Raw genomic sequence first — 71243 nt, forward strand, 5'->3', positions numbered from 1 at the left:
CAGCAGACAGGCCAAACTAGGCCAGATGGCTACCATCCTTGGTATGTTAAATCTCCCTGAAGAAGTACACAGTACATTTGACTCTGGGGAATTTGCTGTGTGTCAGACTCCTGGTTCTGTCAATGGAACTCGGAGCGATATGGGAACAGAGAAAACTGTCATCACAGACTCAAAGGGCAGAAGTGGCATTGTTGTCAGAAAACTCTTTCCTGCATGGAACTGCGTATGTGTCAAGGCAGTGAAGACTGGGGTTACCCACGCACTCTCCACAGAGCCTGTAATGGTGAATAAGATGATGTTGACGGTGAATAGAAATGTCACCCGCGCTATTACATTTCCGTGATATCCATGCAAATTTATTATTCAATTTTGTTTTACCCTTTAGTTGTTGGGGCTTTAAGGTCACAAAGAACTCCAATCTTATGTCTTGAACTAATACATGAAGTCATTACACTAACAGAAAAAATGCAAATATTTCGAAGTGGTCATTTTAAAGTGTTGATGGTGTCATTGTTTATCTCCATTTGTACGGTAACAGTGACGTTGGACAGCTCCATCTCATAGCTCATCTTGAAGTAGACCTAACAGGCCTTCAAATGATGTGTGATGTGCGTGAGTGTACAGAGATTACGTTACATGGATCAGATCAGTGTTGTCTACCGCTCACCTGTGTATTTCCACTGAGGTCAATGGGTTTCTGACTGCCTGGATTGCAGCATCAGTGCCAGATTTAGACACCTGCGCAGCATGTTTTCGTGCTTAGAGATGGACCGCAGGGAAGTTTCTCTTTACTGCCACCTTACACAGAGGTTGATGTTAATTCCGCACGACTCTCAACATCTGTTCTGACCTGCAGGGACCGTGTGCGGGGAAAACATTAGTTAAGGAGAGGGGGTTTTAATGTATTGCTGCCAAGTCTGAAGTTTAGAACAACTCCTGCTTCCAGAGATGGGAGGGACAGAGACTTTCAACACAAACTTGTGGTTCCAGGATTTGAGGAACAATAATTTACAAAGGATTATTTGAAACCATGTTTTCAAAGCTGGGGTCTGAACTGAGTTACCAACATTCTTATTTAGGTACCTAAATAAGTGGTCTGGCTTTCAATGGTGCTGAGCGCGTGTACCTACCATTTTAGTTAGCTGGATCAGTAGTTGCTCAGTACCCTGAAAATCGGGCACGTATTTAGGTAGGCAGGTCTCACGCTTAACATATACGAGTGGTTCTCAAACGGATGTCATCATGCTCCCTCTCCTTGGTGTCTTTAGTCGTTTACGCCCCTCCCCTCACACCACTCCCACCACACACGTACATCTGCCACCATCCAACGCTGAAGACAGAGCAAGGAGCGGCAGCTGCTGGCTGGGCACCCAGGTCTGAAAGCAGTGCCCCCGCCAGGAGCAGCCCAGAAGGTAGGTTGGTATGGCCCTCCTAAAGTTTCTTATGGCCCATCTTGAATACACTCTGTGCCCCCCCGAGGGGTGCATCCTCCCCGTTTGAGAACCTCTGTATTTGCTCAGTACCCTGGAGATCATAGCACTTATTTAGGTAGGCAGCTCTCACATTTACTATAAAACACACAGCATCCGGCCTGCAGCCCTGTCAGGCTTGGAGCCTTGAAAAGGGGTGGAGATTCTTGCAACAGCCATGGATTCAGGCTAGGTTTTCTTCTCTAAAATCCAGGACAGGGAGCACTGAAGAGCTTGGGCAGGTCATTACTGTCTCTGTGCCTCGGTTTCCCCATCTGAAAAGTGGGGATTATAATGTTCCTCCATCTGTGAAAGCACTTTAGAATTTTCACCTGAAAAGCCTGAATACCAACGCTAACGAACGAGTATTGCAGGCCCAGCTGCTAGTGATGCATCCGATGAAGCGAGCTGTAGCTCACGCAAGCTCGTGCTCAAATAAATTGGTTCGTCTCTAAGGTGCCACAAGTCCTCCTGTTCTTTTTGTGAATACAGACTACCACGGCTGCTGCTCTGAAACCTGTAATTAAGGTGGCCTGGCAGTTCCCATAAGACCCTATTTTCAATTTCTGATAACTTTGACAAATTTATCGTAGAATCCTAGAAGATCAGGGTTGGCAGGGACCCCAGGAGGTCACCTAGTCCCACCCCTGCCCAGAGCAGGACCAATCCCCAATCATAGAAGATCCGAGTTGGAAGGGACCCCAGGAGGTCACCTAGTCCCACCCCTGCCCAGAGCAGGACCAATCCCCAATCATAGAAGATCTGGGTTGGAAGGGACCCCAGGAGGTCACCTAGTCCCACCCCTGCTCAAAGCAGGACCGATCCCCAATCATAGAAGATCCGGGTTGGAAGGGACCCCAGGAGATCACCTAGTCCCACCCCTGCCCAGAGCAGGACCAATCCCCAATCATAGAAGATCCGGGTTGGAAGGGACCCCAGGAGGTCACCTAGTCCCACCCCTGCTCAAAGCAGGACCAATCCCCAATCATAGAAGATCTGGGTTGGAAGGGACCCCAGGAGGTCACCTAGTCCCACCCCTGCTCAAAGCAGGACCGATCCCCAATCATAGAAGATCCGGGTTGGAAGGGACCCCAGGAGATCACCTAGTCCCACCCCTGCCCAGAGCAGGACCAATCCCCAATCATAGAAGATCCGGGTTGGAAGGGACCCCAGGAGGTCACCTAGTCCCACCCCTGCTCAAAGCAGGACCAATCCCCAATCATAGAAGATCCGGGTTGGAAGGGACCCCAGGAGGTCACCTAGTCCCACCCCTGCTCAAAGCAGGACCGAACCCCAATCCTAGAAGATCTGGGTTGGAAGGGACCCCAGGAGATCACCTAGTCCCACCCCTGCCCAGAGCAGGACCAATCCCCAATCCTAGAAGATCTGGGTTGGAAGGGACCCCAGGAGGTCACCTAGTCCCACCCCTGCTCAAAGCAGGACCAATCCCCAATCATAGAAGATCCGGGTTGGAAGGGACCCCAGGAGATCACCTAGTCCCACCCCTGCCCAGAGCGGGACCAAGCCCCAACTAAATCAATTTAAACAGTTAGGGCTACAAATTTTCCATGTTGGGTGCCTGCCTCAGGCTGAGCAGTTTTGGAAAATTTCAGCAAAAATGGCTCCGACATGTCTGAGAATGAGAACAGGGGACATGATAAAAGGGTTAGAAAACCTGGCCTAGGAGCAAAGGTTAAAATAACTGGGTGTGTTTAGTCTCAAGAAAAAGGACAGAGGAGGGACCCGATCACAGTCTTCAAAGATGTTAAGGGCTGATCTGAAGAGGACGGTGCTCAGTTGTTCTCCGTGTCCGCTGAGGGTGAGACAAGAAGTGGGGGCTTACTGTGCAGCAAGGGAGACTTGGGTTCGCTATTAAGGCTTTGCGTGCACCTGCAGCCGGTCGCGACGCCAGCGCGGGGAGGGAGCTCGCCCAGCAGCTGAACAAAACTAACGGCAAGTTCCTGTGCTGAAACTTGCTGCGCGCGGGGGTGATTTTTCAGCGCAGAAACTTGTCCGTGGAGCCAGGCCCTAGGATAAAGTGTCTCATGACAGCCGCAGTGACGCACGGGAACAGGGTTCCAAGAGATGCTGTGGAATCTCCGTCGCTGGGCGTTTTTAAGAGCAGGTTGAGCAACCACCTGTGTGAGATGGGCTCGGGTTACTTGGCCCTGCCTTAGCGCAGGGAGCTAGACTTGGTGACGTCCTGTCGTCCCTTCCATCCCTGCATTTCTATGATTCTCTCTTCTCTTGCTCTGATGGAAAAAATATTGCACCTGTTTCTCTGAGAAGGCCTTGCGCCTCCAGGCTTTCAAGCTGGGATTTAAAATTTGACAGGGGAATCAGACTGGAGTCAGGGCTGTGTCTTTTGCAATCTGGCCCAGTTATGAGCCTCTGAAAAATTGCATTTCACACATGCACCTAAATTCTCCAAAGCTCCCATCTGCACGGAACATGTTCCAGCCTCTCACCACTCCTATGAGAGATGGGGCTGCACATGCCCCATCCACACAGAGCAACCCTGAGCATGGCCCAGCCCAAGACTGAAGGAGCTGAGCAGGAGGTAACCTACAATTGCACCTTCTGGATGCCAGATTCCTGGGGTGCCAGGCACTTGCCCTGAGAGCAGCGACACTTTCTCTCCCGTGCTCACACTGCTCTGGTGTCTGGTGCCGATGAAAATATTTCTATTTTTCCCCCCATTTATTATTTTTTAAAACCTGGGAAATTACATGCAAAACAACAACGTTAAAAGAATGTTCAGGTTGCGAAGTCAAGCGCTCGGTCATAACTGAGGAAATGCCAGTACTGCTGGTGACTGTGAAACCTTCATCCAGCCCCTTGTGTGTACGGATTACAACAGAGTCTTTAATAACATGGTCACAGGCTAGTTTTCCGCTGAGCGTCAGATTAGAGCTCATTTAAACTGCTGTAACCTCCACCCTTCGTCTGAGCTAGCTGGACGCTCCAGCTGAACAGCCCCACCTGCGACAAAGGTGTGTGTGAGCCAACCAGCCATTCTGAGTCTGTCAGCAGAGGGCTCCAGAGTGAAGTATTGTCTTAGAGTAAGGGTGGGTGAGGGAGAAGCCAGCCAGACAGACAGACAGAGGGTATGTCTACACAGCTGACGTTAAAGTGCTGCCATGGAGCAAGAGCTCTCCCAGCGCTGTAAAGAGCCATCGCCACGAAGGGCGTAGCTCCCAGGACTGGTGCACTGTCTACACGGCCCCTTTCCAGCGCTGAAACCTGCATCGCTCAGGGGGTGTTTTTTCACACCCTTGAGCGAGGAAAGTCTCAGGGCTGTAAGTGGCCGTGTAGACAAGGCCACAGCGTGTCCAAACAGCTGGCAGCACAGCCATGGGAAAAGCCTGCAGAGCGGTTTTGGGGTGCTCGCTGAAGAATGCTTTGGGTGTTGTGAGCAAGAAACCTGTTGCTGGTTCATTCCACGTTCAGGGAAACCCAATTTTGTCCATTCCTTGTAAATAAACAAGATTGCCCCAAAGATATCATGTTCCACCTTCAATTTCTTCTCCCACCTGGAAAAACCCACAGGGCCCCAAACTTTGAGTAGCTGCTCAGATCGGGAGCAGAAAGCTGAGGCAGAAGGTGTGGTATAAACAGAATTTATTGTTGTTATAGTGATCAGTGGAGAGGAGGAAAAGCAGGTTTCAGGGCTGACACACCCCAGGTTGGCTCACATGGATCACTGAGATTGCTGGCACCTGACCTGCCATCTTGGTACTTACTGCAGGTGTATGCCTCTTTAAGAGAACTTTGATCTCTGTGCAGCAATCAACGTGTGCCAGGCAGTCTATGACTAATTTTCCAGCCGGTTTCTTACTTTCATTTTTGCAGCAGGTGGAAGCATCAGGAAGCAGGACAGTTTAAAATACCTTAAATGAATCAATAAAGCATGAAGAATCCGGCCTCAAGCCCCTGGGCTCCAGGACTCCCTGAATGGAATGGATGAGACAGCCTCAGCAAGGGAAATGGACAATTGTGAGACCAACTCTTCCTCAAATGGCTGTGGGTATGAGCGCCCTGCAGAGGCAGAAACAGCTGGAAAAGGTCTCTCTGGGATTCAGCAGGTAGGGGAGCTCCAGGTAAATGGCTCTGGCTGAGATTTCCTTAGAGTACTTAATCTAGATGAGCTGTTACTGCCAAAAGGCCATAGGGGTCAACAGGCACCTCCTGACTCTGAAAATAAGCAAGGCTGTGGAAGTGGCCATGCAAATTCAGAGATCCACAGTGCTGGCCTCCCTTCCTCTCATCTGCTTTCTTTAATGTTAGATACGATGGGCAGGTAATGACCCTATGTCATTTTCCTTAGGTGAGGTTATGATGGCGTGTGCGTGTGTGTGTTTCTCTTCCCTTCCCTTCCTTACTAAGGTCCCGAGGCACAAAAGGAGCCAGGCAGCTAAGTCTGGGGTTTAGGCACCAGGCCAAGTTCCCGTTTTAGGCTCCCCAGTGGCGCACAAAATTCCAGCTGAAAATGCAGGGGTCTAAACTCACTCAGCACCTAAGCTTTTGACTATGTTTCTGTCTCTGGGCACGTGCCCTGCTGCCATATTGTAGGCGCCCGGTGCCTATCTCCCGCATGAGCCCCGGAGCAAGTCACAAACCAGGGGAAGAAAAGGCCTTCAGCACAGGGGAGCGGAGCCTTCCCAAAAATGGGGGGCCAGGAGCTCCTGCTCCCTCCATGGCCCCACCCCTGCCCTGCCTCTTTCCCTGAAGGCCCCCCCCCCCAGCCAAGCTGGAAGCCGGAGCAGGGCTGGGAAGCCACAGACCCCCCGTGTGCCCAGGCTGGGCGGGCCTGAGAACAGCCCCCAGCCCATATCCCCACCCTCCATCCCCCGGGCCAGGGCAGGTGGGGGGTCTGCAGCTCCCCACAGCTGTCTGCACGGCTCTTCCCCCGACCTGGTTCCAGACGGGGACGGGGCCTCAGAGCCACAACTGGGTTATGGTAAGAGCCCCCCGGGCAGCTGGTGACTCAGGAGGGTGCTCGAACCATGGGGCTATGCTGATGTGAGGCGTTCCCTGTCTCTCCAGTTAAAGCTGCACTGGGGACACAGGCCTGGACGCTGGTCAGTGCTGTAACCCCCCGGCAAGCGGGTCCTACTCAAGTTTATGTTCCCTCTCTCAGGCTCTGGCCCAGATCACTCTTTGAAGGAGAGGGAGAGAGCACAAGAAAACACACGCATGAGACTGATGCTATCGGAGGGTGGTTAGCGTACCCACCCACAAGGTGGGAGACCAGAGTCCAGTCCCCCTGCTCCAATTCAGCTTTAATTATTTATCCAGAGGGCAACAGCTTCAATAGGACAGACTGACGGGGCCTCGCAACACAGTATCCCATAGCTTAGTGCTCAGAGCACGCTCCTAAAAAGAGCGGATCCCTGTCCAAATCCCTTCTCACCCTCAGGCAGAGGGGGGCTGTCGCCTGGGTCGCTCACATCCCAGGTATGTGCTCTAACCAGGGGGCTAAAAAGGTGCGAGGGAAGTGTCGCTTCCCCTGGCTTCTTGCAAAACCAGCAGAGGCGGGTATCTCCAAAGAGGGTTCCTGGCTGTGGCTGGCACCTCCCAGTGTCTAGCGTAGGCAGTTCCATGCGTAGTGTGCTGGCTTTTGTGAGTCACATTCCAGGGTTGTGTTTACGCTTCACTTTTATCAGTACAACTTCTGGGTCGGCCAAGAGTTTGAAAAAAACACACCCTGGGCCAATGAAAGTTTTACTGATGAAAAGCGCCTAAATCTTTCTGAATCTAGCCCTAAGTCTAGGAGCAAAGAGGACCAGGGAATTGTAGACTCACGTTTTAATGGTTTCTCTCACCAACTGAACGTCAGATTGTGATGGGGGGTGGGGGGCTGTTTGTCAAAGGGGGCCACGCTCATAGATCCAGTGTGGAGGTCGTACACTTCCTCACACAGAGGTAGTGGGGATCGAAGGCCGGGAAAGGCTGAGCCTCCCCAAGCAGCCTTGCATGGCCCCACTGACGCGCCACCCCCAGGCCTCTTCCTGCTTCCTGGTGCTGTGCTGTGGGGGGCTCTTCCCCCCCCATGGCCAGGGCCCCAGGCTGGGGCCAGTGGGGGCCGGCCTGTGCTCTGGTGCTGGTTGGGGGGGCATGCTGCCTGCCCTCCCACCCGGCACTCCGGGGCTGAGGGGGTGCTCTGGGGCTAAGGGGAGGTGCCCACCTGGTGCTCCAGGGCTGGAGGAGGGGGACCATGTTGCCTGCCCAACTGCCCGTGCTCTGGGACTGGGGTAGGGGGGCCACGCCACCCACCCCAACTGCCTGGTGCTCCGGGGCTGCGGGAGCAGGGCTGCGCCACCTGCCTGGCACTCTGGGGCTGGGGGCACTCAGGCAGCCCGGGGGTGGGGGGAGGCGGTGGTGGCCGTGCAGGGTGGGGCTCTGGGCTCTGGTGGGAGGGGAAGAGCTTCAGGCAGAAGGGATGGGCCAGGCCAGGGGCTAGCTTCCCCAAGCCCAGGTTTCACCCGCCGCCCATGCCGTCACACACGTGTCTGGACTCCCTGTGGGATCAAATAATTGCAACAGTGGGGTCTCAGGATCCCTGGCAGGGCTGAGCAAATATCAACCCACAGGCAGGGTAGAACAAGCAGTCTGTAGCCTCCGAGCCTCTTGCCTGTGGCTGACAGTAACAGTTCGGGTTCCTGACCTTCTGGGCCGGGCAGAACAAACAGTAGCCAAACCTAGCGGGAAGTGGGGGAGCGGCAGGGTCACCCGGGCCCATCCAGCTCCACCGGGTTCCGACCCAGGGCCCGATGAAGCCAGGGAATTCCACGTTAAGGGATGAACCATCAGCTCCTACTACGTTCCCTGGGTCACTTCCTACCCCAGGGCGCTTCTCATACACCTCCCGGCTCGCCGCAGCTCAGCATCCCTGTCAACCTCTGCGCTTGCCTGGCTGCTCACAGTGTAGTCCGGGTCTCAGGTTCCCACTGCTTGGGGAGCCTCCGGCCTCTCTGCAGGAGCTTGCAACACACGTCCTTCCTCCTCCTCAGCCGGCCCAGACTGGGCTGGGCCGCCTCCTTTTATCTGTCGCTTCCACTGGGAGCGGGTGCAGCAAGGCTGAGGGGACGTGGCCTTCTGAGGCCTGCAGCGACTGGTCTGTCCCTGGTGGCCTAACGAGGGGCCGGTACACCCCTTCACACAGATCCTGAAAAATACCATGAACTAAAATCAAAACTTCTCCGTACGGAGGAAGCCATCCAAGAGGCGACTGACCTGGTCCCAAGTCTCCTTGGCCATGCATGCCAGCGCCGCAGCCTTCTCCCTCCAGAGGGTGAATGTAGGAAAAAGACTGCAAAAAGAGACCCACGAGCCCTCCAGTGAGCCCCCAGCCAGCCAGAGGTGATGCCCGGCGTATGCAGTCACTTGGGCACTCCTACACCCGGTACCCGCAGATTGCAGACACACCTAGGAAGCCTAAGGACCCTACAGGCTACGTGTTCCCGGCTGTCAGAGACAGGACCACAGACCATACCGCCTCTGGGAATCTCACTTTAGAATTGTTTAAATGTTGCGGCACTGAGGGGCCACAGAGATGTGGTGACCTTGATCATAATTCAACCCTGACATTGCACCAACCCTGGAGATGTTGGGTGGGTCACTGACATGTAAAATCACTGGGGCCGGGGGCTGATTTGCTCTTAGGGAGCTCCTCAGAGAGCCCTCACCTATGGGCAGCACATGACCTGCCCGTTGCAGGACCCTAGCCCTGGGCCTCTCCCATTCTGCCCAAGTCCCCGCCCCCCTCCCTGCCGGTGCACCCCCACCATAGCCACTGGCCCCCCAGTCCCAGGCCACCCCAGCCACTCCCAGCCCCGGAGCACCACCCTGAGTCCTGGCCATAGGCCGGTGCTTGTACCAGCCCCAGCTGCCCCAAGTCCCAGCCACATGCTGGCTGCCCCTGCCCAAGTCCCAGCGGAAAAGAGGGAACTGGAAACAGGCAGGTGGGGGCTGGGGGCAGAGCATGGGCTGGGCTGGGCAGGCTGGGCTGTTTGGGGAGGCTGAGCCTCCCTGGCCTGTGATACCTACTGCCCATGCCCTCACCCAAGACAGGTGTGGCTGGGAGATGGCGCTGCTTTCTCCTACAGCAATAAGGGGCCATTCCTACCATGCTCAGAGGCATAGCTTGCACTCACTTGCTCTCCTTAATACCTCCTTTCTTATTTATTTATTTATTTATATTACAGTAACACCTAAATGGCCCAACCAAGATGCGGGCCCCATTGTGCTGTGCCCTGGACACACCACTAGTGAGGAACCATCCTTGCCCTGGAGAGTTTACAGATTTAAAATTTTTATTAAGATGATGTTTTTTAAAAAAGTGAACGGTACAGAATTTAAGCACAGATGTTTCAGGTTATCAGGGAATAACGTACAGATTATCAAGTGGTGCGAAGTTCGGTTTAAGATCGGGTGGCTAAGGAATACATAATCTGCAATATCCCCGATTGGGGTAAAAGGTTAACGGGTCAAAGGACAGACATTGAGGTATGAGGGTATGTTGTTCATATAATGGCTATGTTCAGGTGTGGAGTACAGTGAGTGAATGCGATGATGAGGATGGATTGACCCTCATTTGGAGAGATTTAACGTTCAGTGAGTTTATGGCTCCAGTTCATATGGTCCAACGGACAAAGTCTCTCGGTCCCTCTCTCATCGTTGATGCACCATGTCGCTCCAGCTCATGCCTCCTGGCACTGTCGGTGGCCGGTGATGTGTTCAGTGTAGATGTCCTATGGCAATCTAAATTACACCAGACATCTCCACAGGTGCAGCCATGGTGTGAGTGTGGTATGGACCGGCTGCTGGCCCAGTGACATCTGACCCTGCTCAGAGCCAGGCAGGCGAGACCTGTGGGGGAAATCCCTTCCCTTCTAGTGCTTGTTACCTCCTCCCCACTGCCCTGTGTCGCTGTCACCGCGTCCCGCTCACTCACCATCTGGTTTGTTATTTCTCCTGTTCCCCAGACCCAGCTACGATGATGGGGAAGGTTCCCTTGTTCTCTCCCGGCTCCACAGTGAGCTCCGCTCTGCCCAGCTACATCGCTCTCTGCCTCGCTCTACAGGTTCACAGTCTGGTGTCAGGTAGGAGCTCTCGGCTCCTCGCTGGGTTTGCTGATGTTCTGTTGCTGGTCATCACCATCCACCTCGCTTCACTGCCTTGTCTCGTAAACCACGTCTGCTTTTTGCAGGGCCAGCCCTAGACCAAATGGTGCCCTCGGCGAGGAGCGTTTCTTTGGTGCCCCCCCCTTCCATTTGTTAAATTTTTGAATACTTTTCTTTTATTGTATTTGTAGCCCATTTCATGGCTTTGATGCACGATTTGCATGCATGATTTATCCCTGTCATATAAGACAATAAATGTGCATGCTAGGATCTGTACATCTGTATCTATTCATGCCTATATAAGCAAAAAAAAAAAAGTTTCCTCAAAGAAAATTTTTAATTGTAGGAATAACTGGAATGTACTAACATCTATACTTGAAACATTTCACTTCAAACATTCTGTTTTCCCTTTTGTCACTAACAGACACAGGACCCCAAGCCTGGCACCCCCCAAGCCTGGCGCCCACCAATCCTGGCACTCCAGGTGGTTGGCAGGGTCGCCTGCCCCTAAATCCAGCCCTGGTCTTTTGCTCTTTACACAACGACCATAAACCGCAGAGCACAGCTGGGTCCTAGTGATGGTGTTTATCTATACACACGCTGCTGCTCTGACTGGAGGCTTCTAAGACATAGAACATGGTGAGCGCCGTTACTGGGCTCACAAACTATTTAAAGGGACACTACACAATTCCGCTACACTACACCACTGGACCATGTAAGTCACAGATCAGACTCTTCAGCCACAAACAAATCATGACTTCCCAACTCTCCAGTTATGAAATTAAAACCCACAAGTCATTCACACTGCACTAGGCACAGCCGTCTAGGGGTGAGAAGTGAGACCTTCTTCATTCTGTGCCCTCAGTGAAAGTCTTATCGTATCCCATGGCACCCCCAGGGTTGTCCCCACAGCTACACAGACATTTTGATTCCCTCCTGCTGTGATTTCCATTCTGCTAATTTAACCAGCTCTCTTTGTTGCTCTGGATGCTGAGTCTCTGCCCAGAGACCCCCCCTTTCTGTTCAGTTCCACAATGGCTGGTTCTCTGCCCCCTGCACTTTTCTATCTGCCTCCTTCTCCCTCTTCATTATCTGACTTCTGACTTTACCTGCACAGTGGCAATGATCTCTTTTCACATCCTGCTGGCCCTTACACCATCCTTACAGCAGTCAGGGAGGGCACTGCACTGGAGCAGCATGAAAAGTCCTTGGTGTGTCAGAGAACCAGCCCCCCCCTCCCCATTACCCATTATACCCAAGGTGCTTGTGAGAAGTGTTCAGCCCTATTCAGCGATGATAGGGACAGTGTATAACATTCACCTGTGAACTCTGGGTGACAGATATGGCAACCACATGCCATATTTGGGGACTATCAAATTAACATCATGAATATTCTGTCTATTTTGCACCCTCTCCATAGATAGTATCTGTGATGGGTTCGGTCACAGAGACCCCCTTGAGACTGTCACTTGATGCTCTGGGGTACCACAGAGAACAACCCTCCTGCCAGAACGGGTGCCCCTCCGCTCTTGTCTTGCTGAGCCAGACACTCCAATTCAGCTCCAGCCCAGACTCAGAGGTTGGGCCACGCCCCTTTGCAGTTCACAGAAACTGAGATTCACTCAGCCGTGGGGCTTTTCAGTTAACAGGGACTTTCCCAGCGCCCAGTGTTCAGCCTTTCTGGGAGCCTGAACCCCAAATAAATCTGTTTTACTCTGTATAAAGCTTATACAGGGTAAACTCATAAAATGTTCGCCCTCTATATCACTGAAAGAGAGACGTGCACAACTGTTTTTCCCCCAGGTAACAATTACTTACACTGGGTTTATTAATAAACAAAAGCGATTTTATTAAGTATAAAAAGTAGGATTTAAGTGGTTTTAAGTAATAACAGACAGAACAAAGTAAATCATAAAGCAAGATAAACCAAAACACGCACGGCTCAGCTTAATACACTAAGAAATCAGTTACAGATGATAACTTCTCACCCTCGATGTTATTTCAAGTAAAATGCTTCCCAGGTCAGTTGCCTTTTCTGACCTGGGTCCAGCCTGTTCTCTCCCACCCCTGTAGTTACAGTTCTTTTGTTTCCAGATGCTTTCAGGTATCTCCTTGGGGTGGGGAGGCCATCTCTTAAGCCAGATGAAGACCCTCATTGTTTACTTCCCCCGCCTTATATAGAATTTCCCTAAGGCGGGGAAACCCTTGTTTGGAATCCCACCCCCACTCTGGAAAAGTACCCGCTTCAAGATGGATTTCAGTATCAGGTGACATGGTCACATGTCTGTGTAAGACCCCAGTCTCCATTCTTCCTAGGTTGCCTGACCCATACACAGGAAGGCTTTAAGGTAAACAAGGCCATTTACAGCCAATTGTCCTGTCAATGGGAGTCACCAAGTCCTGATGCCCCATTGACGGCCCTCAGCTGGTATGACTACACCAGCAATACAGGTTCATACCTCATATTTCTATGAGAACGATACATGCATACAAATAGGGAAATCAAATTCAGCACATTATAACTTTGTCAATGATGTGTTACAAGAGACCTTTTGCATAAAGCACATTCCAGCTATGTCATTTTCAGATTCATAAGCCTATTTTCATAAAGCATACGGAGTGGAACTTCACAGTATCGATCTGTTCTATATGTATCTTTGTGGGCTCCGGATTGTAATCTAGTCCGTGGGGGAGGGTCACCCCATCTCCTGCAGGATATACAAATGATGGGGCGTAATTTCTTGTGGGACAGATAACAGCTCCAGAGAAGTACCACCCCAGGCAGTTAAACTAGTTCACAGCAGGTTCCAGAAACCAAAGAGAATGAAGATTTTTGGTATGAAAAGCTGATGTAAACTAACCAGAAGCCTGGGATCTTGGGCTACAAACTGAGAGAAACCCTCAGAGAAAGGTTTGACAGAGAGTCTGTCCCCATGTGCCAGATGAGAATCCTTTGCGATAAGTGTAAGATGTTTGATTGGTTTGTGGTAATTTTTCTCTCTTGGGCTTTTGTCCATAAATGTTCCCTGCTTTGGAAAACCTGTTTGGTTACTGGTAACCTCTGGCACACACTGTTCATAGCCCTGGGATGGAAAGCAAAGCACAGGTGCTGGACTTTGGTCAGACCTGGTGGGAAAACCACAGTGAATTGCAAGGAAGCTTTGAGCAGGGGGTTGGACTAGATGACCTCCTGAGGTCCCTTCCAATCCTGATATTCTATGATTCTATGATTCTATGAAGCTGCAAGCCTTAAACCCCAGTGGAGAGAGAGGGCCATGGGTCCCTGCCCAGAGAGAGGTGACAGCTGGAGGCCTGAGACCTAAGGGACAATCCTTAAGCAGACCCCAGAGGGAGTCAAAGATGCAGCTACCCCAAGCATGTGACTCTCTGCACTTATAGACATGCCTAGGGCACTGCATGGAGACGGGGTGTTCACTTCTAATGCAGGACGCTCTTTTATTTTGTCTTACTGCTGAATTAATGCCACCCTCAGCCCCCTGTCAATTTAATTTCTATTTTCATTGCATTTTTCTCAGCACAGTTCACAGTAACTGGACCTGCCCATCCAATCACCGCTTCCTTAGGTGGGGAGGCCTTCCTGCCCTGCCACCTTTCCCCCAGGATGGATGCTCAGAGCATGGAGGTGAGATGGTTCAGGTCCCAGTACTCTGCAGTTGTGCATCTGTACCACGATGGGCAGGATCAGTATGGTGAGCAGATGCCAGAATATCAAGGAAGGACTGAGCTCTTAAAAGACCACATCACCGATGGGAGTGTTTCCCTGAGAATACGCGATATCCAACCCTCCGACGATGGACAGTACAAGTGTTTTTTTCAGTCTAGAGTGGCTTATGAAGAAGCTTTGTTGGAACTACAGGTGGCAGGTCAGTAACTTGTTGTGATACTTGGATGTCTTCAGTAGGGTAATGAGTGGATCAAAGATTCATTGTGAGATGACACCTGATTGATCTCATTACAGTGGGGCAGCAGCTCTGCTCTGGTGAAGGTTTATTCTAGTTGACTGTTTTTTCTAAGGGCTCTAAAATCCACACAAGTACTCAGATTGTCTCGAAGAGTGTTGTGGCTCTTGGGAGTCTGGGGTAGCATTAATGGGTTACATTTACAGGGTTAATCAAATACACAAACACGCCTAAAAAGTTGGGTGATATGAATATGTTGTGTTTATTACAACTCTCTTGTGCACCCCTGGGGCCAAACAATAGCTGATCCTCCTCACGCTAATGTCTGGCCTCCTGTCTGGCACCCACAGAGTAACCGTGGTTGATATTCAGGGTCCTGTAGCCCACCGCCTGCCACTGGGGCTTGGCTGCCCCTGGGTGCACCCACTAATTTTTCTCCAGGGGGGCTCCAGCCCCGCAGCACCCACGGAGTCGGCGCCTCCACCCCTGTCCTCTCCCTCTCTCCACCCTGCTCCCTCTGGAACACCCAGCCCTTCCTCTGCCTGAGGCAGGTGTTAAAGGGGCTTCTCTAAGCCCAAGGGGATTACAAATATGTTTCTAAAATTACCTTTGCAAGTGAAAGTAGTGGAAGAGTTTAGCCTCCCTGCCCATCAGTTAAACTGTGCACAGCTGCTTCCAGTGGTTCTTATTCAACCCTTCACACCTGCCGCGAAGTGTCTGTGGCGAGAGGCACGGTCTGTGTTCATCAACGGGAAAGCCAGTCCCTTGCCCCTGCTCAGGAGCTGGCAGGATTATGGGGCCGCTCACCCAGCATCACTGGAGAATGTGAAGCAGGTGCACATATGCTAGACCAGCAATAAGTGAGAGGCAGGGTTACCTGGTGGATAGAGCCGTCAACTGAGCGTCAAGGGACAGGGTTCCAGTCTTGCCTTTGCTACTGAGCTGTGCAAGAATTTGGGCACGTCTCTGTGCCTCTGTTTCCTCGCTCGCCCTTTCTCCATCATGCCTGTTGAGACTGTAAACTCTTCAGCGCAGACTGTCTCCTACGATGTGTGCACCATGCCCAGCCCGCTGGGGACCCAGTCTCAGCTGGGACCTCTAATTGCTTCTGTAAGACAAACAAGACATGTGGGACCAGTGTGAATGGCACTGGAGGTGGCTCTTGTCAGCAGGGTTCGGTCACTGAGGCACTCCCCTGGGCAGTTGCCCGGCTCCCACCCGGCCAAGGCATGGGGAGGCTGGGACTTTGCAGCTGGCCGGTGAGTTCCTGACTCACCTTCCTCAGGGTGGGCTATTGCTTAAGGGCTGCAGGTCGGAGAGGGGTTTTTCGGAGTGGCCACCGGAGTGGCTGCACACACTTAGGCCACCAAAAACATTATTGTGAGAACCCCTGCTAGCCCGTGCTTTTCTGGTGAAGACTCCCGAGCGGAAATGGTACCAGACACCCATCCCTCCTTTGTCTCTCCTGGGCGGGTGTTTTCCCTCTCTAGGATGGTCTGTATGCAATTTCCAAGCAACCTAAGGGCCTCTCTGCCCACAGACTGACCCCGCAATAAAGAAATCCATTTGAATTCACAAGACACGTGCTTCAAATTAAGATCATTTTATTTCAGTTTAGCTCATCAGTAATAAAAAATCCCCAGTGTGACCTTATCTAGTGTTTGCGACAGCCCCCATCTCTCCCCCGACCCAGCCCTGCCCCTTCCACCCGAGGCCTCATCCCCTCAGTGTCCAATGGAGCCCAGCTCACATTGTGGGCATGGCCCCTGCCCTGTGCCCCCAGCCCCCTTCCATTGTAGCCACTGGTCCCTGCCCCAGGTTTGCGCCCGTCCTCCCCCCCGGCCCCGAGAACCAGGAGGCCAGGCAGTGCAGCTCCAGCCTTTCCAAGCTGGAGTGCCAATGTAATGGCAAAAACAGCAGCCAGCAAATTTTCCTACCCCTGGTGCTCCGGGGCTGGGAGGGCTGGAGTAGGAAAATTTTCTGGCTGTTGTTTTTGCCATTACACTGGGCAGTGTGGCCACAGCCCTCCTGGCCCCAAAGCACCAGGCTGTCGACCAGTACATTGGGAGGGACGAAGGGACCAGCCCTCCCGGCCACGGAGCACCACGCGGCCCTGGAGTGTGGGGAGGCCAGACAGCGTGGCCGCAGCCCTCCTGGCCCCAAAGCACTGGGCTGTTGGGCAGCAAGGCCCCTGCCTTCCCGGCCCCGGTGTGCCAGGACTCCGAAGCCGGGCAGAGCAGCCCCAGCCCCCCTGGCCCCAGAGCATCAGGAGGCTGGCAGCCCCGGAAGAGCCAGACACCTGCAGAGTGAGAAGCAGGACGGAGAGAAGGGGCGGAGTGTGGATGGGCCACATCCTGGCTGTTTGGGAAGGCTCAGCTTTCCCTGCCGCCCATGGTTTGTGTTTCTGTTTTGGTGAGTGTATTTCCTGGCTCTGAGAGGTATCAGTTTTCTGCTACCCATTTCAGCATTCTGGAAGGATACAAGGCCCTGCCAAGACAACCTGAATTCCCCTATAATAAAGTTTTTTATTAGTGAATTATTTAAGGCTTGTTTACACATACACATACACTGGTTTCAATGAACTAGTGAAGAGTTTTTCAAACGGGGTCCGTGGACCCCCAGGTACTCCAGGGAGTGCACTGACCCCGCTGATCAACTCCTTCCCCTTCCTCCCTCAACACCGCCTCCTCCCTCCCAGTGCTTCCTGTGTGCTGGGGAACAGCTGTTCAGCGGTGTGCAGCAGGGGCTGGGAGGGAGGGGAAGGAGCAGAGATGGGGTGTGCTCAGGGGAGGGGATAGAAAGAGGTGGGGAAGAGGAGGGGCAGGGGTGGAGCAGGGGCAGGAAGAGGTGGGGCGAGGATGGGGTCTTGGGGGAAGGGGTGGAGTGAGAGCAGGGCCTGGTGCTGAGTGGGTTGGGCGAGGGGGTTTGCTGAAAATTTGAAATCAAAATGGGGGTCCTTAGGTTGCTAAAATTTGAGAACTGCTGAACTAGTGGAAACATCCAGGTGGAACCTCTGAAACGAGTTTGGAAATGGCTTATATTGATTTCGTTTTAGTCTTGATTTAAGGGATTTGCACTTGATTAACTAAACCAGGTTAACTAAACTGGAGAAAGTTTGTGCATAGAACAGCACTGACATTAACATTAATTCTACTCTATATCAAATAGGAATCTGGCCAAATTAGGTGACCAGCTGCACTCGTGGACTCACATTCAATTATTAGTTTGATAGGAAATGGCTTTTGATAACAGTGTAATAAAGCTTTTGGCTCATTACTGGGTTATCACAAATTTATTTATTTCTTCTGTAGGTTTGGGCTCCGATCCTGACATCTCTGTAGAGGGACATCAGGATGGAGGGATCCAGGTGGTGTGTCGATCATCTGGATGGTACCCAGAGCCTGAGGCTCAGTGGAGAGATCTCCAGGGGAAGCTCTTTCCATCAGCCTCTGAAAAAATATCCCAACAGGCCGGTGGCCTGTTTCAGACAGAGATTGCCATTGTTCTAACAGAAGAGTCCAACCATAAAGTGTCCTGCTGTGTCAGGAACCCCCGACTCGACCAGGAGAGAGAGTCAGCGATTTCCATAGCAGGTCAGTGCCCGTCCGTGCCGCACATGGATGGACTGAGATGCCACAGACATGGGCAGAAAGTATTTATCATTGTGTCTTCTATTTATTGGCCTGGATCTTCAACATGTTGAGCACTTCTTGGAAACTTTTGAATAAGCTTAGTTCTCTTTGGATATGTCTACACGGCAATTCAAAACCCATGGCTGGCCCATGCCAGCTGACTCAGGCTTGTGGAGCTTGGGCTAAGGGGCTGTTAAATTGCAGTGTAGACATTTGGGCTTGGGCTAGAGACTGAGCTCTAGGGCCCTGCAAGGTGGAAGTGGTGCCTGCTGCCTTAGGGAGCAGCCCCTCTCTGTTTTGGGTTCTTGGGTGTTAAGATTCTGGATTCTAAAAACCAAAACATTGTGTTACGCTGCAAGCTTCAAGCAAGAGTATTTAGGTTTGTATGTGACTTCTCTCTCTGTGCTGGAACATCACAGTTCTCAAGGGGGTGATGAAGAGAATTCTTATTTAAAAACAAAAAGTCTCCAGAACCGAGCTTGGCAGTTACAGCCTAACTTCAGTACCAGACAAATTGGTTGATACTATAGTAAAGAACAGAATTACCAGACACATAGGTGAACATGATTTGTCGGGGGAAAAGTCAACGTGGCATTTGTAGAAGGAAATCATGCTTCATTAATCTATTAGAATTTTTTGAAGGGGGTTAACAAACATGTGGAGAAGGGTGATCCAGTACATGCAGGGTACCTTGACTTTCAGAAAGCCTTTGGCAAGGCCCCTCACCAAAGGCTCTTAAGCAGAGTAAGCTGTTATGGAATAAGAGGGAAGGTGCTTTCATGGATCAGTACCTGCTTAAAAGACAGGACACAAAGTGTAGGAATAGATGGTCAGTTTTCAGAAAGAAGAGAGGTAAATCGTGATGTCCTTCAGGAATCTGTACTGGGACCAGTGTTGTTCAACATACTTATAAAAGGTCTGAAAAAGAGGTAAACAATGAGATGGTAAAACTTGCAGATGATACAAAATTACTCAAGATAGTTAAGTCCAAAACAGACTATGAAGAATTATGAAGGGATCTCAAAAAACTGGGGAACAAAGTGGCAGATGAAATTCAATGTGGATAAATGCAAAGTGATGCACATTGATAAACATAATCCCAACTAGACATATACAATGATCAGGTCTTACTTACCTGTTTCTACTCAAGAAAGAGATCTTGGAGTCATTGCGGATAGTTCTCTGAAAACATCCACTCAATGTGCAGTGGTATTAACAAAAGCTAACAGAATGTTAGGAACTATTAGAAAGGGGGTAGATCATAAAACAGTAAATATCATAATAAATATATATAAACCCATGGTACGCCCACATCTTGAATACTGTAGGCAGTTCTGGTTGCCCCATCTCAAAAAAGCTATATTAGAAATGGAAAGGTGCAGAGAATGGCAACAAAAATGTTTAAGGGCCTGGAACAGCTTCACTCTGAGGAGAAATTAAAATGATTGGGACTTTTCAGCTTGGGAAAGAGACAGCTAAGGGAGGATAGGGCAGAGGTCTATAAAATTGTGACGGGTGTGGAGAAAGTGAACAAGGAAGTGTTACGTACCCCTTCACATAATACAAGAACCAAGGAATGAAACAAATAGGCAGCAGGTTTAAAGCAAACAAAAAGAAATATTTCTTCACACAACGCACAGTCAACCTGTGGAGCTCATTGCCATCTAGTGAAGGCCAAAAGTATAACTGGGTTCAGAAAAGAAGCAGGTGTGTTCATGGAGGACGGGTCCACCAATGGCTATTAGCCAAGATGGGCAGGGATGTGGCCCCATGCTCTGGGTGTCCTTAAACCTCTGACTGCCAGAAGCTGGGTGTGGGTGACAGGGGATGGATCACGTGATTATTGCCCTGTTCTGTTCATACCCTCTGCAGCATCTGGCTTTGGCCACTGTCAGAAGACAGGATACTGGGCTACATGGAACATTTGTTTGACCCAGTCTGGCTGTTCTAATATTCTTGTGTACATATTTGTTCCCAAGTCAATAACACTTTCTCTTGCAGAGCTGTTTTTCCCGAGAGTCGATGCCTGGACTGTGGCTCTGGGGTGATCCTGGCTCTCCTGGTGGTTCTCATTGCCCTGGCCGGGTACTGCTTGTAGAGGCAACACAGAGAGAAAGGTAAAGTGACAAGAGGGGAGAAAATAAATAAATGAATTTATTTATAGTATATCAGAACCCCGCAGAAGGGGAAATTGATTTTATGTGCTTTGGCCTATGAAAAACCATAGGGAGCCCCAGGATAGAAATGAGGGTGTTGTGCATGCAAGTCACCGTGTGCTAGAAGACGGTGCTCTGGAGATGACATCACTGCAACACCCCTGTGGACTAGCCCTGACTTACCTCAGGGGCTGCTTTGGCACCAGAGCAGCCCAGGATCCGGCGGATGCCAGGAATGTTAAAAGTCACAGTGACGTTGCAGGCTGTATGATTTTATGAAAATATGCTAATGAGTATGAATATAACGTAACTGAAATATGCCTCATGCAAAAGGTCTCTTGTAAGGTATCATTCCAAAGCTTATAATCTACTGAGTGTGGTCATCCTATTTGTATAAATGTATCACTCTTGTATCTGAAACTAGAAATATGAAATATAACTCTGAGGGCCGATTGTAATTATGCAAAGTGTGGGCCATTAATGGTGGTTTGGAATCTTGATGGCTCCCATCAACCAGGACAATTGACGGTGGATGGCTGTTTGCAGGCAGGCCTTCCTGTGAGCCAGGCTGGGAGCAATGAAGGCTTGGGGGGGTCTCACAGTGACATGTGACCATGTCACCTGGTACTGGACTCCATCTTAAACTTGGTGCTTTTCCATTTAGAAGTGGGGGTGGGGACCCAGAGAGACAAAAGATTCCCACCTTATGCCAACGCCATATAAGGGGGTAGAACAGAACACAGGGGGCGGCCATCATGAGAAATCCCCTAGCTACCACCTGAGCTGGAACAAGGGCTGAACCAGGGGAAAGGATTGTGCCCAGACTGGGAAGGCGGCCAGTCTGTGAAATAAACTTATTGAAACATCTCGGAGGGTGAGATTTTATCTGTATTCAGTTTTATTACTGTACTAGGCTTAGATTTGCATGTTTTATTTTATTTTGCTTGGTAATTCACTTTTTTCTGTCTGTTATTACTTGGAACCACTTAAATCCTACTTTCTATATTTAATAAAATCACTTTTTACTTATTAATTAACCCAGAGTATTTATTAATACCTGGGGGGGGGGCAAACAGCTGTGCATATCTCTCTATCCGTGCTATAGAGGGCGAACAATTTATGAGTTTACCCTGTGTAAGCTTTATACAGGGTAAACCGGATTTATTTGGGGTTTGGACCCCATTGGGAGTTGGGCATCTGAGTGTTAAAGACAGGAACACTTCCTAAGTTGCTTTCAGATAAGCCTGCAGCTTTGGGGCATGTGGCTCAGACCCTGGGTCTGTGTTGGAGCAGACTGGCGTGTCTGGCTCCACAGGACAGGGTGCTGGAGTCCCAAGCTGGCAGGGTAAGCAGGGGCAGACATATTCTTGGCACATCAGTTGGCAGCCCCAGGGGGTTTCTGTGATACAACCCGTCACGGTCACCTTAGCTCTTCCGCGCACCGATGCTGCAGGTTCTGAGCACAGAATCTCACGGTGAAAATTTAGATCATGGAGCAAAATTATGTGGCTTTTTTTCAACTAGAAGGTTGCATACTTCATTGCTTACGTAGGCTGAGCCCCTCACTCCGCACTCTGGTCAGAACCCTGTAGATTTTGCCGAAAATCAGATTCCTGAAATTCCTCTCTAGTGGCTACTTGCAGCTGGTTTGCAAACTTAGGCATCACTGTCCAATTTATGAAGTCATAACTGGACAGCAATGCCTGCTGGCATACAATTCCCATGTGCAGGGAGGAGCAAGTGTCAATCTTCCTGCCCATTTAATCCATCCTTTTGGAGAATTTGTCCTTCAGAATGGACCTAAACCTGCCCTGCTGGGCTCTATCATTCACAGCAGTCATGACGAGGGAGTTTATGCCAAGTGAGAGAAGAAGCCCTTTCTGTGCACTTTCATAGAATCATAGAACTGGAGGGGACCTCGAGAGGTCATCAAGTCCAGTCCCTGCACTCATGGCAGGACCAGCACCATCTAGAACATCCCTGACAGGTGTTTGTCTAACCTGCTCTTAAAAATCTCCAGTGATGGAGACTCCACAACCTCCCGAGGCAATTTATTCCCGTGCTCAACCACCCTGGCAGGTAGGAAGTTCTTCCTAATGTCCAACCTAGACCTCCCTGGCTGCTATTTAAGTCCATTGATTCTTGTCCTATCATCAGAGGTTAAGGAGACCAATTTTTCTCTCTCCTGCTTGTAACAACCTTTTAGGCATTTGAAAACTGTTATCATGTCCCCTCTCAGTCTTCTCTTTTCCAGACTAAACAAACTCAGTTCTTTCAATCTTCCCTCATAGGTCATGTTTTCCAGACCCCTAATCATCCTTGTTGCTCTTCTCTGAACTCTCTCCAATTTGTTCACATCTTTCCTGAAATGTGGCGCCCAGAGCTGGGCACAATACTCCAGTTAAGGCCGAATCAATGCAGTGTGGTGGGCAGCATGGAAGTCAGCAGGCTCCAGAAACCTTTGCAGACTACAGTAGTGCATCATTGATCGGGAGGGCTACGCTACCAGGAGCAGATGGCTGCAGGGCATCCGCTAACTGATGAACATTCATCGAAGGAACTCTGCCTGAATCCCTGGTGAAGCAGGGGACAAGAGGTCCTGATAGGCCTCGAAATACTCCATGGGTAAAGCTCACCAGTGCTGGAACCTGTGGTGGGCCTATATTTCCTACTGCTGATCTGACCAGCAATGTCACCTTTGCTTGAGCTAAGCAGTATGGCCTCCATCACCCAGGAAGGTCCCACAGATTCCGTGGAGGCCTCTGGTAAGGATAAGGCATTGTGGCCAGAGACCCCCATCTCGACCATGAGAGAAGCACCAGCCCTGATGCCTATAATGCTCCGTAAACAGTCCCCGATGCTGGTTTGGCGGTGGAGACCAGGAGAAGGAAGATCCCAACCTTGAAACTGAGAAGCCTTGGGATTCCAGGAATAAAGTCAGAGCCAGACCAGAGGGCGCAAGTAACTGGCCTGACTCATCTGTTACCCATAACAAGGCAGGGACCAGTGCTGATAGTGGAAGCAGCTCCGCCTGCACTGCGTATGCCAAGGCTGGAGGCAGTATCAGTCCCAAAGTCATCAGTTGTACTGGACTGGTTGACAGTGCCGAAGTCAAGGACGGTGAACGCTGTTGAGATCTCCCACACCAACCTCGATACTGTCCCTGATTCAACAGCCTGTTCAGCCAATGGGGCTATAGATGGCATAGCCCTGGACCAAAGGAGAGGTTGGGGTGAAAGGCAAAGGAGGTCGGTAGCTGCCTGGAATGCCACGGACATGGAGACAGTCAGTGCCACCGTCATCCTCTTTGGTACCAGACTCCACAGATGCCCTGGGGCCGGAACCAGAGCCCATAATACCAGGTCTCTCATCTCTCCGCATGGTACCAGGGAAAGGTTAGAGGCACCCATGCCATATCGCACACGAGCACCAGCCCTGAGCAAAGTGAAAGAGTCTCCTGGAGTCTCAGTTGGTCTTATGAGATCCTTTCCTTGGTGCATGCAATGGGGAACAGCTCCCCCGTTTCGTGAGAGAGGCACCTGCTCTGGACTGCGAAGCAACAGTGCTCTCAGAGCCCGAGGGCCACTTCCAATCAGACAAGGACCTCAAAACGAAAGCAGGTCACATAGCCTGTTCAAGCAGGTGCTGCTTTAGGCAAAGGTCTCGAGCCACTTGAGTCCATTTCATGACTGAGCAACGCTTCTTTAACGTGGGCCTCACACAGGCACGGCAAGCACCATGTGTGAGGATCACTGCTGGGAACAAGAACGACAATGTTTGTCCCTGATGAGGGCATCACCGAGGAAAAACTTAACTAATACCACCATAGGCGCTGACTTCCCCGTTTCCCCTGTGTGCTCGAGCCCCCTCTACTCCCGGCCCTGACTCCACTCCACCCCTTCCATATGACCCTGCCCCACCCCATCTCTTCCCACCCTAGCCCCACCCCCATTCCAACCCCTTACCCCAAGGCCCCACCCCAACTCTGCCTCCTCCCTCCCCTATTCCAACCGCTTCCCCAAGGCTCACTGAGCTGTCATTCTCAGGACAAGTCCTACCAAAATTTGAAAAGCTGGTTACAACATTCCGATTCTCCAGAAGAGTAGCTGATTTTAATGAGATGCATATTATTGTTAACAGCTCAGCCATATCGTTCTTAGGTCATTTCACAACTCTTGGGCATTTGCAACCTGGCAAGGATCTCCTCTGGTCTTGGTGACGTCAAGCTCTTTCATAATCAGTCTGTTCTATTATCTCTGCTTCACACCTCAATCCCTGATGTTTATTTCTTGAACAGAGCAGCTCCAGGGCTGGTCTCTTCCCACCACACTCAGTATGGTAAAAACTGTTGCAAAGAAATCAGTCTCTCGGCATTGTCATTACCCTCCTCAATTGTTCCCTTTATTTGTTTTATATTTTTTGCTATTCCCTCTTCTAGTTCCATTTTAAACCCCTAATTCCTATCATTCGCTTCACCCAATGTACTTAATGTGGCTTTCTACTGGCTTCACAGGGTTAATACTTTTCATTTGCTGAAGGATCCCTCTTTAGCTCTAACAACCTCTTGCTCCTGACCAGGTGGCCAGATGAGGTTACTGTACTGTATTTCTTCCTTTCCTTTTCCTTTGCTGCCCGGGAGGCTTCCTTGCTTTAAGGTCTTTTTCACTCACTTCCCTTCTGCAAGGTAATGTGACACTGACTCATTTCTCTCTGTTTTATTTTCAGACAAACTCCAGGCTGAGCTCAGTAAGTTCCATTCCCCCCAGTACGACCCTTGTGTGACATTGTCTCCTGCTCAGTGTGTCTGTGTCCAGGGGCGTTCTTACCCCTCTGTCTGTGTTTGGTTGCAGAGTGGAGAAGCGCCCGGCTCTACACAGGTACTGTACGTACCGCTGGCATTGTATCCATGGTGAGACCCACCTTCCCCTGGGAGCTCTCTGCTCCTTTCCCTGCACAGAGCATTTCCCTGTGACATTCAGTTGGCTGGAAATAGCAATGTCACTGGGGGCAGACGAAACGCAGATTTATTGCTGAGCACAGGGACACACTCCCTTTGGGAAAGGGCTGATTAGTGATGAAATATGTCCCTTAGTGTCCCCTTCCCAGGGCCGTACCTGGGTTCTGCAGGATGGGCATTCTTATCTGCCCATCACTGGCACTGAACGGCTCAGCTCTCTTCCCAACGGCAGGATTTCCATGCTCAGACCGAGCTCTACCCACAGTGTTCTTCTCATGTAACAGGAGCAGACAAGAGCTGTTCAGTGTCCCCCTGGCTCTGGGGTGAGGCAGGCCCTGTCCCCACTGCAAGGTCAGACAGGTTTTTACAACCAGCTTGTGACACTCCCTGACCCAGTTGCCACAAATTGTGCCCATACGGCAGCTTTTCTGCCTCACACCTGTGGCTGTGTGTGCGTGTTTTCAGCTGGCTCGCAGCCTGACCGTGTGTGTACTCGAGCAGGCTGGGAGAGTCTGGCAGCTCCAGCAGGGATGAGAGTCCAGGGGATGTGCACGCACGTTGTAGCCCCGGGAGCCCCGGGCTCCTCGCACGCCAGGGTATCCTAATGCACTGAGCCGGGGGCGGGGCAGGGCTGGATGAACTAAACTGATGGGAAAAGCTCCTTCCTCTCAGTTTCGAGCATCTTCGTGAAAGCGCTACGGCGGCGCAGCTGCATCGGTGCAGGACCTGCCCTTAGACTGTGAGTCACAAAAGCCAAGACATGAGGTGAGGAGATGCCTACGCTAGACAATAGGAGATGCGGATGAAAGTGGTGTGTGCTAAGCCCTGCCTCTCTCGTGGAGACGGGCACCTATCTCTGCTCAGTGGTCCACAAAGGGATCCCCTTTCTTGGAGTCAGGCTGCTTAGCACGTACGGCAGATCTTGTGGGAATGAATTGGACGCCTTCCTCACGCCACACAAACCGGCCAGGGGTGGAGGAGCTGGCAATGACTTGTAGCCCCGTGGTTAAAGCCATCACCTGGGAGACCCTGCTTCAATTCCCCCTTCTGCCCAAGGCAGGGAAGGATTTGAACAGGGGCCTTCTAGCTCTCCGGGGAGGGCCCTAACCCCTGGGGTATAAGTTAGTCTGTTCTGAGACCTCCTCTCTCTGGAAGCTGTTCCACAACGGACTGAATAATTAAAGATCATTGGGCACAGGTGCCGTCTTTCTTCTTTCTGGGTGGGTGCTCCACCCCCACCCCAAGGCCCTGCCCACACTCTGCCCCTTCCCCCAAGGCCCTGCCCTTGCTCCATCTCTTCCTGCCCCCGCTCTGCCCCACACCAGCACCTCCCGCCCACTGCCAAACAGCTGGGCCCACCAAACAGCTGATTGGAGGGTGGCTGATGGGCACCCACTGTTTTGTTTCTGAGGGTGCTCTAGCCCCGGAGCACCCACGGAGTCGGCACCTGTGATTGGGTCAGAGAGAGTAAGTATGCGGCTGACTCTACAGCTGGGGGGTTAGAGCACCCCCCCAGCGAGGGGGGAAGCCAGGGTCCCATCCCTGCACCAATGGACCTTTATTTATCCACCATGGAAAATCCTCAGCAGGGGAGAGTGCGGGAGCCCCCCACCTCAGCCTTGCCTAGTGGTCAAAGCGCTCTCCTGAGACTGGCAGAGCCCTGTTTCAGTTTAAGCTCCCCCTCTGCCCGAGGGGAGCAGGGACTGGGAGTCCCCCCCATCCTAGGGGAATGCTCTAGCCACTGGGTTAAAATGTATGAGGGAAGCCCTCCCCAACCAGCTGCTGCGTGGCCTCGCCTGAGGGACCCGGTCTGAGAGAGTGCCCCTGAGCCCGCCTACCAAACTAGGCTGGGATGGCTGGACCCCGATCTTCCCCCAGTCTGTGGATCACGCTGGGGCTCAGGCAGGGGAATAGGCGTCCACGCGCCTGGAGGGAGGCAGCCATGGTCATGGCTGGAGGGAGAAACACGGGCACCGAGGGAACTTTTACTGCACAAACTTCGACTGTGAGTGAGTTTTGGCAGCTACGGGGTCAGCAGGAGGTTTGTGCCTCACCGTGGAGCTGAAACCAGGGACTTAGGCCCCGAGCTCCTTTTGTGCTGCCCTAGGTGACTCCGGATCCCGTGGACTGTCCTGTTGACAGTCCCTGGGATCTGTGCCCTCAGTCATTCAGATCCAGGTGAAGATCCCCCTCTGCCCGTGTAGCAACCAGCACATCGGGGAACCGGCTTGAGTGGCCTCAGAGCCCCACAGCAGCTCCCACAGTACCTGCCCCTCCCGTTCCTTTGCTGCCCCCCAATGTCTGCCTCCTGCCCCAGCCCTGAGCACCTTCCTCTGCCCCCTGGCGCCTGCCGTCATGAGCAGTGGGCGAAGCTTCCCTTGGGGGAGGCTAGCCCCCCGTCTCACCTCTTCCACCCGCTGCCCTGCCCACACTCCACCCCCACTGGGCCCCAGGCCTCTCCCCCCACCTCCCTCCCCCACTTGGCCGTCACTCGATGCATCCCACCTCACCCCCTGCCCCCGTGAGACCCCCGCCCACCGCTCACCGCACCTCGTCCTCGGGATGGCGAGCGGTGGGCTGGGGGGTGAGGAGGGACGCAGTGAGGGGCAGGCGGGGGGGCTCATGGGGGGGGAGAGGAGGGAGGTGGTGGGCGGCAGGGACCTCGGGAGCGGAAAGGAGGGGAAGGGGGGGGGCTCCCTCACCTGGTGGCAACGGCTGTGCCAGGGGTGTTCTCCACCGCCCAGCCTGCCCTTCCCCCTCCCCTCACCCTTCCCCCTCCGCCCCCCGCCACTCCTCTGCCCCCATTACTTCCCTCCTCCCAGCCCCATGGCACCTGCCCCTCCTCTCTGCTCCCCTCGTGCAACCCACCCTCAGCCCCCTCAACACACCCTCCCCCCCGTCTCCCCTCCGTTCCTGTCTCCCCTCCCCCCATGTCCTTCCCCTCTACCCGACCCCCTGGCACCTGCCCCTCCCCTCCCCCTTTGGTGCCCAGCCCTCCCCTTCCCCATCACCCTGGCGCCCACTCCTCCCTTCACCCTCTGCACCCTGGTACGTGCCCTCCCTGGTGCCTGCTCCATCCCTGGCCCCCACCCTTTCGTCCCCCTCTGATTCCCTGCTGTCTGCCTAGAGATCTCCCCCTTCCTTCCCTTCCACTCCTGCTCCCCACCCCCCTCCCCCTGCCCTGTCCCCCCAGCATTAGCTGAGCTCCTGACTCCCCTTAAGGGTGAGGAACCCCATATCACAGTGATTAATGGGCATGTGGGTGAATTGCCCTTTGATCCCAGTGACCAGCCCCTGCCCCCAGCACTGACTCTGATTCTCTCCCCAGTGGACGTGACTCTGGATCCAAACACGGCTCATCCCAACCTCATCCTGTCTGAGGATCAGAAAACTGTGACATACGATGATAGACGACAGGATCGACCTGACAATCCTGAGAGATTCAATACTTATCCGATTGTCCTGGGCACAAATGGATTCACAGGCGGGAGGTTTTACTGGGAGGTGGAGGTGGGAGACAAAATAAATTGGACTGTGGGGGTTTGTAGGGAATCTGTGATCAGGACAGGGAAGGTCAGACTCACTCCTGGGAATGGATACTGGGCTGTGTGGCTGAGGGATGGGAAATACGAGGCCTGCACCTCCCCCCCCAAGATCCCCCTCCCCACAGGCATCAGGCCCAGCCAGGTGGGGGTTTTCCTGGACTATGAAGCAGGCGAGGTCTCATTTTACAGTGTGACTGACAGGTCCCATCTCTTCACTTTCACTGACACCTTCTCCGGGACGCTCCGTCCTTATTTTTATGTTGGTTACAAAGAGGAGGGTAAAAACACGGCTCCCCTAATAATCTGTCCTGTCCCAGCTCAGGCCAAAGGGAATCTTTGTCCCTGAGAGTGACACCCGTGGCAGAGACTATCCCCTCCCAGCGCTGACCAGCGCCCAGCCCTGTTCCCATGGGGATGGTACAAAGGGTATCACCTGCCTGCCCCCTCCCTCAGTTCCCAGTCCCAGGCCTGTGAGCTGGGGGAGAGGAGGGGGCAGAGAAGGGGGTGCGGGGAGCAGGCTGCTGGGCTGTGGGGGTGCAGGGACAGATGGGGATGTGTGGATGCAATGTCAGCGGTGGATGCTGTGGCCAAGGGTGGGGTGGAGTGGGGAGGGGGCTGCAGCAGCAGGAAGAGAAGAGCCCAGATCATGAGAGAGACGCTGGGGAGGGGGTTGGGGGATGTAATGAGAGGGGAGGGGCGAGGGGAGGGGAGAGAGACCACAAGGAGGAAGAGAACCATGTCAGAAATGACAAAGGGGAGAAGACCCCAGTGTGAGGAGCAGGAGGATCTTGGGCAGGGTAAGAGTTGGCAGAAGGGAGGGATCCAGGAGCAGGGAAGGCTGGAGTCAGAGGAGGGAGGGATGAGAGAGGAGGGATTGGCCCTGTCTGCACTCTCCGTTTCTTGTTCCTGCAGGAGCCATTGAGGGCACGGTGGCTGCCAACACCCTCAGAGCACGGCCGGGCGCTGCAGTGTAGACAGGACTAACCTCGGTCTCATCTGTGCCTGAGCTGCGCTGCCCCGGGAGGCACCTGCAGGGCCCTGTATGACTCAGGGGAAGATGAACATAGATCAGAACCATGTTCCATTGCAAACCCCACCCAGCGTTAGCCAGGACGGTGCAGATCTGTGCCGTGACTAGATTCCAAGACGGGGTTTGATGGAGAGGAGATAGCTGCATAGAGGGGGAGGGGGGGATAAGTGGGGCATTGGATGGAAAACAGTTTCTGGGACTGATGGTGAAAAGGCAGCTGCCAGGGGAGCAGGGAGACATCTGGCAGAGAGAGAAAATGGGACAGAGAACAGGGAGTTACAGTGGACGGTGCTGTATAGCAACGTCAGGGCCAAAATATTCCTGAGGTGCTCCATGAGCCCTTCAATGCCAACTGGCAGAGTACCCACTGTACAGTAACTCAAATCAGGTCTGACATACTCATTACCCCCCCACACACGGTTGTCCTCATAGGTATCCAGACGGTGTCATATATAAACTGGTGACATGCTGGTCCCCAAAATCATTGTGTGATGTCTGTGTGGGCTGTGTACAGAAGAGTTATACGTGAGTGCTGGAAATATGTTCTTAATGTGTTTGGGAGGCAGTGCATAAAGCCAGCCAGCCCTAGCCAGAGGAACGTCCGACTGGCTTGGGTACAGGCAGAGAACAACGAAAGTACATTTACAGATAAGGTAAATGAAGCAATGCGGCCGGCAGGGAAGGGCTTAGTGAGCACGCCAGGGACAGAGTCCGCACCCCCAGGAAGTCTTCCTGGCTCCTGAAAAAAATGCAGTCGACTTCCAGGACATACTGTTAGTTAAGGAAGAAAGAGAACGGCCCCCTCCGAGCCCGTGGAAGCTGGGTCCCCTGGCCTGGATGGCTGGTGACGTCGCTGAAACCACTTCTTAGGTAACAATTGTAACGTGCTAAAACTGAGTTGTAGTCACTGGAAAGTCTGCTTTGTTTAGTTTTGTTTGGAACCAATCTGGTCTCTTCTTCTCTTGCTTAGTATCACTTAAATGGCTGTTCTTTGTTAATAAACTGAGTCTTATTTTTCCTACCTATCAATGCTGTTATACTGGAGTGTAGACTGAGTCCTCAGCTCAGCTCACAGGCTGGGGTGTGCTGTGTGTCTCTTTGGAGACAGAAAACTTAGTAACGTTTTGCCAGTGTCCTGTGAGAGCGACTGGACGCTGCAGAGAAATGTCTCTGGGGAACTCGGGAAGTGGAGATCATTGATTTGTTACCTGCAAGCTATGGTAGAGACTGGCAGAGTCTCGAGGAGTTTGCTGGTGAATTGAACAGAAAGATGTGGCAGGGAGCGGACACCGTCTAATCTCCAGTAAAGCTCACTCTTTCTAAAACAGAGGGATAACACTTTGGTTTACAGTTCTGGGTGTCCGGAACAGAACTTTACACCCCTCCCACATAGGTTTGATTTTTCTCTCAGGAGATGGGGAGGGAGGTGCTTCTGTAGGTGGGGGCTCAGGGAGACCTGTTTATTGCTGGAGACAGGCCCCCCCACCCAAGTGATCCCTCCTCCCTCCCTCTTGCTCCAAGGAGGCCCCCCTATTTCAGGCTCACCCTGTGCTCTGTTACGTCCCCACAGTGTTTAAGGTGGTGAAAAGTGAGGAATGTGAGTTTTGCACTTCACCTACCTGATGGGGATGACTGTGACGGTGAAGGAGTGGGAAGGGACTTGGAGGATTCTCAGGTCCCCTCGGGGCCATTAACTGCATTATACAACTTCCAAAGGAATGGCAAGCCCAGGCCCCCAGTAAGTGTAAGGGGGCCAGTAGGCCAGGGAAATACCCCAGCCCTGGAGGAAATAGCCACAGGGGGGCAGCACAGGGGAGGAGTGAGACTTCAGCCATGTGCAGGGAGCTGGTCCCAGCGCGATGGAGGGAGGGGTGGGGAGAGCTGGGGAAGAGGATTCGGAAGCTGGGCCAGGGGAAGGGGAGTGAGAGCGCGGCCCCAGGGCGGCGTGAGCGAGGGGCCCGGGCTGGATGAATCGGACTCACTCAGGGGAAGGAACCAAGATGGCTTTTCTCCCTCTCTCCCCATATGTTCATTCCACCCAGGCTACACGGCTCCCCCCTGCCTCCTCCCACGTTTCTCATCTCAGCACTTTCCCATACGACCATACAACTAACCTTCCCAGCCCTACTATGCACCCAGTCAAGTCCATCCTTGGTGCTGTCTGTGGGGAGGGAGCTGATGAATCAGAGCTGCCTGACTGTCATGCTGCGGTCAGGCAGGGGAGACTGGAAGCAGGTTTGCATTTTGCTGTTAAAAGGGCTTCATTCTACACCCCTGGTGATGCAACTGATTTAAGATACTGTCCCTGCCTTTAGCAGAGGGTGCAAATGATTTAGCAGCCACACACACACTATGGGAGACACGACATTATCAAAGATATTCACTTTTCCTTTGTGTTCCTGTCTCTGTACTGCCCTGCTGTAACACAACGAGAATACCAGTATAGCTCCCTTGTGTGCAGGGGTGGCAGGTTTGTAGAATTTTTGGTGGTGCCCAGAACGGGTCCAAGTCATTCCCTGCCCCCTAAGGCTCTGGGAGGGAGTTTGGTTGCGGGAGGGGTGTGGGCTCTGGGAGGGAGTTTGGGTGTGGGAGGCGGTTTGGGGTGCAGGCTCTGGGAGGGAGTTTGGGTGTGGGGTGCAGGCTCTGGGCTGGGGCAGAGGATTGGGGTGCAGGAGGGTTGAGAGGTTGGGCTCTGGGAGGGAGTAAGGTGCAGGGTGCAGGATCTAGGCTGGGGCAGGAGATTGGGGTGTAGGAGGGGGTGAGGGGTTGGGCTCTGGGAGGGAGTTTGGGTGTGGGAAAGGGTGCGGGGTGCAAGATGGGGTGGGGGGTGTGGCTCTTACCTGGGGCAACTCCCATAAGTGACCTGCACCCCCTCTCTGGCAGCAGCTCCTTGGTGGGGAGGGGTCTCTGAATGCTGCTGACTGCAGGCCCTGGCCTCGCAGCGCCCATTGCCAGCAGAGGGGCTCAGGGCAGGGGCAGCATAAAAACATAAGAGCGGCCAGACGGGGTCAGACCCAAGGTCCATCCAGCCCAGTGTCCTGTCTGCCGACAGCGGCCAGTGCCGGGTGCCCCGGAGTGAGGGGACCTAACAGGGAATGATCCAGGGATCTGTCTCCTGCCATCCAGCTCCCTCCCCTGACAAAGAGAGGCTAGGGACACCCTTCCTTACCCATCCTGGCTAATAGCCATTCATGGACTTAACCTCCATGAATGTATCCAGTTCTCTTTTAAACCCTGTTATAGTCCTTGCCGTCACAACCTCCTCAGGCAAGGAGTTCCACAGGTTGACTGTGCGCTGAGTGAAGAAGAACTTCCTTTTATTTGTTTTAAAACTGCTGCCCATTAATTTCATTTGTGGCCCCTAGTTCTTCTATTATGGGAACAAGTAAATAACGTTTCCTTATTCACTTTCTCCACACCACTCAAGATTTTATAGACCTCCACCATATCCCCCCTTAGTCTCCTCTTTTCCAAGCAGAAAAGTCCTAGCCTCCTTAATCTGTCCTCATATGGGACCCGTTCCAAACCCCTAACCATTTTAGTTGCCCTTTTCTGAACCTTTTCTAATGCCAGTCTATCTTTTTCGAGATGAGGGGACCCATATCTGTACACAGTATTCAAGATGTGGGGGTACCATGGATTTATATAAGAGCAATAAGATATTCTCCGTCTTATTCTCTATCCCTTTTTTAATGATTCCTAACATCCCGTTTGCTTTTTTAACTGCCACTGCACACTGCGTGGACGTATTCGGAGAACTGTCCATGATGACTTCAAGGTCTTTTTCCTCATTTGTTGTAGCTAAATTAGCCCCCATCATACTGTATGTATAGTTGGGGTTATTTTTTCCAGTGTGCATTACTTTACGTTTATCCACATTAAATTTCATGCGGAAACACACACATTCCCATTAGGGGCCGCAGACGCCAGGCACGGAGCGGGTGGATAGGAAGCCATTTTAGCCCCATTGCACTGCCAGGTGGCAGCAAAAATCACACCGGGGGGGCGTGCAGAGGTGGCAGCAGGCATGGCTGCGGGAGAGACCCGGCCTTGAACTTTGGTGGAGCTGGGCCCCATGCTCTAAATATTGGTGAAGCATGGGCACCACCGGCCCATACAACTCACTGTCCATGCCTATGTGCTAAGATGCACCTGCTGAGCATGGCCTTAACCCCTGTCATTTCATAGACCCAATAAAGGTGTCGTTGACACCCACATTATTTTGTGCTTCCTGTTTTTCTGGCTGTAATTTCTGGCCCATTTATCCACCAAAGAGCAGAATTGGGTTGAAAAAGGGATGGATTCAGTTGTGTGTGTGTTGGGCCCTCCCCTGCCAGCTCTCATAGCCCCAGTGGGAGGTCAGCGGCAGAGAGGTCACCATAGCCCAGAAACAAGTATGGGGAGTTTGAATACATAACTAGTCCCCCTAGCCCTGCCATTGACATTGGCAGCAGGGAGCCCTGGGCAGCTTTGCGTTAACAGGGGTAGAGAGGCAGCTGGAGGGAGCAGCCCTGGGGAAAAGGCTGGTGATTAGCATCTGAAGAGGATTAGCTAGGACCAGACAAACCAGGGCTGGGCACCCTCAGTGGGAGATAAATCTCCTTCCTTGGAAGTTTTTAAGGTCAGGCTTGACAAAGCCCTGGCTGGGATGATTTAACTGGGAATTGGTCCTGCTTCGAGCAGGGGGTTGGACTAGATGACCTTCAGGGGTCCCTTCCAACCCTGATATTCTATGATTCTATATATGCAGTTATTCCCATCCCTTCCTGTGACCCAGCTGGGCCCTGTTGCTGGTACAAATTGGCCACACATTCCAACATGGCTAGTAACCACCCCAGGGCCCCATTTTCCTGTACTCACAATGCTAGAAAAAATATCCCCCACACTCTCTCAACTCACTAGGCTGTGGAACCCATGTCCCATGCCTAGTGAGTGCTGTTCAGTTGAGGGTGAGTCCCTCAATTGGAAAATGCCAAATGCAGTTCTGTTGTCCTTCATTCACACAACCAGTATTGTTACCCTTGCCTCAATAACAAAGAGACTGGGGATCCCACACCAGCCAAAAGTGACCGTTAGGCCAGAAATCCCATCATGCTGTGCACCTAGGCAGGGTGGGTGGGTCCATGCAAATGAGATCAGCCCCTGAAGTCCTTTTCCACAGCTCACCACCAGATGTCAGGTAAACCAGTGGTTCTCAAACTTTTGTAGTGGTAGTGACCCCTTTCACACAGCAAGCCTTGGAGGGCGACCCCCCCCTTATAAATTAAAAACACTTTTTAAAATAAAAAGAAAAGGAGTACTTGTGGCACCTTAGAGACTAACCAATTTATTTGAGCATAAGCTTTCGTGAGTTACAGCTCACTTCGTCGGATGCATAAAGTGGAAAATGCAGTAAGGATATTTTTATACACACAGACCATGAAAAAATGGGTGTTTAACACTACAAAAGGTTTTCTCTCCCCCCACCCCACTCTCCTGCTGGTAATAGCTTATCTAAAGTGATCACTCTCCTTACAATGTGTATGATAATCAAGGTGGGCCACTTCCAGCACAAATCCAGGGTTTAACAAGAAAGTCTGAGGAACAGTGGGGGGGGGGGGGGACAGGTAGGAAAAAACAAGGGGAAATAGGTTACCTTGCAGAATGACTTAGCCACTCCCAGTCTCTATTCAAGCCTAAGTTAATTGTATCCAATTTGCAAATGAATTCCAATTCAGCAGTCTCTCGCTGGAGTCTGGTTTTGAAGTTTTTCTGTTGTAATATCGCAACTTTCATGTCTGTCATCGCGTTATGTTAATTTCAAAACAAAAGGAAAAAAAGAAAACCACGTCATGTGCTCCATGACCTTCACGCCACCGGGGAAAGAAAACACAGGTGTCAATAGTCCGACAAAGTCTAGGAAAAGTTGTTTCCCAGGCAGCACTGTCAGCTTGTGGTGCATACAAGTGTGTAAGTATCATGAATTTGTTTTCGATGTGCTGCAGGAAACTATTTGCAGATTTCACACAAATAGTTTTGGTCGGTCACAAAAAGGCCAGAGGAATTCATACTATCCCCCCCCACCCCCCACCCCATCCCCATTTCACCCGGTGGTTATGGCACTCACCAGGTGTGTGAGGCACCCAGGCTTGAATCTCCAGAATAGCCCCAAAATTGACTTTTTTGATTCACTGGAAATTCCAGAAAAGACCGACTAGTTGGACCTGAAATGATTTTTATTCTGAACTGCCACGGAACCAAAAAGAGCAATCTCCTCAACACTGCCGTTGTCTTCAGCCAAAGGGAGGCACTTGAAAATGCGAGTCTCCTGCTGCCAACCCTTGCAGCTCAGTAGAACTAACGGTGGGTGGTTCTTTAAGGATACCTCTCCTCTCACATTAATTAACTGGAATTACTGTAACTATCCAATTAATCAGCTGCTTTCGCAAACCAGCTCAGGAGAGCTGATGGAATTAAAAAAGCCAAGTGATCTTAAAACTTCTCAGAAGCTTCATTCCAGGATCCAGGAGGGACACAAAGGTGGCACCAGCTAAAGGCGGGTGGGGGGGAAGGTCAGCCTGCCACATGAAGCCCCATGTGACTCCTCCCCACCCTGCCCCCCACGCTCTCCCTGTCCCTCCCATCCATCCCATGTTACCTGCGGGGGCCTCTGTCCTGAGCCACAAGGCTCTCGCCGCAGCGGACTCCTGGCCCAGGGGTCTGTACAGCCCTGTCAGAGGACAGAGCTGGGGGTGCTCTTGGGATCAGCGGCCCCATGTTCTGCTCCTCTCGCCGCTGCGGTTTGCGGTTGAGCTGCAGGGCTCTCCCAGGAACAGCAGTGGTGAAAGCAGCAGAAAGTGGGGCTGCCTGGCGGCCTCACACTGACAGCTCCTCCGGCACAGCCGTTCCGGTACCATCCCTAGCCCTGACGCGGCTCCATCTCTCGGCATCTGTCCAGCCCCGCCGGAAGACAGGGCTTGGGGCGGGGCTGGGGCGGTACCAGAACAGCCGCGCTGGAGAGCTGCTGGCATGGGGCTACTCCTGTGCCCCCCACGGCGTCTGGGGAGGGGCATGTGGCCCTTGCCCCTCCCCTTGTCGCCTCTGCATCTACTTGGTGAGTACTGGCTGCTTGAATATCACCTAAGTGAGCCTTTATCTATTCCATGGGGGAAACGCTGATATCAAATCTCCCATGTTAAATTTGTCTGACATATACATATATCTCATTAGAAATAGAAATTCAAAGCAATATAAACTGTATTTCAGTTCACTTCCCTTGTAACTTGTCGGCGAGGTTCCATGGCCTGCAACGTGCAGGAGGTCAGACTAGATGATCACGATGGTCCCCTCTGACTTCAAAGTCCATGAGCCTATGAGATCTTTGCCCCAGACTTTCAGACCACAGAACATTAGTAAGGAAATAATTGTTTCACACATTATTCATGAAGACAGGACTGAATGACCTCAAAGGGAAATCTGTAATTATCTGCTTCTTTTAATTCAGTTTACAACAATAGATTGATCCAAATTTCTCAGCATGGGACTGCTCCTTCTTTGTTGCCATTGTAATGTTTCAGCTCCGCCTATGGGACTGACTCCGGTCATTTCTAATATTCTGAACAAATCAATTCATCAAAGTATTTCTCTGAACCAGTCCCTACCAAGAGTTCTGGTTGTTCTGCATTCCTTGAAATACTGAGTGGAAAGTCCCCAAGCAAAGATTTTAGGAGGGAATCTATAAGTATTCGGGTTTCAGAGTAGCAGCCGTGTTCCTCTGTATTCGCAAAAAGAACAGGAGGGCTGGTGGCAGCTTAGAGACTAACCAATTTATTTGAGCATAAGCTTTCGTGAGCTACAGCTCACTTCATCGGACGCATTCAGTGGAAAATACAGTGGGGAGATTTATATACACAGAGAACATGAAACAATGGGTGTTACCATACAGACGGTAAGGAGAGTGATCACTTAAGATGAGCTATTACCAGCAGGAGAGCGGGGTGGGGGGGAGAAAACCTTTTGTAGTGATAATCAAGGTGGGCCATTTCCAGCACGAAAGCTTATGCTCAAATGAATTTGTTAGTCTCTAAGGTGCCACAAGTCCTCCTGTTCTTTTTATAAGTATTCACTTCCTGAGTTTCCCTGCCACTGGGTCAGGTGGGGATTGGTTCCCTGCAGTAAAGGCTGTGTGAGACATGCCCCAGACTGGGGGCATCCCCTAGGATCTGCAAAAGTTCAGGGACTTCCACACCCAGACCATTTGATCCCACTTTGATTCTGGGCCTCCATTCCCTGGCAGCAAGGACTCACCATGGCCATGACTGCCCTTGTTCCCATGCCTTTGGGTGAGGGCTCTGGCAACAAGTGACTAGAGCCTGTGGCTACATGGACTTTCCGGGGTCAGTTCTGGGGGCTCATAGGGAGGATTAGATGGTTCTGCCTCATCCTCAAACTGCCCACTCCTCCCCTTGCCCTCCCTGCCTTCATCTCCTCCCTTTCTTGTGGACTGTGGACCATTCAGAGACGCCTTTACAGGGTATGGAAAGAAGAGGGCTAAAATAGCACCAATATCCAGCCTCTCATGTGCCCTTTTCTTCTCCCTTTTTTTTCATACTGTTCATTTTTACTCATTTTTTCTGGCACTAGTTTCCCCTCCCTGTTTATTTCTCTGTCTCTCTCCCGCTCTCTTCAAATCCCAGTCACAAGCCACACTCCAGGACTCTGTATGTTCCTGTTTTACTTTCATGCACCTTTTATTCTTGTGTCTTCTATTTCCTCTGGTTGAGGCAGCCCTGTCCCTGTCTCTTCCAGTTTTGCCAACCCCGAAAGTTAAAAATCATGAGTCAGATGCTGAAAAATGAAGAGGTTGACCCCAAATCATGATCTTACTTTTAAAGATTATATAAAGTTTTCGGTCTATTTTTTAGATTTTACAACTCCCCCTACCCATCACCCATGTGTGTGTGACTGTCACTGTCTGGCGTGGTTCACAACCGACCTCAGGGCAGACTGTCAGAAACAGGGCAGATACCCCAGACTGGCAGTGTGTTCTATAATTAGATTGCTCCAAGCCGGTAAGAAATGTGAATTCCTGGTTTACCACAGACAGTCCCCATAGACTCTCCAGTCTATCTTGCCACCCAGACAAACTGGACTTAGTGATACATGGTCACTTACACCAAAACTCACACCAAGTTCAGGTTGCTTCCAGTCCCAAGAAACCAGTCACTTACCCCAGATTATTTGGTACCCTAGATCTTACACCAAAGACAATGCCTGTAGCCAATCCTGTAATAAACTATCTGAGGATTTATTAACTATGAAAAAGAAATAAAAAAGTTATTTACAGGTTAAAGCAAGCAAACATACACACACAAATGAGTCACCATATAAATCCTAAGAGTGACAGAGCTGTAGGATCTGTCAAGTTTAAGTGTCTTTCAGGGCACACCCAGGAGGCAGCCCCTGGGGACCTCTGGCTTCACCTTGGTTTCTCTGGCCCTGTGAGAGATCAAACAGTGAAGAGATGGAAAAATTTCCTGTGACCTTATTTTATTCCCTTCATTCAGCTTCCAAGTCCCCAAGGATTAGCTGCCTGGCAGGTAGCATTTTCAAAGTACAATAGGGCCATTACCCTACCCTTTGTGTTGTGATATTCCTTGATGGCCCATCTGATTTTGATAGTCCTTCTGGATGGGTGGGGTGTGTGTGTGATTCCTATGTTTGGGCTCATAAGTTCAGAGCAAACATTTTAAAGCCAAACCTACCTAGGGGTACGTCTACACTACGAAATTAGGTCGAATTTACAGAAGTCGGTGTTTTGGAAATCGGTTTTATATAGTCGAGTGTGTGCGTCCCCACAGAAAATGCTCTAAGTGCATTAAGGGCATTCACTCGGCGGAGCGCTTCCATAGGGCCGAGGCCAGCGTCGACTTCCGGAGCGTTGCGCTGTGGGTCGCTACCCCACAGTTCCCGCAGCCTCCGCTGCCCACTGGAATTCTGGGCTGAGATCCCAGTGCCTGATGGGGCTAAAACATTGTCGCGGGTGGTTCTGGGCACATATCGACAGGCCTCCGTTCCCTCCCTCCCTCCCTCTGTGAAAGCAAGGGCAGACAATCGTTTCACGCCTTTTTTCGTGAGTTACCTGTGCAGACGCCATACCACGGCAAGCCTGGAGCCGCTCAGCTCACCGTCACCGTATGTCTCCTGGGTGCTGGCAGACGCGGTACGGCATTGCTACACAGCAGCAGCAACCCATTGCCTTGTGGCAGCAGACGGTGCAATAGGCCTGAAAACCATCGTCATCGTGTCCGAGGTGCTCCTGGCCGCTTCGGTAAGGTCGGTCAGGAGCACCCAGGCAGACATGGGCATAGGGACTGAAAGAGGAGTGACTCAGCCAGGTCATTCTCTTTAGTCCTGCAGGCAGTCCTATTGCACCGTCTTCTGGCGAGAAGGCAGGAGATGAGGATGGCTAGCAGTCCTACTGCACCGTCTGCCGCAAGCCAAAGATGTAAAAGATAGATAGAGAGGATCAAAACAAGAAACAGACCAGATTTGTTTTGTATTCATTTGCTCCCCCCACCCTCGCTCTGTGAAATCAACGGCCGACAATCGTTTTGGTGAGGTCTGTCAGGGACACCTTGAAAAGTTTAATGGAGATTCAGTCCTGCCTGAAATACCAGGTGGAGGGATAGCTCAGTGGGTTGAGCATTGGCCTGCTAAACCCAGGGCTTTGAGCTCAATCCTTGAGGGGGCCATTCTGTGTGACAGTTGTTTTTGTTTCTCCTTGATGTAAAGCCACCCCCTTCGTTGATTTTAATTCCCTGTAAGCCAACTCTGTAAGCCATGTCATCAGTCACCCCTCCCTCCGTCAGAGCAATGACAGACAATCGTTCCGCGCCTTTTTTCTGTGCAGACGCCATACCACGGCAAGCAGGAAGCCCGCTCAGATCACTTTGGCAATTAGGAGCACATTAAACACCACGCGCATTACCCAGCAGTATATGCAGCACCAGAACCTGGCAAAGCAAAACTGGGCGAGTAGGCGACGTCAGCGCAGTGACAAGAGTGATGAGGACATGGACACAGACCTCTCTGAAAGCATGGGCCCTGGCAATGCAGTCATCATGGTGCTAATGGGGCAGGTTCATGCTGTGGAACGCCGATTCTGGGCTCGGGAAACAAGCACAGACTGGTGGGACCGCATAGTGTCGCAGGTCTGGGACAATTCCCAGTGGCTGCGAAACTTTCGCATGCGTAAGGGCACTTTCATGGAACTTTGTGATTTGCTTTCCCCTGCCCTGAGGTGCAAGAATACCAAGATGAGAGCAGTCCTCAGAGTTGAGAAGCAAGTGGCAATCGCACTGTGAAAGCTTGCAATGCCAGAGAGCTACTGGTCAGTCAGGAATCAATTTGGAGTGGACAAATCTACTGTGGGGGCAGCTGTGATGCAAGTAGCCAACGCAATCAAAGATCTGCTGATATCAAGGGTAGTGACTCTGGGAAATGTGCAGGTCATAGTGGATGGCTTTGCTGCAATGGGATTCCCTAACTGTGGTGGGGCCATAGACGGAACCCATATCCCTATCTTGGCACCGGAGCACCAAGCCGGAGAGTACATAAACCGCAAGGGGTACTTTTCAATAGTGCTGCAAGTGGATCACAAGGGACGTTTCACCAACATCAACGTGGGATGGCCGGGAAAGGTACATGACGCTCGCACCTTCAGGAACTCTGGTCTGTTTCAAAAGTTGCAGGAAGGGACTTTATTCCCAGACCAGAAAATAACCGTTGCGGATGTTGAAATGCCTATAGTTATCCTTGGGGACCCAGCCTACCCCTTAATGCCCCGGCTCATGAAGCCATACACAGTCACCCTGGACAGTAGTCAGGAGCTGTTCAACTACAGGCTGAGCAAGTGCAGCATGGTGGTAGAATGTGCATTTGGATGTTTAAAAGCGCGCTGGCGCAGTTTACTGACTCAGTTAGACCTCAGCGAAACCAATATTCCCACTGTTATTACTGCTTGCTGTGCGCTCCACAATACCTGTGAGAGTAAGGGGGAGACGTTTATGGCAGGGTGGGAGGTTGAGGCAAATCGTCTGGCTGCTGGTTACGCGCAGCCAGACACCAGGGCAGTTAGAAGAGCACAGGAGGGCACGGTGTGCATCAGAGAAGCTTTGAAAACCAGTTTCATGACTGGCCAGGCTTTGGTGTGACAGTTCTGTTTGTTTCTCCTTGATGAACCCCACCCCCCTTGGTTCACTCTACTTCCCTGTAAGCCAGCCACCCTCCCCTCCTCCCTTCAATCACCGCTTGCAGATGCAATAAAGTCATTGTTGCTTCACATTCATGCATTCTTTATTCATTCATCACATAAATAGGGTGAGAACTGCCAAGGTAGCCCGGGAGAGGTGGTGGAGGAGGGAAGCACTGGGAGGGGTGCTGGAGGAGGAGGGAAGGACAAGGCCACACAGCACTTTAAAAGTTTAAAACTTTAAAATTTATTGAATGCCAGCCTTCTGTTGCTTGGGCAATCCTCTGGAGTGGAGTGGCTGGGTGGCCGGAGGCCCCCCCACCGCGTTCTTGGGTGTCTGGGTGAGGAGGCTATGGAACTTGGGGAGGAGGGCGGTTGGTTACACAGGGACTGTAGCAGCAGTCTGTGCTCCAGCTGCCTTTCCTGCAGCTCAACCATATGCTGGAGCATATAAGTTTGATCCTCCAGCAGCCTCAGCATTGAATCCTGCCTCCTCTCATCACGCTGCCACCACCTTTCAGCTTCAGCCATCTTCAGCCCGCCACTTACTCTCCTCAGCCCGCCACCTCTCCTCCCGGTCATTTTGTGCTTTCCTGCACTCTGACATTGTCTGCCTCCACACATTCGTCTGTGCTCTGTCAGTGTGGGAGGACAGCATGAGCTCAGAAAACATTTAATCGCGAGTGCGGTTTTTTTCGCCTTCTAATCTTCACTAGCCTCTGGGAAGGAGAAGATCCTGTGATCCTTGAAACACATGCAGCTGGTGGAGGAAAAAAAAGGGACAGTGGTATTTAAAAAGACACATTTTATAGAACAATGGGTACACTCTTTCACGGTAAACCTTGCTGTTAACATTACATACATAGCACGTGTGCTTTCGTTCCAACGTCGCATTTTCCCTCCCCCCATTGCGTGACTAGCCCTTCCCCCCGCCCCCCTCCCCATGGCTAACAGCGGGTAACATTTCTGTTCAGCCACAGGCAAACAGCCCAGCAGGAACGGGCACCTCTGAATGTCCCCTTAAGAAAAGCACCCTATTTCAACCAGATGACCATGAATGATATCACTCTCCTGAGGAAAACACAGAGCGATAAAGAACGGATATTGTTTGAACGCCAGCAAACATATACTGCAATGCTTTGTTCTGCAATGATTCCCGAGTACGTGCTACTGTCCTGGTGTGGTAAAGTGTCCTACCATAGTGGACAGAATAAGGCTGCCTTCCCCAGAAACCTTTTGCAAAGGCTTTGGGAGTACATCCAGGAGAGCCGCAAATGCCAGGGCAAATCAATCATTAAACACGCTTGCTTTTAAACCACATATACTATTTAAAAAGGTACACTCACCAGAGGTCCCTTCTCCACCTGGCGGGTCCTTGGGTGGGTTCGGGGTGTACTGGCTCCAGGTCCAGGGTGAGAAACAGTTCCTGGCTGTCAGGAAAACCGGTTTCTCTGCTTGCTTGCTGTGAGCTATCTACAACGTCAACATCATCATCTTCCTCGTCCCCAGAATCTGCTTCTGTGTTGCTTCTATCTCCATTGAAGGAGTCAAACAACATGGCTGGGGTAGTGGTGGCTGAACCCCCTAAAATGGCATGCAGCTCATCATAGAAGCGGCATGTTTGGGGCTCTGACCTGGAGCGGCCATTTGCCTCTCTGGTTTTCTGGTAGGCTTGCCTCAGCTCCATAAGTTTTATGCGGCACTGCTTCAGGTCCCTGTTAAGGCCTCTGTCCTTTATGCCCTGGGAGATTTTGACAAATGTTTTGGCATTTCGAAAACTGGAACGGAGTTCTGATAGCATGGATTCCTCTCCCCACACAGCGATCACATCCCGTACCTCCCGTTCAGTCCATGCTGGAGCTCTTTTGCGATTCTGGGACTCCATCATGGTCACCTCTGCTGATGAGTTCTGCATGGTCACCTCTGCTGATGAGCTCTGCACTCACCTGCAGCTCGCCACGCTGGCCAAACAGGAAATTGAAATGCAAAAGTTCGCGGGCCTTTTCCTGTCTACCTGGCCAGTGCATCTGAGTTGAGAGTGCTGTCCAGAGCGGTCACAATGGAGCACTGTGGGATAGCTCCCGGAGGCCAATACCATCTAATTGCATCCACAGTATCTCAAATTCGACCCTACAAGGCCGATTTCAGCGCTAATCCCCTTGTCAGAGGTGGAGTAAGGAAATTGATTTTAAGAGCCCTTTAAGTAAAAAAAAAGGGCTTCGTCGTGTGGATGGGTGCACGGTTAAATCGATTTAACGCTGCTAAATTGATCTCAACTCCTAGAGTAGACCCGGGCTATTTTCTTATAGCATGGAATTCCAGCATTACACGTGAAATCAATGCATGCAGCAATTTACAAGTATTTCGTGGAGTCTAAACACTCAACACATTGTTGCAAGACTAATACCTATTTTAAGTAAAACTAACATACAGGTGAACTGGTCTGATCTCCAGCTATGAGTTTGCCAGTTCTTAGCTAATGCCTGAAGTTTTGGTAAGAGCTGGCATTTGGTTTGCCAGCATCACAGTGACAATTACAGTGTTCCCAACTCATCCATATCTATAGAGGAAAGTGACTTTAGCCCCTGTTGCAGGAGCTGTTGCTGGGGGAACCATAGATCTAATGACACAGATATGTATAAAACATTTCATGCTGGTGCGGGGCTTCCAGCTTCTCTCCAACCCCCAAATCCCAATTAATTAATTCTGTGACCCTGCAGTCCCCACATCTGCCCCTCAGTCCAGTTTGCTCCTCTTCAACCCCTCCTCCTTCCCATCCCTGGTGCCGAAGTGGGGAGGGAGCAGATTCCCTTCCAGGGGGCAGAGATAAGGAGCTACGAGATGGGAGATGACATGAGGCAGACGACTAGATAGATGCAAGCCTTCCAGGGTCGCAGAGATTAGGATGACGGCATCTAGAGGAGCCAATTTTTCATTCCTAGTGGGCTATTTCCCCCATGTCTGACCCAGGATCCCCACAGTCCTCTTGACCATAGAGGACAGTGACAAAAAAGCTGCACAATCCTGGGGCAATGAGATTGGCTTCTCCATCTCAATCACTCCCTGCTCTCTATGGTTTGACAGTCCAGACCCCATGGAACTACTGGGGTCATGGAGACGACATGATAGAAAGTCTGCAGAAATACAAGAGTACTAGAGACTGGTGTGTCTGATGCTGGAGAGGCTGATTTCAGGATCCCCAGTGCAATATGCTCCCACCATATCTCAGTGACACAGGCTGAACTGGGATCTCTGCCCCACCCAGAACCAGGGATAGATTCTCTCCCCATCGAAAGAGGTTGTTGAGAAAGTGAAGATTGGGTCATCATTATCAGCATTGGCAAATATCACTTGCCCCTGTTCATAGTCCACAGAAACCCGGATAAACCTGAGATCACGACTCAGGGACAGAGGCGTCTCAGAGGAGGAGACAGCGCAGAACGTATTCATATACCAATCCACAGCCCAGATCCTGTCCTCAGGGTTACGGGTTCTCCCTCCCTTCCTCCACACAGACTCTCTGGCCACCCCCACAGCCCAGGTTCCCTCATCCTTCACCTCCACCTCCCAGTAATGTCTCCCCGAGGTGAATCCCTCGCAGCCCAGCACACAGACTCTAGTATCAAATCTCTCAGGATTGTTGGGCAGATCCTGCCGGGTGTAACTATAGCTCACACTTTTCTGATCCTCAGACACGATCAGTCGGGGATGAGCTGTGTCTGGATCCAGAGTCACATTTGCTGGAGAGAGAGAATCAGAGCGTGAGGGGCAGAGCTCAGTCCTGGGGGCTGGTGGTGCCATGTTTCACACTCCCCAGCAGCTCTGGTCTGGCTGGGACAGGCCTGGATCCCAGGGAGCTGCCTCTGTCTTGGGCACCTGGGACTGAGCAGATCTCTCACTGCAGTTCCTCACTGTGTTTAATGGGACCTGCTTCTTTAGTTTCTCGTCTGTTTGCAGAGACTTCAGCTCCCGGCTCCCCCTGCTGGGGCTGCTCCATTCCCACTGGCAGACACAGCAAGGAAGGTCTCGGAGGAGGGAGCAAGGGAGGCAGGTACCAGCTTTAAACCTCAGAGGGAAGCTCCTTCCCCTAATGTAGCCTCCACTCCCAGGCCGAGGAACAGAGAGAAAGGTGCAGCATTGGGGAAGAGCCGCTCCAGACCAGAGAGTAGGAGATGGTGGGGTAATCCCATTTCCAGCCCAGAGAGAAGGCGGGAGGTGTGGGGGGAGGCGAGAGCGGGCAGCTTCAGAGGGAGAGCACCTCCCCAATCCAGGAAGCAGTGAGCAGCTCCAATGGGAGAGCCCAGCCCTGCCCACAGGAAAGGGAGGATATTGGAGAAGGGGCAAAGGAGAGGGATGTGTCAGCCCTCAGGGGAGAGGTTTTTCTGTTCATCACTCTGAATATAACATTAAAAAGGTCAACAAATGCCTATGAAAATGCCAGGATCAGTGTTCAGGTGTTTGGATGTTGGTCAGTGCGAGTGTTTCTGATCATTGGCATGGGCACGAACTCAGCACTAAGGTTGGCAATTGGCTTCAGGATTGTTTGTCTGACTTCAGCTTGGGATCTCCTTAGCATTACATGCTTTTATTTTTAGGGCTGTGTATGGCATGACCGCTGTCAGTTTGGTTGATTTTATCAACATATTTTTGTGGGAATTTTCTCATAATTTAAAGATAGTCTCCAGCTGAAATCTCACCCAATCTGCGTGACCCTAGGGATTTCTCTCTTTTTGTCTCCAGTTCAGATGGCAGAGTGGCTGGAGGGGCAAAGGATAAGAAAGATGAGCTTTCATGCTGTCGTATGTGTAACCACATTCTTATTCTAAACCAATATAACTGTGTTTTAATTACAACCAAAAAACAAACCGAGGCACAGACACACACTTAGGGCTTTAATATCAATATAAACTAGTCTGAAACCTCCTTTTTCCTCTTTTATTCAGACGTCTCACAGCAATGGAGTCAACTGTCATTAAGCCACACAACCACCTGTGAGATGCAATCTCTAGGAGAGATATCCTTTCTCCTCATCATCCACCCCCCAACCCCAGCTGGTTTGTCTCATTCACCAGTTGCATTGTGGCATAACTTAGACCCAGATCCTGCAAAAAGTTTAGGGCGAAAGTAGCTTTGCACACTTTGGTCTCTTTGACATTCATGGGATGTTAAGAATTTGCAGTCAGGGCTCTGAATTGTAAACTTTTTGGGTCTATTTACTCAGCACTCTGCAGAGCTCAGCGCAATGGGGCCCTTTCCCCTCCATAGACTGAAATATGAATAATGATAAAATTATTTTATAAGTGGGGAAATCTGAGATGGAAGAGGGTCAACTCAATGGGCCAAATTCATCCTGAACTGGCAAAGGGATAGAGAAGGCCAATCTGTGACTCCCCTATTTAGTGGCTTCAGAGGGCAGTGCAGGCACAGGCTAGGGAAGTCCTGAGATCCAGCTAGAGAATCACCCCTAATTCATTGGGCCCGACAGGCTTTGCCAGCTCTGTAACTGGGAGAGATAAACTCAAGGGGCACAATTTAGGCCATTTGGCTAAATTTGGACCTTAATGTTGTGACCTTTGGTAAATCATGAATTAATTTGAAACATCCTGATGCCTGGGCCCCTGCTACATCTGCTCAATTTCTCTACTTTCCACATTTTATTAAATAGATATGTCATCTAATTGGCCAGAGCCCATCTCCTCCCAGTCTCAGAGGCATATTCCTCTTTCCCTTCCTAGGTCCTGTCTTAGTACCTTTGAACATCCTCAGAGTCTCCCTAAGAGCAATATATTTCTGGGAGAAATTGCTGAGCCCCTTTTCCAGTTCAGGAGAAATCTCCACTGACTTCTGGAGCTTCCCCTTCTCACACCTGGAAAGAAAAAAATTCACATTCTTATATTTCATTTAGTGATACGTTATAATTTCTTGTTAAAAGGGGAATTGAGTCTCCATGGCCAATTCACTCCCTGGCCTCTATGCTTCTGATGGATAGGAGATTCCAGTGCTAAGTGCTGTAGAAATCTGTCCATTAGGAACTAGACTGATACACCAACTCCCCCCTACCCAGCTCATTCCACACTGGTCTCCAAACAGTCCTCAGGTGGGATCTCTCTTTATCGCAGCAGACCTGGGTTAAATTGTAACCAGCATAGGTGCTGACTTTCCCTCTGCCTGGTGGTGCTGGACCCCCACCCCACCCTGGCCATGTCCCTGCCGTGCCTTTTCCCACCCCGCCCCCATTCCACCCCCTTCCCCCAAGTCCCCGCCCCTGCCCCACCTCTTCTCCGCCTCCTCCCCCAAGCATACCGTGTCCCTGCTCCTCCCCCTCCCTCCTGGAGCATCCTAAGTGCCGCCAAACAGCTGTTTGGTGGCGGGCCGGTGGCAGGGAAGCGCTGAGAGGGAGGGGGAGGAGCATGAACGTGGCACACTCACGGGGGGCATGGGGACCTTGGTTGTCAGTGGGTGCAGAGAACCTGCTAATTTTTTCCCATGGGTGCCTATGGTAACCAGTACCTCAGCACTCCTATTCCGTCCCCAGAATCCTGAGCCAGCAAGTCCCCCAGGGATGTAGCATCCAATTCAATAGATAATCCCAGACTCTTCTATAAAAAGGTGAGACTCTCAGGATTAAGTTAATCGGAGATTGGTATCCAAAATGTGACCCTGCCCCACCCATTTTCCTGTGTGACCCTGGGGAGATGTGGTGTTAACATGGTTTCCAAGCTTTTTTCCAGCATAAGAAGTATGTGTGGGAGTGAGAAAGAGCCACGTACCTGCTCAAGGTGCTTCCAATGTCCTAGAAAAGACAGACAGAGAGAGAGAGAGAGAATCTCAGGCCTACCTGAGTCACACACTTGGGATCTCAGGGAAGGGATTTTGCAGATATAGGGTAAAAAGGACAAGAGTCATGGATACCCTGAGCTAATGAGGCTTTTCCATTTCTAATATAAAAGTGTCTCTATCTCTTGAAAGAACAATTGTAACTCACATTTGTGCAATGCACACACTGAGTTATGCTGTCCTCTCTGACCGCTTGACCCCAGTGTCCAGGATTCAGGAGCTGTCCTTTTGTTTGGGATCTGGGATGTTTCTCTGACTTGGTCTCACCTGCAGGAATTCACTCGCTGACTCCTGACCCTTCTCCTCCATCTCACTGATCAGCTCACTGAGATGGGAAATCTTCTTAGAAAGTTTAGTGAAATATTCATTCTGTATGTTCACAATCTCCTTGTCCAACTGGTCCAGCTGGGCCAGCAGGAGTCGCTCTTGTTCCTCCAGGAACTGCCACAGTTGCTGAAATTGACATGCAATCTTCTGCCTCTCGGCCTGGGTCTGTTTCTGTAAAGCAGTAGGGAAAGGGCTGGTCAGGGACATGGACGGAGCCTGGGGTCCTTGCATGGAGTGCTGAGTGTGCAGGAGGGAGACTTTCTTTTCAAACTCTAAGACATCAAACCCTTGACTATACCTTGTGGGAGACTATGCCCTGTATCCCACGAGGGAGAGGATTTTCTCACACCTTCCCATTTGGCCTCTATCTCTCTTACGGAGATATTTCCATGTGCGACCTGGTCAGGATAGTGTGTTATCAGGGACCTCAGAGATGGAGACCCCAAGGCAGCGGGATTCAGGACTCAGCACTAGATCTAGGTGAAATTTTTTTGCACTAAACTTTTCTTCAGGGAAAATGCAGTTTTGTCACCTCTGAAATGTTTCATGAGTTCATGTAAATTTGCTGTTTGGTAAAAAATAAATAAAAATCTTGAAAAAATCAAGACATTTATTTAAACTATTTCTTAAGAAAATAGCTTGATTTTTTTTATTTGAAATAAATTTATTTGAAAATTTCCTTATATTTAACATAATTATATCATTTTAAAAAATGGTCCAGATCGAAACAAAACATTTTGAGTTTATCAAAGTGAAAGATGTCATTTGTCCAAGAAAAAATATTATTTTTTTTATCTGCTCAAAATTTTTTAAAGGTTTATTTTTGGTTCTACCCAATTCCCCGCCCCCCGTTTAAAAAAATCCAGACAATGGAAAGTTCTGTTAGGTTCCCAGATCTCCACAGAATTACCTTGACAGAGAAGAAAAGAAAGAAACAATTCAATAAAAACGTACAGACTCAGGCATCGAGCGCTGCACTGGATACGTTCAGTTCACCTTGGGAAGATTTTCATCGAAGCCACAAAAGCTGGAAATCGATTCATTGATTGAAATGAAATGATAGACTGTGAAGAGGAAGACGTTACCCTTCTCTAGGGAGAGGGTTTTACAGGCCCCCCCCCATAGGCATCTACACGTACACACACCCACACAGTGTCCCAGGATCAGGTATCAACTGACAAACGCTCACTTTCCCCAAGGCCACAAAGGACTCTACCTACAGACACACCTCACGCCTCACGTCAGTGTGTAAAGGCCCCACCAGTACCGGAGGCTGCTGGGCAATGGACGCAGCACTGCCAGGTTGTGGCTCAGAGGCAGCCTCATGGGATTTAGAATTTTTTTTTTTAAGGGGAGCCCAAACCAGCTGCTCCGGGAGAAGTCTCGAGAACGCCAAGTATTCCAGGACCACTGAGGTGGGGTGAGCTCAAGCCTGGGGACAGTTTTTGGGCAGTGGTGCTGAAATGCTCTTTATAGGGGGGTGCTGAAGGCGGAAGCCATGTATTTGTGTTGTTACCACTCCTTCAAGCCCAGGGGCAGCACCCCCAGAACCCCTAGTTCCAGCACCTATGTTTTTTGGGGGGAAATAAAAGGGAAAAAAACAGCGGGGGTGGGGGGAGGTGGCCACTCCCCCTGGAGTGCTGCTGTGAGCAGCAGAAACAGCTGGTGGAGTCTGGAGGGAGGCTTCCCAGTGCTGGGAGAGAGAGAGAGGCCAGCAGTGAGCCAGGCAGCGACTGGCACCAGAAAAGAAGGGACGCAGTAAGTGGGGAGCCCGTGGATAGGGACCACAGTGGCTGAGATGCATCGTCGCGGGGGTGCCAGGAACAGAGCTGAAGCCCAGTTCAGGAGGAACAGGAAAGACGAGGGTAATAGGAACAGTAGGGGAGCCACCAAAGGGACAGTAAGAGGAAAGAATGGCAGGTGGGGAAAAGAGGGAAAGTAAAAGGAAGAACAGTACAGTTAAACAAGAGGAAAAATAGCTGGAGTTTCTAAGGCTATGTCTACACTGGCAATTGAATGACTAAATCTTTTGTCTTTCAGAGGTGCTAAACCCTCTCCCCCCGAAAGACAACCGTTTTGTTGCAGCAAGTGCCAGTGTGAACAGCACGTTGTCGGCAGGAGCGCTCTCCTGTCAAAAACGCGAACGCCGCTCATTGGGGGTGGGAGTATTTTGTCGGCAAAAGAGCCAACAAACAGCGGCTACGCTCCCCGACTTTTAGTGACACAGCTGTGTTGACGTGGCCATGTCACTGAAAGCTATGTAGTGTGGACAAGGCCTTTGCAATATAAGAAATTATTCAAAAAGCATTGTTCAAAAAACTATGAGAAAAGTAACGTAACAAGGAAATATGAAGGAAATATGGTGTAATAAAGGATAAAGTGTAATTAAAGAGAAACAGACTTAAGAAATAAGGAGGAAGTGAGCTGTAGTGAAAATAAGAAAATAGCTAGGACTGTAAAACAAGAAATCCTTACCGTGGCCTAAGGTGTACAAGGCGAATGACAGGAATAGGGAAATGAGCACAAAGGGTCTGTAAACCAGAGGGATAATTGTTCAATTAAGAAACCAACACACGGCACCAAGGAATACCTGTTTCTATTTAGGCTGCAACACAAAACAGTAAACAAAGAACTTTTCCTCCAAACTCTGGGCTTAGAGAGGCTGAAAACTGAGAAGTGAACACGTGTCCCTGGGGCTTATGTTCTAGTGCATTGGATTTTCTAATTCAAAATTAGAATCATAGAATCATGGAATCATAGAATATCAGGGTTGGAAGGGACCCCTGAAGGTCATCTAGTCCAACCCCCTGCTCGAAGCAGGACCAATTCCCAGTTAAATCATCCCAGCCAGGGCTTTGTCAAGCCTGACCTTAAAAACTTCCAAGGAAGGAGATTCCACCACCTCCCTAGGCAACGCATTCCAGTGTTTCACCACCCTCTTAGTGAAAAAGTTTTTCCTAATATCCAATCTAAACCTCCCCCACTGCAACTTGAGGCCATTACTCCTCGTTCTGTCATCTGCTACCATTGAGAACAGTCTAGAGCCATCCTCTTTGGAACCCCCTTTCAGGTAGTTGAAAGCAGCTATCAAATCCCCCCTCATTCTTCTCTTCTGCAGGCTAAACAATCCCAGCTCCCTCAGCCTCTCCTCATAAGTCATGTGTTCTAGACCCCTAATCATTTTTGTTGCCCTTCGCTGGACTCTCTCCAATTTATCCACATCCTTCTTGTAGTGTGAGGCCCAAAACTGGACACAGTACTCCAGATGAGGCCTCACCAATGTCGAATAGAGGGGGACGATCACGTCCCTCGATCTGCTCGCTATGCCCCTACGTATACATCCCAAAATGCCATTGGCCTTCTTGGCAACAAGGGCACACTGCTGACTCATATCCAGCTTCTCGTCCACTGTCACCCCTAGGTCCTTTTCCGCAGAACTGCTGCCTAGCCATTCGGTCCCTAGTCTGTAGCGGTGCATTGGATTCTTCCGTCCTAAGTGCAGGACCCTGCACTTATCCTTATTGAACCTCATCAGATTGCAATTTGTCTAGGTCCTTCTGTATCCTATCCCTCCCCTCCAGCGTATCTACCACTCCTCCCAGTTTAGTATCGTCCGCAAATTTGCTGAGAGTGCAATCCACACCATCCTCCAGATCATTTATGAAGATATTGAACAAAACCGGCCCCAGGACCGACCCCTGGGGCACTCCACTTGACACCGGCTGCCAACTAGACATGGAGCCATTGATCACTACCCGTTGAGCCCGACAATCTAGCCAGCTTTCTACCCACCCTATAGTGCATTCATCCAGCCCATACTTCCTTAACTTGCTGACAAGAATACTGTGGGAGACCGTGTCAAAAGCTTTGCTAAAGTCAAGAAACAATACATCCACTGCTTTCCCTTCATCCACAGAACCAGTAATCTCATGATAAAAGGCGATTAAATTCTGTTAGTTCATCAATGTAAATTGTTCCCTATAAAGTGAGTTTAATTAAACTAACAGTCGTTAATACACAGTAGATAAGAACAATAGTTTAAGGTGTAAGCCTAAGTAATAGTTCCTGCTAAAACAACTCATTTTGATTTACTTGTGATTATTCCCCACTTAACTGAATTCTGCTTTACCCAGGACTGAACGGCCTCCATCCAGCTCATTACAAATGCAGGTGAAAAATGACGGGCACCTACCAGATACTCCTGGCTCCTCTTCTCTCCAGTCACTTTAAATCCCAGAAACTTTTCTCTCTCCTCCCTCAGTCTGCAAATGGGCCTGGATCTTTTCCTGAACAAATGGAAATGTTTTGGGTGGTTTGATTTTTATTTTGATAGATCAGAGTGTGTGTGGGGGGGGGAACCTTTTCAACCCTTATCAAAAACAAACAAATAAACAAACAACTGACCGTATTGATGACAGGACAACCGAGCAGGGTTATGACATCAGCGAGACCAAGGACTTTAAGTCATATTAATATTCATGGAGCCTGGGAATGTTTTATATTTGACCTCGTGTCTCCCCTGATTTACACCAACATGAAACTGGGGTCACACCCTTGGATTTTCTTTCACGGTGTGAAACAACCTGTTTTGGAGAAGGTTTAACTGACAAAGTGACAGCAATCCCAGAAGCCTGCCGGGTGAGAAATCTGGGCTGGGATTCTCAGCGGAGCCCAACTCCCACTGACTGTAAGCTCTCAAGCCTCGTGGATGGGACTGGCTGGACGGGACTGGTCGTAGCACTAGGGCAAACCCCATTAGACGTTCTGGCTTTTGTTGAGAACGGTTGGGCTTGGTCCGAGCTGTCCTGAGCCCTTCCCGTGGCAATGCTGCCTGGGCAGCTATTCCACAGCTCCCAGCAAAGCTGCCAGCAGCAGCGGGTTCTGGCTCTCACCGGGGGAGAGCAGCGTGAGGACCAATGGAGCCACTGTGGTTGGTCCCTCAGACTGACGCGGGGCAGCCCCACCCAAGGGTTAGCTTTGCTGCAATCACGTTCAATCCCAAAGAGATCTGCCAGGGACCGGCACTGCCTGGAGCCCTCTTGTGCAGGAGCTCAAGGTGCTCAGGGGCCACCCCGTGTTCAGCCCAGCGAGCTCCTCTAGTGCAGACCAGCAACGTGGGAATTCAGAATCCCAAGGAGAAACTTCATCTCCTTGCTGGGCCTAGGACCTTTATCAAGGTGTTGTTCCCTCCTAATGGCCACACTTCATCACTGCTGTGGAGGCAGCATGACCTAGAGATTAGGGTACTGGACTGGGCGCTGGGAGACCTGGGGTCTATTCCCAGTTCTGCCACTGAGCTGCTCGGTAACCTTGGACAAGTCCCATCCCCTTGTTGTGCCTCAGATTCCTCTCCCACCCTCTGTCTGTCTTATCTACTTAGACTATAAACAGGCCAGGGATTGTCCCTCACTGGGTTTTGTGCAGGGCCCAGCACAGTAGAGGTCGGATCTTGTCTGAGGTCTGTATGTAAGTAAATAATAATAAATACTATGATACAAATAGCAATAACCACAGCTTGTAACTCCCCCTTCTCCAGTCTGAAGGCAGCACTCTCACACAGACTGGCCTGCAGCTCTTGTGATTTAAACCTCACTCCTCATTTAGCAGCTTCAGTTCTGCAGAAAATTGCCTTATTTCACCAGTGGGAGGCAGTTTCGAAAAGGATTCGGGATTTCAGATGAAAGATCCCACATCAAACATCTGTATGTAAAGTCTTCATCTCTTGCCCGGCTTGCCACACTGCCCCATCATTTACCCTTTACAGCATCTCTCATACAATGAAGGCTTTACAAAGCAGAATGATGCCGTTATACCTGTGACTGTCAACATGTGATTAAATTAACTGGTAATTAAACCCAAAGCTATAACTCATTAAACTTGACAGCAATTCCTTACCTTGTACTCCTCTGCAGCCTCCTCTATGGGAACGACTGTGTGATCTCGGTGAGCCCGGGATCTGTCACATGCTAGGCAAATGGGAGGGTTTGATCCTCTTCGCAGAACAGCTTGAGAGGCTCCTGGTGTTCCCCACACACCCTCTCCCCTCCTGCATCCTTTATTACCTGTAAACTCAGTTGTTTGGTTATTTCTATGACAGCTGCCAGCTGCCTCTTCGGCCTGGGATTTCTCTGCTCACAGTTTGTCTACACTGAGGGTAGGTGATGGCTATACCTGATTTCTCTCAGCACTGGATGATGCAGGCTCAGCAGAAATTATGCCCCCGCTCCAGAGTGACAGGTTCTCTGAAATACTCCAGACAGACGGGACAAGAAGCTTCATGCTGGAGTCTGCCCACGGGGTTCTTTCTGGCCATAACTCCCTCTGTGGAGAGCTGGACCCAGCCCCGTGGGACAGGAGTCACCACTGCGGCTGAGTGTAGGGTGGGCTCAGCTCTGCAATCCCTCTCCCCCCAGGGTCTCACCTGTGCACTAAGCCCACCACTCATCTACCACCTTCCCATGACCCTCTGGCAGTTTCACAACCCACCATTTGAGATCCAGTGCCAAGGGGGTATCAGCGCCCTCAGCCCAATTCTGACCTCCCTGCCAAGCCCCCAGCAGGGAGGGGAGACTGGGCCATGGACTCCTCCTCCTGCCTGCTGCCATTCCAGCACCTAAAACAGTCTAGATTGAAAAGTATGGGCACTTACACGCTGCACCGAGGAAACGGGCAGCAAACAGACTATCGAGATCACTTATATACTCAGCCATCCCTACGAGTTCCCCACTCCCACTCCAGGCTGTTTCTTTATCCACCTGCTGCACATGGTCCTGGTTTTAGACTGTGAGCTCCCTTTGGTTAACTTGTCTGTACAGTGCCTGGCACAAGAAGCCCCTAATCCCTCACTGGGACTCGTAGATGCTACTGCAACGGGAAACCAGTGCATTCTATTAAATATTGTTATGAATGTCAACACAGAAAATTGTATGGGCACAAGGCTTGCACACCGAAATCTATGGCCAAAATTCCCAAACTGATATCCGCAGGACGGGGACTCTCTCCCTGTGGCCCTAGGAGATGTGGACAGTTGACAATGCTGGTCACAGGGTGGCTGGCCCTTGAAAGGGAGATGGGTCTCAGCACTACCTGTGACATAGACAGCTCTCCTACGCAGGTGGGGACAATGAAGAAGGACCAGTGACCAGGAGTGGGTGGTGTGACATTGCGCTCCATATTTTTATGAAAATATGCTGATGACTATAAATATGACATAACTGGAATTTGCTTTATGCTAAATATGCCATGTAACATATCTTTGCAAAGGTTATGATCTACTGAATAGATTCATCCTATTTGTTTGCACGTATCCTTTCTATGTCTGAATTTAGGGAAATAAGATATGAGTGGCCCATCAGCAAACATTTAATTAACAATGGGCGTTGGGAGACGCCAGTCCACACCTGAGCTTTCCTGGGAACATTCAAATTAACATGTAAACAATGGTGTCCGCCTGCAAAAAGCTGACTCTTTCATGGACATGTGACTTGCCCATGTGGCTACAAACTCCATACTGTTGCTGTGATTTTGCAAAGGAACAAAGGAGTTTCCGCCCACAAGAAAGAGAATATAAAAGGCCCTGCAGCCCCTCCCTTTTGTCTTCAGCTGGCTCAAGGTTGCTGGACCCAGGCCATAAACTACAGCTTTGGTCTGAAAAGGATTGGGCCCAGGCTAGGAAAGAATCCGGTCTGTGAAGTATGCTTATTGGAACATCTTTGAGGGTGAGATATTACCTGTAATCAGTTTCTTAATGTATTAGGCTTAGACTTGTGAATTTGTTTTATTTTACTTTTGTGACCTTCCTTGCTCTGTCTGTTATTACTTGAAACCATTTAAATCCTACTTTTTATACTTAATAAAATCACTTTTGTTTATTAATAAACTCAGAGTAAGTGATTAATACCTGGGGGGAGCAAACAGCTGTGCATCTCTCTCTATCAGTGTTATAGGGGTCGAACAATTTATGATTTTACCCTGTATAAGCATTATACAGAGTAAAACAGATTTATTTTGGGTTTAGTCTCCCAGAAAGACTAAATATTGTGTGCTGGGAAAGTCCCTGTTAACTGAGAAGCCCCTGGGCTGAGGGAATCTCCCTCTCAGTAAACTGCAGGGGGGTGTGGCCCAACCCCTTGGTCTGTGCTGGAGCTGACTGGAGTGTCTTAACTCAGCAAGACAGGAGAGAAGGGGTACCTTTTCTGGCAGGGGGGTTGTTCTCAGTGGTATCCCCAGCACATCGAGTGATCGTCACGAGGGGGTCTCTGTGACTGAACCCATCACAGGTGGGTCATGTGCTCCAATCAGGCCTGGGGTAGCCAAAACAGAGGCCTATGGAGGGCCAGAGGGAGGAGGTCTGTGTAAAAGGCAGAGGAGGCCTTGGACCTTCTTCAGGGTGATAAGGCCAAACTCCAGACAAAAAGTCCTGGGAGTCCCTGCTGGGAGAGCAGGGGTGTTATTGACCACAACTCTTTGTGGATTGTTTCTGGGAACCTCAGAGGGAAACTGAGGCAGGGCCTCTGCAGAGCCACCCTGGGCCATGAGGGGGCACGCTGGAGGCGGTGACCCTGCTACAGTGCCCTATTGCTGTGCTGCTCCCTCCCACCCAGTCCCTGCTTCCTGCAATCCCACCCCTGATTTTATCAAACAGACTTGCTAGGGTCTGTAGGATGGGAGCACCACTTCAGTGCCCCCGCTGAGTCTCATGAGGGTGGGGCTCCCTTCCTGCCTGCGTGAGCAGTTCTGCAGGGAAAGCGTGATGGGGATGTGTGCCCAGAGGACAGCCTCAGCAGCATCCTACTGCTTCCTTGGCCCCAAGAGGGGAGAAGCAATGAAATGGAGTTTGTGTCTCTGGGATGTGGTGGGAGGGGCAGAGCAGGTGAGTTTCCCAAGGCTCTAGCTATAAAAATGGTGGTTAGTCAGTAAATTCCTACCTTGAATTCTTCAGCAGCAACCTCCTCTGCAGGAATCACAGAGTGATCTCTGTGCTCCTTGGATTTGTCACACACGACACAGATGAGGATTTTATCCTTCTTGTAGAACAGTTTCAGAGGCTCCTTGTGTTTCTCACACAATGTCTCTGCTTCTGGTTCCTTCACTGACTGCAACCTCAATTCTCTGACTGCTTCTGCAACATTCCTGAGCTTCTTGTTAAGTCTGAGGTTCCTCTGGGGAAAGGCCTCTCTGCACTGAGGGCAGGAGACATCTGTATCCAAGCTCTCCCAGCACTGGGTGATGCAGGCTCTGCAGAAATTGTGATCACAGTCTAGAGATACTGGATCTTGAAAATACTCCAGACAGATGGGACAGGTCAGTTCATCCTGGAGAGTTTTTGCTGGATTTGCAGCAGCCATGACTTCTAGTGCAGGAAAGAGACATGAGAGGAGTTGAGTTTCACTTCCCGTGTTCTCAGAAATGGGCAGACTGAACTTGGCTTAGTCATTGGGCATTTCCTTTCTGGGCACAGTCTCGTATTCTTTGGTTTTAGCGGATTGCAGAGTAGCTTTGAACTAAGTGTGATGAGTCCAAACTGAGACTAACTCCTCCCTTTGTTAACCCAGAAATCCATAGCGTAGATACCCCATTGCCCTGCGATTTCCCTTGTCCTTTACTCACTCATGTATGCAAATTAGAGCTGGTCAAAAAAAAAAAATTCTAATGGAACAATTTTTCTGTTGGAAAATGTTATTTTGATTAAATCAAAACTTTGCATGGGAATGTGCCAACTTTGATTTTCTTTTTATGTGAAGCATTTCAATGAAGTTAAATTGTTCCCTTTTTGTTTTTCAGTTTGAAGCAACTTTGTTTAATAAAAATGCTTGTTGTATATTGCATTATCAATTATAAAATGAAATAGTCAAAATCAGAATATAACATTACAATGTATCGAAAATAAATATTTAAATTGATCCCAAATTATTAACCTTTGTTTGGTTTTGCAGGAAGTTTCTCTTTTCTTCTTCTTCTTTTTTCTTTTGGATTCAAAATAAAAATGGAATTTCTCCCAAAGGGAATTTCTGGTTCCTGCAAAGCTCTAATGAAAAGCACCAACTCCTTCTACATCTTCATAAATGATCTGGAGGATGGTGTAGATTGCACTCTCTGCAAATTTGCGGATGATACTAAACTGGGAGGAGTGGTAGATACGCTGGAGGGCAGGGATAGGATACAGAGGGACCTAGACAAATTGGAGGACTGGGCCAAAAGAAATCTGATGAGGTTCAACAAGGACAAGTACAGAGTCCTGCACTTAGGACGGAAGAATCCCATGCACTGCTACAGACTAGGGACCGAATGGCTCGGCAGCAGTTCTGCGGAAAAGGACCTAGGGGTGACAGTGGACGAGAAGCTGGATAGAGTCAGCAGTGTGCCCTTGTTGCCAAGAAGGCCAATGGCATTTTGGGATGTATAAGTAGGGGCATAGCCAGTAGATCGAGGGACGTGATCATCCCCCTCTATTCGACATTGGTGAGGCCTCATCTGGAGTACTGTGTCCAGTTTTGGGCCCCACACTACAAGAAGGATGTGGATAAATTGGAGAGAGTCCAGCGAAGGGCAACAAAAATGATTAGGGGTCTGGAACACATGACTTATGAGGAGAGGCTGAGGGAGCTGGGAATGTTTAGCCTGCAGAAGAGAAGAATGAAGGGGGATTTGATAGCTGCTTTCAACTACCTGAGAGGTGGTTCCAGAGAGGATGGTTCTAGACTATTCTCAGTGGTAGAAGAGGACAGGACAAGGAGTAATGGTCTCAAGTTGCAGTGGGGGAGGTTTAGGTTGGATATTAAGAAAAACTTTTTCACTAGGAGGGTGGTGAAACACTGGAATGCGTTCTCTAGGGAGGTGGTAGAATCTCCTTCCTTAGAAGTTTTTAAGGTCAGGCTTGACAAAGCCCTGGCTGGGATGATTTACTTGGGGATTGGTCCTGCTTTGAGCAGGGGGTTGGACTAGATGACCTCCTGAGGTCCCTTCCAACCCTGATATTCTATGTTACCAGACATCATATCCAGCACACTAACCACATAGACAGCAACATCAAAAGGCCTGTGATGGAACTTTCTCACCCATATCACTCACTCCTTTGCACTTCCTTCAGTGAGACAGCCAGTAACTACATAGCTCACTATACATTCCTTCAAGAACCTGTACCCACTCCTTCCCTTCCCTCCTGAAAGTTTCAACTTTTCAATGAAAAACTGAATACCGAACTATTTTGTCCAAACCCCAAAGTATTTCAATTTGGAAATGTCACTGCATGGGAGTTGTAATTTGCGTTCCTCCTGCATCCATCCACCATCGACGGGGCTCCCTGATAGGACTCTCCCACAATGCACCACGGTCTCTCCTTTGCATGAGTCATTGAATTAGGGGAGTCCAATAACCATGATGCATCATGGGAGATGAAGTCCATCTGGGGAACCTAGCCTGCACAATAAAAAGGAGACATCAAGCAACCCCACGACATCTCCCATGGGACATAGTAGTGGCATGCCCAAATCGATCTGTTTGGTTTCTTGGTGAAATAGTTCAGCTTTGGAGCTTTTATTTTTATTGGTTTTTTTGCATGAAAAATATCAAAACCATTAACGGATGGCAGACGTTTTTTGTGAAAACTTTTTTAAATCAAAACCGCAGTTTTTCATCAAAACCAACAAAATTTTCAAGCAGCCTTAATCATAGGAACATCCCATGAGCTCTTCCATAGATTAGCTAGTCCTGCCAAGCACTTTCAGCTCCTTTCATAATTCACAAGGGGCCATCATGTTCTAATGGTGATCCACCGACGGTTTGTCACTCTTCTCTGGTCTATGTGGCAAACTGAAATTTGCAAAGCCTCCTGTCCTAAGATATTTGGACACAAGGTGACCAGATAGAAAGTGTGAAAAATCGGGATGGGGTGAGGGGTAACTGGCGCCTATATAAGAAAAAGCCCCGAATATCTGGACTGTCCCTATAAAATCGGGACATCTGGTCACCCTATTTGGACACCCAAGTCAATTGGAATGTTCTGGCTTTCTCACTTCTTCCTTCACCTATATAAAATAAACATAAGCAAATCAGAAGCATAGCCACAGTCCTCACGCCAAATTATCCATTGTTTGGTCTGTGGTTAAATACTTAGGGTTGTATTTTCAAAACTGCAAACAGAGTTCGGTGCACAGGTCTTGCTCCCAGTCAATGGGACTTGTGCTCCTTACTCTGTTGGGTCTGCAAAACCATCGAAAGCCGGGGCACTTGGCACTGGCCCCTGTCGGACACTGGGCTAGATGGACCTTTGGCCTGACCCCGTCTGGCCGTTCTTCTGTTAAAGCAAGGGAGCGATCAAGGCGGAGAAGCCCATCTCCTTGCTTCAGGAATTTTGCAGTTTTTTGGTCACAGTCCTCTCTAGTCCAGGATGACTCTGATCGCCCAGGCTCGGATTGTGTCGCTGAGACAACAGGGAGTCCGGTGAGCATGAAAAATACAGGCTTCTCTCGCTGCAGTTAGCCCAGTCTCTCTGATCCTGGAGGACTCCCATCTATCCAGCACCATGGCTCATCACCTGTATAGCCCCTGGAAGCTCCTCTGCACCCTTCTCAGCAGCATCAGGGATGAGAGGGACGAAGGAGACCTGCAGCTGCAGGAGGAGCAGAGGGGCCCTGTGGGGCAGGGGTAGGGGCGGCTCTAGGGGGAGCTTGCAGGGTCCACAGCAATCCCAAAATTTGCCTTAGCCCCTCCCCCGTAGCCATCCCTCCCAACTGCTGGTAGCACTGCCTTCAGATCCGGGCACTCGGCTGAGAGCCACTGCTCTCTGGCTGCCCCTTTCTGAAGGCAGAGCAGAGAGCGGCGGCTGCGGGCCAGGCTCCCCACAGCAGAAACACTCACTTCTCCTTCCCCAGGTTCACGGGCTCTCACTTCCCCTTCTGCACACTCCTGCCACAAACAGCAGCAGCTAGGGGAAGCGGACTGGCACGTGGCTGGGACAGTGTCCCACACAAGCTCCCCCCCACACACACACACCTGATCTGCCGAGAGGAGGCTTTAGACACCTGCCTAGACTGGAGGAAATTGCCTCCTTCTTCCATTCAGTCCCTTTGCACTCAGGTGGGGCCTGACAGATTTGTAGCCCCAGGTGCCGACGCAGAGGGTGCTCCAGACCCAGAGCCCCCACAGGAAAACATAGCGGGTGCTCGGCACCCACCAGCCACAGCTCTTGGGCTGGCCCCTGCTGATCAGCTGTTTGAGCTGTCTGGCAGCTGGGGAAGGGGCTTCGGGGAGGGGGGAGTGGTGGGCGGGCAGGCAGGGACCTATGGGGAGGGGAAGGAGCCAGGGTGGGACCTGGGGGAAGTGGCGGAGGTGGCATCCCCAGGAAAAATAAGTCAGTGCCTGCGGCCCCAGAGATCTGCACAGTCAGCTCCCCTGCTGATGCTAGCCTGGGCCAAGCTCTACACCGGCTCCGCGGCAGCCGGCACTGCAGAGGCTGCAAGCCCCGTGTTTACACGTAAGTCTCCCTTTCGCTGGGAAGCTGATGCACGGCTGGCCGGGCACTGGGGGATTCCGCCCGCTACGAGAGGTGGCCGTGCCCAGGTGGGTCTCCGCTGAGCTGGGGAGCACGGGGCAGGAGCCTGTCTGCGCTGAGGCCTTTGACTCAGGAGTGGGAGCTGCAAGTCTTCAGGCTCAGGAGTGCTTGGCTTAAAGAGACAGTGTGCTGACACACACAGGCTCCCCCACACAGGGCCAGATTAACCTTTTGTGGACCTGGTTCCCAACACATTTGTGGGCCCCCTTGGGCCAGCAGATTGACACAGGAGTTGTGTTTGACACAGCACACAGCTGTACCGGTTTTATTTACAATATTTACAAGTTTAAATGGAGGGGGCTCCCAGCAATGGCAGCCCTAGGGCAAAAAGTTACACACAGGTACATCTGATACGTTATGAAAGAAAACATGCAAAAGAAACCACAGTGGGTAAAACCAGGGAACAAAAGCCTGAGCCGCCAAAACCCCAGCCAGCTGTTGCTCCCACTAAGAGGGAACAGTTACAAATATCTCATCTTTCACATTTCTCATAGGAACTACCAGGGCCTGATGAAATTGGGGCAGATTGAAAAGTGTGAAAAATATTTTAAAAATAAAAACATCCACAACTTTATTCCATTTTATTTACAGCATCATTATTCGTACTCGCCTGGCTTGGCCTTCTCTGCCAGAAGAGAGGCAGACAGACTAGGATCAGGACCACCAGCTGTGCCCCCAAAAGACTGGGCTCTGGGCCAATCCTCCAGATATCTGAGACCCACATCCTTCCCCAGAACAACCCCCCCAAACTGAATCAGCCCCACATCCCTCCCCAGAATGACCATCGGTGACCTGGACAGCGCACCCAGCTCAGCCAGGAAGGAGAACTCTTGATACTTTCTTTGGGTTTTTATCTACGGCTTTGGCTACACTTGCATGTTACACCGCAATAAAGCCTCCCAGAGCGCTCCGCCTTACTCCCCGTCCACGCTGGCAAGGCATGCAGAGCGCTCTGACTCCCTGGCTGGAGCGCTCCTGGTACTCCACCTCCCCGAGAGGATTAACAGCTGTTGCACATCGGCTGAGACGCTCCAGCTCCAGTGTAAACGGGGAGTAAGGTTATTAGGCACTGATTGACCTCCGGAAACTCTCCATAATCCTTTTAACTGACACGTCCTCTCTTGTTTGGTTGTGAACTCCGGACGTGGCCGTGCCATTTCAAAGCTCCGTTTCAGGGCTGCTTATCAAACAAACACACACCGCTCCTGTTGGCTTTGAATGAGTGAGAGGCAGGCGGGGGGCTCCGTTTGGAGCGCCAGCCGCTCCTGTTTGCTTGCAGAGCGAGGCGGGGTTGGGGTCCATTTCAGCGAGCGGCTGCTTATCTCGTCTATGAGAAAAAAAGAAAGAACGGCCGTTTGCTTTCAGTGAGTGAGAGACAGGCGGGGGAGGGAGGGAGGGAGGTCTGTACTTACAAGATAGCACGCTGTCAGCCCCCCAAAACCCACTCTCTCTCCCCCACACTCCCTGTCACACTCCACCCCCACCCCCCGTTGGAAAAGCACGTTGCAGCCACGTGAATGCTGGGATGGCTGGCAGCTGCCAGTGTGGACAGGCTGCAGCGCTTCCCCTGCTCGGCTGTAGGAAGGCAGGTTTGACTCACAGCACCGTACATCTGCAAGTGTAGCCACGGCCTGCCTGTTCTTCCCCTAATTGTCAGGGTCTCAAAATCTCCTGCTGTGGGAAGCGAAGATGCAGGCCCTGGATTCTACCTATTGGCAGCCAACCACACGCACAGACGGTCGCCTACGGTCTGGTGCCACGCTAGAAGTGCCATTTCCAAGTGGTTGAGTTTTAAAGCTAGATTTGGCTTTTGGTTTCTGGCCCAAAATTTTGAGGCCTGACAATTTCAGCAATGGCCAAATGTGGCTTGTTGTTGTAAGGGTCTGATTCTCACTTTGGGTGCCAAGAGGCCTGGCTGCAGCTCCCGGACAAGTCCTCCCCCAGGGTGTGTTTGCTGCTGCCCCTTCCCGTGTCCAAGCTTCTTCTGCCTGGGTGTGTGGCTGGTGGTTTGTCTTTGGAAACTCCTCTGGAATGTGGCTTCCTTCGAGTTCCCAAAGGATTTGTTGGACTCGGGCATGAGTCTCCTTTACCATGCAAGTGTGTTTGCAGCTTACCTTGGAAGTTTTTTTCACCTGTGTTTTCTCCAACATCCTGCAGAGGGAGAGCTGCATTAGGGCCTGAATTTGGTTTGTTTGTCAAGGTGTAGGATTCTCCCTTGGGGCGGGAGAGAGTGCTGAGAAGACCTTGGAAAGGTGAAGTCAGGGGCAGTACTTTTTCAGGTGCCTGTTGTTGTGGGGGTTTGTTTGATTTGGGGTTTTCCTGAAATTGCAAGAAACGATGTCACTTTTCAGCCTGAACGCTTGTTCTGTACAGCAGCCCAAACTGCAAGCCTTGTTTCACCTGTGTAATGTTGGACAGTGACAGGGTCACGTTAACACCTTTGTCTCTCTTTGAGCCCCTTGATTCTCTTTAAATTACCACCAAAGTTCCCACCCCCTGTGTGAGTGGCATGGGGGACTGAGCGTCTTTTCTCCTTTCTCCCCTCTAGGATGTCAGAAGCACCATAGGCAGGCGCCTGGCTCCTTCCCCTTCACACCTCATTATTCTGGCCACAGGCTGAGACAAAACAACTATCCCAGGGCACAACAGCAAAGTGGAGAAAGTGACTCGTTTGGTCAGAATCTCCTTTGGTTTATTACAAACCTGGGGTTCCTGCATTTCCTACATAACTAAAGCGGTTTTCTTAATCGCGTCTCTGCTAAGGCTGCGTCTACACTCCCCCTTGTGTCGGAAGAACGTATGTGGCTCAGGGGTGTGAATAAGCCACCCCCTGAGTGACACAAGTTACACTGACCTAAGCGCCGGTGTGGACAGTGCTATGGTGCTGGGAGAGCTTCTCCTGCCAACATGGCTACGGCTGCTCGTTGAGGGTGGAGAGCTCCCTCCCGTCGGCTTCCAGCCGCTCCACTCGAGACTGCCACCGTAAACTCCCCAGTGCAGCCACAGCCGTAGGGCAGGGACGATGCCCCGGGACTCCGGGGACACAGTCCGGGCCTGTCACCTCCAGGGCACTGGGGTTCTCTTCTGCCCAGGGCAGGAGTGAGCAAACGTCTGTAGGACGTGATGACCATTCAGAAACCGGTGAGGAATGAGCTGGTTTGAGGGGAGTTCATCTCGGTCCAGTTGCAGGTGGGCAGACGTCCACAGAACAAAGACCAGCAGGAACATTGGAATCTATTGGTCACTGAAGGATGGAGGCTGAGGAGTGAATTGCCCACGGGGACTGAACTCCCGTCCTGTCCCCAGAGCTGGTCTCAGTCAATCAGGGCTGAAGCACATTGATGGGACACCTCGGGGAAGCTTGCCCAGCCATTGCTGGGGCTGTAGCTATTCTGTGGCTGGCTACACAGAGAGTCATTCTCCAGGCCCCTCAATTCAGCATTTTTCAGTGGCAAGAAATTCACAGTAAAATAAAAAAATAAAATAAAACATGATTATTGGGAAAAAACCTGTTTCTTTCTTGATGTGAAAAAGGAAAGTTCCAGCAGCTGGAAGACACGTCTCCTGACCTGGAAATCAGACCTGGTTATTGGTGCCAACAAACCAGTGATCTGAAGGAGACTCTGAGGAAAATCAAAGGTACCGAGAAGGGAGCTAGGAGGGGAAACTGAGACACGCGTCTGGGACTTTCGGAAGTGACAGGTTCTGACCAATTAGTTGCAAGAGATGCGAACATAAAAATGAAACAAATCAGAGTGAACCAATAAAACATAATTCCTGACTCAGGGGAAGAGGCTGGGGCGGAGGACTGGGGGGCGGGGCGGGGGGAGCAGTGTTCCAAGGCAACAAAAATAGCAAACGATTCATAATCTGTAGTCATTTGAATGTGATTCATTTTTCCACTGAGAAGTTTCTCTGAAGTAATGAGAAATCCAGGGTCCAGGTGAAGGGAGCCGTGTCCCATCCTCCCGGCTGACAGTCCAGTCATGGCTTAGTCCTGTTTATAAAGAGAGACAAGAGACAATAAAAACAGGTGAATCAAGCGAGACAGTCAGGACAGGGGAGGATAAAGCAGGGAGGGGCAGAGCTGGGCTCTAACTCCCTGCGTGGCCTTGGCCAGGTCAGTGAACCTCTCCCTGTCTCCCTTTACAGTGGGGATAGCAACAATTACAGGCCCCACAGGAGGGGGTTGGTTTGATGTTTAACCACATGGCTAAGCAATGAGAACCCCAAATCCCCCTGCGCTTTGGGAGCCAGGTTTCCTGTTTGAATTCTGTGTTTCAGAGGACTTCAGGCCTGGGCACTGTGATTATTTACCAGTTTCTCAGGCCTTAGGGGGTCACGTCACTCACAGCTGTGAGGGCCGAGCGGTTAAGGCTTTGGACTCGAAATCCAATCGGGTTTCCCTGCGCAGGTTCAAATCCTGCTCACAGCGAGGCCTGTGTTTTAGCCACACTTGCTCACCAGGGCAATACATCTCCACCGACCCTGAGACGCTCTCCATACACTCCCCACCCCAGGTAAACCCTGTTCTGCTCCTTTCATGGGGATGCCTGGGATGGTGCCTCACGCTGTGTCCCTGCGGTCTCAGCTCCCGAGGGCTCTGCCCCTCACCCAGCGCCCCCCGGCTCAGCCCCACCCCTGGGTGCTGCTCCTCTCCAGAGCGTGGAAGGAGCTGAGCACGGGCAGCCCGTATCAGAGGCCAGGGGAGCCTGAGCCTCCCCCATGCGGGGGGGAAACGCTGGGGATGTGGGGCGGGTCTCCCCTCCGGAGGCCCGTGGGCCCGTGGTCATCTTTCGAGAGCTGGAAGCGAAGCTCCAGAGAAGTGGGGGCCCCGCCTGCACCCCACTCCCCTCTGCCTCTTAGCCCGATGCCCTGCTCTTTCTCTGCCTCTTCCCATCCCCCCTCCGCCTCTTCCCCCAAAACCTGCACCCCACCCCCCTCGGCCTTTTCCCCCGCGGCCCCGTCTTCTCGTGCCTCTTCCTGTCCTGCTCCACCACCTTCCCCAAGGACCCCACTGCCCCCCGCTCACCAGAGACAGAGAAAAGGGATGGGTGCCTGGCCCCATGGCCCCCCGGTAGCCCCCCTTCGGGGAAAGGGGCAGAGAGGAGCAAGCAGGGGGTGAGTGGAGTCCTGGGGGAAGAGGCGGAGAGGAGCGAGGGGCAGGTAGGGGGACCTCGGGGGCCAGAGGAGTGAACAGTGGGTGGGCGGGGCCTCGGGGGAAGAGGATGACCGGGGGTGGGGCCTCTGTGGCAGGGCCATGCTCTAGGCCCTGGTGGCCCCCCAACTTCTCGGGGTCATCTGAAACCCAGGATGAAGGTGACACAGGGCCTGGTTCCTCTTTGGGCTAAGATTCCATAACAGCTCTCCCTTCCTGGCAGTGTGAAGGGGCTGGACAGGGGCATAAAGCCCTCCAGACACGGCCGGAGACAGGGACAGGGCCGTCAATGCGGAAGAGAATCAGGCCCAGAGTTAGACAAGGGGTGCAGAAAATATTCTGGATTCTGGTCATTGCACTTCGCCCTTGCTCGAAATGCTTCCTGTATTTTCTCCATTTCACTCCCTGACTCTCGGTCTCTGCCCCTTTCCCCATTTCGTCCTCAGAATTAGCACGTTCAGCCAGTTAATCGCAGCAATCCCGCCATAAGACGGCAGCCTGAAATCTCAGCTCTCCCCTGCCCCTCGCACGAGACCTGCTGCCAGCTGAACTGGAGAAAGAATGGGGAACGTCTCTGGCAGAGGGTGTGAAACAGACACCCGGAAAAGGTGAGTTTTCATAGGGATTTCCTCAAAGTAGGAGAAACTTGGGGTCCCAGTTAGAATCATAGAATCATAGAATCATAGAATCATAGAATCATAGAATATCAGGGTTGGAAGGGACCCCTGAAGGTCATCTAGTCCAACCCCCTGCTCGAAGCAGGACCAATTCCCAGTTAAATCATCCCAGCCAGGGCTTTGTCAAGCCTGACCTTAAAAACTTCCAAGGAAGGAGATTCCACCACCTCCCTAGGCAACGCATTCCAGTGTTTCACCACCCTCTTAGTGAAAAAGTTTTTCCTAATATCCAATCTAAACCTCCCCCACTGCAACTTGAAGCCATTACTCCTCGTTCTGTCATCTGCTACCATTGAGAACAGTCTAGAGCCATCCTCTTTGGAACCCTCTTTCAGGTAGTTGAAAGCAGCTATCAAATCCCCCCTCATTCTTCTCTTCTGCAGGCTAAACAATCCCAGCTCCCTCAGCCTCTCCTCATAAGTCATGTGTTCTAGACCCCTAATCATTTTTGTTGCCCTTCGCTGGACTCTCTCCAATTTATCCACATCCTTCTTGTAGTGTGGGGCCCAAAACTGGACACAGTACTCCAGATGAGGCCTCACCAATGTCGAATAGAGGGGGACGATCACGTCCCTCGATCTGCTCGCTATGCCCCTACGTATACATCCCAAAATGCCATTGGCCTTCTTGGCAACAAGGGCACACTGCTGACTCATATCCAGCTTCTCGTCCACTGTCACCCCTAGGTCCTTTTCCGCAGAACTGCTGCCTAGCCATTCGGTCCCTAGTCTGTAGCGGTGCATTGGATTCTTCCGTCCTAAGTGCAGGACCCTGCACTTATCCTTATTGAACCTCATCAGATTCTTTTGGCCCAATCCTCCAATTTGTCTAGGTCCTTCTGTATCCTATCCCTCCCCTCCAGCGTATCTACCACTCCTCCCAGTTTAGTATCGTCCGCAAATTTGCTGAGAGTGCAATCCACACCATCCTCCAGATCATTTATGAAGATATTGAACAAAACCGGCCCCAGGACCGACCCCTGGGGCACTCCACTTGACACCGGCTGCCAACTAGACATGGAGCCATTGATCACTACCCGTTGAGCCCGACAATCTAGCCAGCTTTCTACCCACCCTATAGTGCATTCATCCAGCCCATACTTCCTTAACTTGCTGACAAGAATACTGTGGGAGACCGTGTCAAAAGCTTTGCTAAAGTCAAGAAACAATACATCCACTGCTTTCCCTTCATCCACAGAACCAGTAATCTCATGATAAAAGGCGATTAGATTAGTCAGGCATGACCTTCCCTTGGTGAATCCATGCTGGCTGTTCCTGATCACTTTCCTTTCATGCAAGTACTTCAAGATTGATTCTTTGAGGACCTGCTCCATGATTTTTCCAGGGACTGAGGTGAGGCTGACTGGCCTGTAGTTCCCAGGATCCTCCTTCTTCCCTTTTTTAAAGATTGGCACTACATTAGCCTTTTTCCAGTCATCCGGGACTTCCCCGGTTCGCCACGAGTTTTCAAAGATAATGGCCAATGGCTCTGCAATCACAGCCGCCAATTCCTTCAGCACTCTCGGATGCAACTCGTCCGGCCCCATGGACTTGTGCACGTCCAGCTTTTCTAAATAGTCCCTAACCACCTCTATCTCCACAGAGGGCTGGCCATCTCTTCCCCATTTTGTGATGCCCAGCGTAGCAGTCTGGGAGCTGTCCTTGTTAGTGAAAACAGAGGCAAAAAAAGCATTGAGTACATTAGCTTTTTCCACATCCTCTGTCACTAGGTTGCCTCCCTCATTCAGTAAGGGTCCCACACTTTCCTTGGCTTTCTTCTTGTTGCCAACATACCTGAAGAAACCCTTCTTGTTACTCTTGACATCTCTCGCTAGCTGCAGCTCCAGGTGCGATTTGGCCCTCCTGATTTCATTCCTACATGCCCGAGCAATATTTTTATACTCTTCCCTGGTCATATGTCCAACCTTCCACTTCTTGTAAGCTTCTTTTTTATGTTTAAGATCCGCTAGGATTTCACCGTTAAGCCAAGCCGGACGCCTGCCATATTTACTATTCTTTCGACTCATCGGGATGGTTTGTCCCTGTAACCTCAACAGGGATTCCTTGAAATACAGCCAGCTCTCCTGGACTCCTTTCCCCTTCAATTTAGTCCCCCAGGGGATCCTGGCCATCCGTTCCCTGAGGGAGTCGAAGTCTGCTTTCCTGAAGTCCAGGGTCCGTATCCTGCTGCTTACCTTTCTTCCCAGAAAACCCTTCAGGGATCAAACCAACCAAGGCCCAGCCCACCCCGATCTGGGCTCCACGTGGGAGTGAGCAGGGGGCTGCTGAGACACACACAGACTGCTGGGCACGCACGGACTGTGGCTGGGGAGGGGGCTGCCAGACCTCCCTCGGGTGACCAGACAGCAAGTGTGAAAAATCGGGACGGGGTGGGAGGTAATCGGAGCCTATATAAGAAAAAGACCCAAAAATCGGGACTGTCTCTCTAAAATCGGGACACCTGGCCACTCTAGACCTCCCCCACAGACTGCCACTGAGGGAGGAGGGGGCAGTTGCACAGACCTGCAGTGACCACACGGATTGTGAGGTTTGCTCCCCTCCTGTCTCCAGTGGGGCTGAGGTTTCTCCCTGAGCCTGCTGAGCCCTGTGGCCCTTCCCAGCCACGC

General features: G+C 51.0%; 1 non-coding gene and 2 pseudogenes across 2 annotated transcripts; 2 read left to right on the top strand and 1 right to left on the bottom strand.

The window, feature by feature from the left end:
- Positions 1-10467: 10467 nt before the first annotated feature.
- Positions 10468-29150, top strand: LOC144272246 (butyrophilin subfamily 1 member A1-like; annotated as a pseudogene).
- Positions 29151-44067: 14917 nt separating this feature from the next.
- LOC144272230 (zinc finger protein RFP-like) lies at positions 44068-58615 on the bottom strand (annotated as a pseudogene). Its single transcript, XR_013347518.1, has 8 exons — positions 58158-58615; positions 55126-55292; positions 53423-53516; positions 49171-49401; positions 48837-48859; positions 47817-47932; positions 46764-46823; positions 44068-45806 (listed from the first exon to the last, which is right to left on the bottom strand). The product of XR_013347518.1 is annotated as a zinc finger protein RFP-like (transcript).
- An 8520-nt stretch (positions 58616-67135) lies between these two features.
- TRNAS-CGA (transfer RNA serine (anticodon CGA)) lies at positions 67136-67217 on the top strand. Its single transcript has one exon. It is a non-coding gene; the product is annotated as a tRNA-Ser (tRNA).
- The last annotated feature ends 4026 nt before the right edge of the window (positions 67218-71243 follow it).

The sequence above is a fragment of the Eretmochelys imbricata genome, chromosome 11 (assembly GCF_965152235.1).
Source record: "Eretmochelys imbricata isolate rEreImb1 chromosome 11, rEreImb1.hap1, whole genome shotgun sequence".
Classification (NCBI taxonomy): Eukaryota; Metazoa; Chordata; order Testudines; family Cheloniidae; genus Eretmochelys; species Eretmochelys imbricata.